Here is a 71235-nt window from a genome sequence, read left to right as displayed (position 1 = left end):
GGTCTGAGAATTTGACCAGAAGGAAAGGAAAATGAAATAAAAACAATGTTTGCCCTGAATGAGTTGCTTGATTGTGTACACGTTTTCTTGCTTAAGAGTTAACTAGTACGAAAATGATAATAATTATATATTGTCTCGTGTCCACGCTTCATGTTTTACGTTTCACATATGTCCTATTTCTTCATTTGATGATCATATTTTTCCAATTTCGAATTATTTTTGATTTTTTTCCCTATTCTTTCATACATTTCCTCTTATGGGAGGGAAAAAATTGGAGCAAGATTCACACCTGTTTTTTTTTTTTCTTTGTTTTCTTCTTATTTCAAACAGAAAAAATCACCTCTTATTTATCTTAGAATAAGATACCCATCAAAATATGTACATTAAATATGCTCTAATTAGAAGGGGGGAGTTGTGTGGATTTCAGTATGCTTTTCAAAGAATTTACCAATATAGATAAAATAATTTTACATCATAATTTAAATTATTGAATATAGTTTTAAAATGTAATTATATATTAAAAATTATTTATTTATTATAAATTTAGTTATAATATACTTAATAAATTATAAATATTTGTTTATTATAAATTATAATTTTATAAAAATAAATATTTATCTGATTCAAATTTATCTTGTATAATATTTCATCTAAAATACTAGTTTTTGTTTTATTTTTTAAAGATAAAATAGGGATTAACTGTAACTAGACCTAGTCAAGATAATCCTTCTTTAAAACACTTTGGTAGTGCTCTTAGATTGTAATCCAAATAAAAAAATCAGAGCATAGGGAATCATCTCTTTATTCTGGCTGTCAAGAAAAAAGATGGTGGACTAACTAATATTTCTATCTGAAAAAGCTCAATGCAAAAAAAATGCACGTTGGGTTTTTAAAACAATTCAAATCATTTAAATAATAATCAGTTTGATTTGTTTTACCGATACTGACATCTCAATTATGTTGACAACTTAATAAATAGCTAACTAAACCAGCGAGCCTTAAAATGTATTAAAAATATGACAAACATGGAAGACGACAAAGCTAAAACCATGGGAACTAACAAGATAAACTCTATTTGAACCTAAAGTTAGGATGAGTAGTGTTTCTATCCTTTATGGTTTTAGTTTTGTTTTCTTATTGTTCTCATTTTATTACTTGTTACTTATGTTGTTTTAATTGATTGACAATTTAAATGAAAATAAAAGAGTTAAACATAATTTTGGTTCTCCGAAAATTCATTCAATTTGGTTTTACTTCTTGAATTTTTTTTGAAATAAGTGAATTCAATCTCTCATCATAATTTTGGTACCTCCACAGCGTTTTTTTTTTATTATTCTGACCTCCACAGCGTTTAATGATTCGGTTAATTTACAAATATATTTTTCAACATTCTTTTATTAATGATTCTTTTCTCTTACGTGCGAAGCTTATACTATCTCAGATGAGTTTTTTCATTACGCGTATTGGAAATACAAAAGTCTATCCAAATACGAACATGAGAGCAGCATCACCTTAGTCCTTGAACAACATCAAAACCTTAGACTAAATAAAATTTTACTTGGTTACTCTTTAACAAAAATTAGGTGGCACCATGTGGTGAACGAGACAGGAGAAAAGTGTGGTGTTGGATACGCATCTCTGATTCGATCCTTGAATCATAAGAAAGAATCAATCAAGGAAGTTTCTCTTCTATTATATGGACTCCCTCCAAGGCTCTAACCTTGTTTTGGTCGTAAAATAGTTTAATACCTTTTTTAGTTAACTCGTTAAAATCCAAATCCCACAGTTGACTCGGTTCTATCTTTATCCTTTTTGTTGAGACTCTTTCTTTCTACTTTCCTCTCCTCCTTTAAAAAACCACATTCTGATCCATTCTGCATCAAACTTTGGCTTCTCCTCCTTTCTCTCTCTTCACACTTCAATGGATATTCTTTCTTGAATTCTCATCTGGGTTCATTCCCTTTTTCATGCTTTGACTGAATCTTCACACTTTCAAGTAGTTGGTTGTGTGGTGGTACCTGATAAAACTTAAAAAATCTCTTCCCTTTTTGTGTCAGAACCATGGGTTGTTGTCTGAGTAAAAAAGGGTCAGAGCCAGAAGAACACATTGGTTACAGACATGTTGCTGGTGCTGGAGGTGCTGGTGTGTACAACAATCACAAGAGCCATGAACCCTTTGCCACCCAAACCAAACCCCCTCCTCACCAACCTTACCAATTACCTGAGAAACATGCTCCTCCTCAGGCACCTTGGAGGCCTCCACCAAGCCCAAAACATGTCCACAACCATGACACAATCACTGGGAAGCCATTTGAGGATGTTAAGCAGCACTACACACTTGGGAAGGAATTGGGGAGAGGCCAATTTGGGGTGACTTATCTCTGCACTGAGAATTCAACTGGCCTGCAGTATGCCTGCAAGTCCATTTCAAGGAGGAAGCTTGTGAGCAGAGCTGACAAGGAGGACATGAAGAGGGAGATTCAAATCATGCAGCATTTGAGTGGACAGTCCAACATTGTGGAGTTCAAAGGCGCTTTTGAGGATAAACAATCAGTTCATGTGGTTATGGAGCTGTGTGCTGGTGGTGAACTTTTTGACAGGATTATTGCCAAGGGCCACTACAGTGAAAGGGCTGCTGCTTCAATATGTAGACAGATTGTTAAGGTTGTTAACACCTGCCATTTTATGGGTGTCATTCATAGGGATCTCAAGCCAGAGAATTTCTTGCTATCTAGTAAGGATGACAAGGGACTTCTCAAGGCCACAGATTTTGGCTTGTCAGTTTTCATTGAAGAAGGTAAATTTTGTTATCCATTCATTGGTCTTTTGTTATAAATTTTTAATAGTTGTGTAGATTCCTAAAAGATAAGTATGTGAACTGTAGCATAGTTGTGAATAATCTTCTAAAGTTTTTGAGGAAAATTTTGTATAATTTCCATCCAAAACTTTTTTTTTTGTCTGTGGGAATTGGATGCAAAAGTCATGTAAGATTGAAAATGATTTTTCTATTAAGTTCTAATAGTGCATTGCCAATGCTTGACATCAATGGCCTGATTGTCAAGACTTGCAAAGTTTGAGTAGAGCTTTTAATTTGTTTCATGTGATTTTTTCTCTCCCTCAAGATGTTGATTTGAATAAACTTCTGCCAACTAATTTTTCTAAAGCTTTATCTCCTTTTTCTTTTTTCTCCATATCTATGCATGCACTTTATCACATTTCAGTAGATGGACATCTTTGGCACTCAATTTGTGCCATGATTTATGAATTAATTTTTCTGCAAGTATGGAGATGGAAATTGTAAAGTGATGGCTTGTTAGAAAGGGTTTATCTACTGTTAATTTAAAGTGAACTAAGTTTATGAAATTGACAGTTGATAAACCTCGCTTACTTATTTTATACATCATCTCACTTGTATAAAATATACTAAGTTTTTTCTATTAATTCTTTATTCTTCACAGGAAAGGTGTATCGAAATATAGTTGGCAGTGCTTACTATGTTGCTCCAGAAGTTCTACGTCGTAGCTATGGGAAGGAAGCAGATATATGGAGTGCAGGAGTTATATTGTATATCTTACTTAGCGGTGTACCACCATTTTGGGCAGGTAAACTCTGAGTTTGATATGTTGATAATATGATAATTTCCTTGTATTAGAGGCTAGCTTCCCCCTGTTTTACAGTTGACTAATTTTTTAATAAAATATGTGACGTAGAGACGGAAAAGGGAATATTTGATGCCATATTGCAAGGTCATATTGATTTTGAAAGTAGTCCATGGCCAAGCATATCAAACAGTGCTAAAGACCTTGTTCGCAAAATGCTTATAAAGGATCCAAAGAAACGCATTACTGCTTCTCAGGTTCTAGGTAGGCGACTTTTATTGTGTTTTCTCCTCATTGAAACGTATTAAACATTGTCTGTATGGTGTTTGATAGCTTGAATTTCTTTGCCACTTGATCCTTTTATGTGTGTACTTGGGTGAGGTTGAGAAGATCGATCTCTAGAGGGGCTTAGATATATTCCAGTTCTGTTAGCAACCCAAAGAATGATTTTATTTATTGAATGATAACGAACAGAAACATGGATTCTCCTCTAAGGATTCCCCCTTTCTTTCAAGCTTGTTAATTCTCTGAATGAATCCTTTCACAGTTTCACCCTTTCACCATATTTATCTAATTGATCCCCTCCAACTAATTACTCTAGTTCCCAACTAATTTTCCCTTCACTTCTATCTAACACATAACAAGGCTAGTTGTTATAGTTATTACTAATAGTAGTGTTGCATATAAAAACTGAATTTAGGGCTTAAAAACTTATACGTGCCAAATTCTTTCCATCTGTATAGATTATTCTATACCCATATAGGTGTGACAATGACAACCAATGTTGCATTTGAACATGTTAGTTGCTGAGACTAGGGACTTTTCAGAGACAATATTTTCACAATATACTGTTTCTTCTATTATCTATCCTTTAAAAATGTCAGTTGTTTAGTTACAGGACATTATGTGATAGAAAATGAAACATTATTGAACACGAGGGAAGCTAGTAACAGTGTATGTCTGTGTCTTGATGCAGTGACTCATAACTGTTTCCCATTTACTATTACTGCTGACTGATAGCTTGATTGCAGCATTCTTATGAATTTTTTGGTTCATGAATTATAATTTCTCTACTAATTGATTCCTTGTATTGTTTAAATATTTAGAGCACCCATGGCTTAAAGAAGGTGGAAATGCTTCTGACAAGCCAATAGACAGTGCAGTGCTTTCCAGAATGAAGCAATTCAGAGCAATGAATAAACTAAAAAAACTAGCCCTCAAGGTTAGTCCAGCCACAAGCTGCATGAAGTCACCACAATGCTCTTTTATGCTTATTGTATTTGATGGCATAATTAAACATAGAGAGACATAATTTTTTTCCAGTGTTCTCATTATGATTTTAAATTGCTCGAGTCTGTGTAACTTTAGGGTGTAGGGATACATATCTATACCAATTCAAAAATAAACTGAGTGGATTTAAATAATCGTTTTAGGTCATTGCTGAAAATCTTTCTGAAGAAGAGATCCAAGGTTTGAAGGCAATGTTCACAAATATTGACACTGACAATAGTGGTACAATCACCTATGAGGAACTGAGGGCAGGATTGCAAAGACTTGGCTCAAAGCTTACTGAAACTGAAGTGCGACAGCTTATGGATGCCGTAAGCTATTGTTGAATTCACAAGATTTGCCCTCCATTGCTTTTTCTATATTCTTTCAAGCTTACACTCCTTTGCTTAAATTTAGGCTGATGTAGATGGAAATGGCACAATTGACTACATAGAATTCATCACTGCTACAATGCATAGACACAGGTTAGAAAGAGATGAGCATCTTTACAAGGCCTTCCAATATTTTGACAAAGATGGCAGCGGGTAAGTCCATCTACTGTGAATTAACATTTCTTCCTCAATCTGTCACATTATGGAAATAATTTCTTTTTCCTACTATGCATTCTCAACCTCAGTTTTGAAGTCCATGCCTTCCATATTATTCTTTTGACTATTGGATTATGTTTTCAGTTTTTTTAATAAGTAATAAACAAGGATCATATACCATAAATCCTATTTCTTCCTACACCCAAAAGCACATACATTACAGAATCATTAATTAACGAATATCTCTATTTAGAATTTCAAGAGTAATGAGACATGCACCCTGGTTTTTGTTTGATTCCATCACAGGTATATCACAAGAGATGAACTGGAAATAGCCATGAAGGAGTATGGTATGGGTGACGAGGCCACAATCAGGGAAATTATATCTGAAGTTGACACAGATAATGTAAGCCTATTTTTCTTTTGGCTTGCTACAATTTTGGATTCTAGTTCCATCCATAGTTGACACTCAATTTTGTGGTTTCTCAGGATGGTAGAATCAACTATGAAGAATTTTGTACAATGATGAGGAGTGGAACCCAACAACAAGGCAAGCTATTCTGATGTCTCTAGATTGAGTGTCCTGCAGCCAAGACGGGGTGCTTGCTTCAGAGAAAGGCTTCCAAGAGTTAATATTTATCTTAGGCATGTAAAGCTTGTAGTTTCGATTTGTTTTGAGTTACATGCTCCGCGTGACTTGTTGTCAACTCTTATTTCTCTTTTTGGTTTCCTTTTCACTTTGAAGTTTATTATTGAGTCCAAATGTAATTTATTAGGCACACTAATAATAAATGGACTTGCCTAGGGAAGGTGGTTTTCCAAGTTAGATTCTACAGTTTGTTAAATTGAAATCTCATCCGGTATCCTTTGTTAAGAATTGGATTTTCACTGATGAAATATTTATTGGGTGCCAAAAGGCGAAATATTTTTGTTGCTGGTTATGATTTCTAGCCCTTCGTTTTCTTCTTGAAGCAATATTGGTTGGCCTACGGTTTGTAGTTAGTGCCATGTCTGATGACAACCACGTGGAGTCATGCCAGGTTATGAAAGGGTGATTGCAGATTAGATGAATTGAAATTAGTTTTGAAGAGAAAAATTCAGATCCAATCTTATCAGTAGTTATTTATTTTACCATTTATTGTGTTGAATTTAAGTATAAATCTAATCTAATTTTAAAGTAGTTTGGATTGACAAACCCTAGTTAGTAACATGCATGCTTGTCATCAAATTCCCACCCATTGCCCTGTGTTTTTTCATCCTTGATATGGGGAATGTAGGGACCAGTATTAACAGCAGTTCCTTCGTGAATAGTACAACTGACAAGTTGTATGCCAATTCTAACAGAAACAGCTCAGAGTTCAGACAATCTATATGTGAATATATCCTCCTATAAGACACCAAGAAATACAAAATGCAGAAATAGAAACAAGAAAGCAGTGATCTAATAACCCTGCATGTGAAAAACAGATCAAATGTGCCAATGTGAGACTTTATTCCTTTGAAACTTCCAAAATACACTCAAAACACCCAACACAAATTTGGGTAGCTAGCTGAAAATGTAACTATCAATCATTAAAGTGATAGGGAAGCAGAAATTTGTAATGTTAAATGGGGTAGCACGTGCTGGTTTGGATCACCAAACCAGTGAGGCCCGCCTTCAAGAAAATGTCGGCAGTTTAGTCCATTAGAAGTTTCAACACAAAAAAAGCCAAGGTTCTTTAATCAAATGAATAATTATTTTTGCTAAACCAAGTCATACTCAAATGAGTCTAGATTTTATGCTGTATTTGGTTGAAAGGATGAAAACACAAAGATGGAAATAAAAGAGATGTTTAAATTAAAGTAGAGTGCAAGAGGTATGGGATTCGCATGACTCACAAATTTTTCTCTCTATTATGCTTCCCCTCTCCTCAACCAAACAACAAATTTTGGAATGCCCAAGTACTCACATATTAGTGCATGTTTGGATCAGCATTAATAAAATTAACTTTGAATGAAATTATTTTAACAGAATTAATTTTTGGTTAATTTTTTAAAAATGATGTGATTTATGTTTGGAGGTTTTTATTATAAGTTAGGAGTAAAACTTTATATAAAATTTGTTGATCCCATGCTAAAGATATCCAAAGTTGCTTCAACTCAATCAATTTTGGATTTAGAGTCAATTCTAAACTCTTATTTAATATGAAACCAAGTATGTGAAATTTTTCTAAAATCAATTTTAAACTCAATCAATTCTAATGTATTAAATAAAAAGAGGTTGATAATAGATACCAAATATCAACATGATCAGCTAGCCAATTTAAAGGGATTGTTTGACAAATATAATCCTTAATCTGTATTAGCATTTAGAATTGTTGATTGAATCCGGTTGGCAAACACGAACATAAATCATGGGGTTGGATATGGAGTTGGTCTGGTCCATAACTCCAGTAACTGATAACATTTGGTGGGTCAACAGTAGAGCACTTAAACCAATAACTCTTCACTTGGTAGAACTAGAACCACTACTCAAACATATCCCAGGTAATGACTCCATATCTTTAACAGCGGCCCAGTTACTTGTTGAAGATTGAAGCAACATTGTTGCAGTCCCAGGTTGTCACAAAAGTGAAGGCTACAGACTAACCCTCACAATTGAAAATAAAGTCCTACGAGGAAACTCCTCAAATTTCAGTGCTGAAAAACAAGGAAAGAATTTTGCAGAGAGGAAAGTGGAAAAGAAATTGATGAACAATGGATTCCATGCATTTTTCATGAAACAGATTCCACCAGGTTTCCAATCCGCCGCCCCACCGATGGCTTGCACGCGGAGGATCATCGGCTAATTGAAAATTTGAAGAGAGATGAATTTAAGTTTTAAAACTTTCTTTAATGAAGCGTGTCAATTAAATTTATACACTATTACATTAGATTAAAAATTACTTATCAACTTGATTTAACAAAGCGTATCTATTAAATTTATACAATATTACATCAGAGTAAAATTTAGTTATCTTATCAATATCTATATGACGGTATCTACACAATATTATATTAGATCAGATTTTACTATCTTATCATTCATCTTTATTACGTTTTCTACACAATCTTTCTGTTACACAACGGTTATATCTAGGTATTCTTGTGGCGGGAAGTTTGAAATTTAGTGCCAAACGGTGCCGATTACTTTTTTACATCCGTGTATATATTAGAGAGGTGAAGGATGATAATAGGAGATCATTACAAAAAGAAAGAAACCCTTTTCTAATTAATTTGCAAGAGTGCAACTTAAGGGAATGGGTAGTGGAGGTGGAAAGAAAGAATTAGGGCATGGAGAAGATTCATCAGCTTCTATTCCATTGAAGACAGTGGTTCGTGACTTTCTTGCAGCAAAAGAAAAGCACCTGCGGCATCCTGCAGCACAATGAAAATTCTGCATAACATCAAACTTCTATATCCTCTATTTTCCACTCCCGTTTCCAAAATAAGCTTGTACGCAGAACTCACAGAATAACTTCCAGTTTCATTCCTAGTCTTTTGATCCACTGCATGAACCATGCATAGACTGAAATAGATCCCTTTCCCATTCAAATAACTCCCGTCTCCACGACCATCTCCAAACCCACCTCCAATACTGATAGACATTTCCTTCATATGTTAAATGTTGTTAATTTAATTAGTAAGATTATAATTATAACTTTCTAGATATTTTGCTTCTAACGTAGGTTCTGTCGTTACTTTCTTGTTTTTAACAAACTCAATATACAACTCTGAATTCAGCTACCCAAATTTTATCAATACCCTCTGCGAAGCAAAGGAAATTAAACTACCATCAAGGGATCATATCACACACAATTTAACATTTTCGTATATCAAATTCTTACATTTAACATTTGATACAATCTTAATTCTCTACTATTATGCCTCGAGCACGTGCACCGATTCATTAGCTAGCAGTGTAATGAAAGTAGTTTTCACTTTCCACAAGTAATGATGTTAACACGTATTGATTTGTTAAATCAAAAGTAATTGGATGCCAACAAAGGTTGATCCAGTTATAAGAAATGAGTCTCATATCTCACAAGTATGAGTTTGATTTCTGCTGAGGATGTAAGGACCTTGTTAGTGGATAATTTATAAGTAGTCTTTGAACCTTGGGGCCAACACTAACCTTGAAGTCATGTAAAAAAAAAAAAATCAAAAGTACTTGGATACGATTAGAATGGAAGAGTACTCTGTATTATTATAATTTTTTATGGAAACAATTGAGATTTAACATAAATATTAACATTGTGTAATTTTTTGGTAAAAAAAGGCTTAATTTTATATATGATAAAATTGTAAAACTAATTAAATGCTGAATTAAAAAGAAATAATTAAATATTCATAACTTTCGATTATTAGACTTTCATAATATAAAGATTAAGTTTGCTAACTGTGTAGGTTTCATGGCCATATACATATTATGCAGATAACAAAATTTGGACATAGGAAGAGAAATACGAAAGGAAATATTAGCAAGCTATAATTTCTTACAGATGTATGTATTTTACGGATATCATGAAATTATGTGTTACGGAAGGTTTACCAACATTAACTTGAGAACAATTAGACCAACGACATGCAAGACAAATTCAATCAGAAATTGATTAGTTTCAAGATCTTTCAAACCATTCCTTCTATTAGCTAGCTCCCATACAATGAAGATCGATATCACCTTAACTTCAGGTCAAAATGAGTAACAATACAATAACCTATAAGTAGGACTAGGCAAAAAAAGAACTCCGAATTGATGCTAAACTGAACCGAATTGAACTGGTAAAAAAATAACTGAACTTTTCTTGATAAAACCCCAAGTCAAAGTTTGTAAAAATTAAACTACACCAAAATTCAGTTTTGGCGGCAATTGGATTTTGGCAAGCGCTTCCAGCTCCAGGGTCGGTAAAGCCTTTACCGGTAATTAATTTATGTGAATGCTGGTAAAGGCCTAATCGTTTGCCGGTAAAACAAAAGACTTACAGGAGCAACTTTAAAATGGCCGGTAAAAGTTTAACATATAAATTTTATATTATCTATTACAGAGTGAGAATATCAAGCAAAACATGTTGCCCTTCTCATTCTATTTTTTTTAATTACATATTCAAATTTATTTTTTCACGCTGAATTCATATAAGGAAAATAAAATTAAAATTGATGGCCTCAACAAGCACGTACTAAAATTATCATAGAATACTTACACATACTTAAACAACCCAACAAATCAACGTTATTACATGATTCCCTTTATTCAGAAAACAAATTTCACCAAGAAAACAAAATCAACTAGGACTGTTTCCCAGACAAACTGATTAAGTTACTAAACGACAATGATGTATTTCATATCGGGATATAGAGTTGAAGACAATTTCAAAGTTAGTATGATCCCCCTTTAATTAATTCATGTTGGTGTAAATAAAAGATGAATGATTTTTTTTTGTCCAACAGAAAAAGTGTTTGAGTAGTAACATCTTCTATTTTTTTAGTGGATATATATTAGCAAACTCCATTAACTTTAAACTAATTCAAGTTAAAAATAAATGGAACTATTTTAAGGGTTACAAATACCATATGTAAAAAGTGAATTTGATAAAATTAATTGTTAACAAGTAATAAATTTAAAATCTTTGAGATCGTATTAATATGAAATTTAATGTTGTTACTTTACAACATGTTATACATAAATAATAATAAAAATAAGGTCTTTTTAAACAAATAATGAATTTGGAAATAATTCATCATAATTTATATAAATATATTGAAGTATAAAATTAAGAGACAAATTATTATTATTGTTATACTAAAACATGTTTGAATTTTTTATTTTTTAACTGGTGTTTGATTTTTCCACTAAAATAATTTTTTTAAAAATAATGTTTAAATATTTAGGCAATTAAAAAAATTTATACTATAAAAGAAATTCCGTTGACCTAAATATTTATATAAGATTAATTTAAAAATAATAAATACTATAATGTTATTTTTATAGAAATTAATTTTCTTATAATTATATTCCAATATTGGGATATTATATTAATGTCCATTAGGCTTTTTTGTTTTTGAAATATATTTTATAAAAATAAATTCAATAAAATACAAAAATTGTGTCAGATCAAAATATATATGAAAAATGTATTTAATTTACTATTTACATAAATATTAAATGTTAGATAAGTGTTTCTTTTTCAAGCATAATTTAACTAAATAAATTATGTATTAATATATTTCGAAATCTATATATTATATTAATATTCATCTAATTTAATTTTAATTTTTTAATATTTTTCTGTAAAATGTTAATCAAATAACAAATTTGTGTCAGATAATTATTTATTCATTTATTTTCATTTTTTAATATTTTTTTTTGAATTTGATAATTATTATATTTTTTAATATTCCATTCAAGTAAGTAAAGTTTTTATCCCGATATCTTATTTATTTTATATAATATATATCATAAAAAATATTCTGTAAATTTTAAAATACTTATGGTTTTAGTTTTTAATTTAATTATTTGTAAAGAATAAAAGACAACTTAATATATGTATTTCATAAAATACAACATGTAAGAAATATTTTTTTTTACTCAGGGTCGCTGCCTCAATCTCTACCATTGCGTTTGCCACAATGCCCCTTCCCTTCATCCCTTGTTCGGCAACTGGAACACTTTATGGCCTATAGTCATACTTATTTTTACTAATATATTTTTTTACTGCAATTTCACTAATATTATTAAGACTCATAGTTCTTTTTTAATGATAAGTAATAAAATAAACACATTTAAAAATTTACATATTAATAAAATATGTTATGTTAAAAAATAAAACAATAATAATATCATTATTAATTGCCCATATTGCACGGATTTACATACTATATAGTGAAATAAAAATAATTTTGATATTTTTTCTTTTTTTTCTCCTAATCTTCTTCCTAATTTTTTGCAAAACTAAATATGTAGATTATGAGTGAAACTTTTTAAATAAAAAATAAAACCTACAAATTTTTGTTCTTTATAATAAATTTTTACCAATATAAAAATATGTCAAAAATAATTTATAAAATATATTAGTAATATTATTTTTTTATAAGAAAAAGTCTTGTATACAAACAATATTATAAAATAATACATAATTTAAATTATAAAAATCAACACATAATTTAAATAAATGAATTATTCGTTAAAAACGTTACGCCTTGAATAATATGTGACTTCACATTGAGAATTGTTTTCTTAATTTTAACTGTTTATTTACAATTTTTATTTTTTAAATTATTAATTGTTATTATAATTATAATTATAGTGTGATTTTAATTATAAACTTTTGATATATTGTATCAATGTGAATATGTCTATCTTTTTTAAATAGACTGAATATTAATATTACAGTAATATTTATCAATCTTAATTAAAATTGTATTCTTAAAATTAAAATTATAAATCCAACAGCAACAAAGTCTTGTGATTGCTTAAAATCAGCGTGTTTTATTTGTTTTAAATAAATTTATTATTTAAAATAAACTACTGTATAATTTTACATCACCAAAACATATTATTTTGAAATTTAAATTATATTTTCTAAATTCTAATTACAATCTTGTATATATTTCAATTTCAATGCAATCTAGAAAAAAAATTAGGTAGAAGATTATAAAAAACAGAAATATAAATATAATTTTACTTAACAATTTTATTTTTTTAATTATTATATTTTATTAGTTGTAAAATTTGTTAGGTTTGTGTATACTCATATATAGGTACAGAGAAATGCAGTCCTTATTAAATTGATTCAGTTATCAATATCTCAATTTTTTTCCCGTCCAAAAAAAACTGATTTTTTTTATATTAGATAGAGACTATATCTAGACTCATGGAGTTTGAATTATATATATATATATATATAGAGAGAGAGAGAGAGTAGAGTAGAGTAAGGAAAACTTCTCTAATCTGCAACGTGGATACATAACTATGGCAATTGAGAAAAAGAATTCAAGAGGAGCTGCAAAGAAAGAATTTGATTCGGTTGATATGAGATTGAGGAAGGCTTTCCGTGCGTGGCTTGCACAGGAACAACAAAAGAATCCTCAGTTGTTTTCGTTCCTCGAGGATGACGACACTGAGATTTTGAAGAGCCTCCTCAGAAGAAAAGACAAAAGAAAGAGAGAAGAAGAAGGCACGTCCATGAAATGTGCTAGCAGTAGCAGTGATGAATTGCCAAGTCCATTTAAAGAAAAGATTCAAGAAATGAAGGGATGTGAGGTGAAGTTGGTGATGCAGAAGAAACTCTATGAGTCAGACTTGAATCCAAACCAAAACCATGCCTGCTTCTCTATCAAGATTGCCAACAATTTTTTGACACAAAAGGAGGAGTCCTTTCTAGAGGAAAACAAAATGCTTGCTGGCATGCACGTCATTGTGTTGGATCCTTCTCTTAGAGACTGCAACATGTGTTTCATGAAGGGTTCAAGAAGCTGCTTCTACAACTTGACCAATGGATGGAACCAAATTGTGCTTCAGAATGATCTCAAACTGCATGATATACTGCAGCTTTGGTCCTTCAGAGTCTCCTCTTATCTCTGGTTTGCACTTGTCAAGCTGTGAACGAAGATTCTGTACATGCGATGTGATGGTCTGTTCATCATGATTAATTCATTTCAATCTTGCTAATTACTGTAAAAGATCTATGAATGATTACCCTCTAAATCCTCTATGTCAATTTAGAAGGGTCTGAAGATATTATTCACTTCCATCCCTTTCAAGAAATAATGAAATACACATTTTCTTTGCTGGTACATTTATCCTTCATTTACTGCGTTTTCATTTGTGTCTTTGTTTCCTTATTTCTCTTTTGCCTTCTGATTTTACTTTGTAAACTGGAAACTTTTATTACACCCTTTTGATTATTCGCTTGTCAAAATTTCTAGTAAAGTTATTAGAGCATACACATGTTCTTTTGCATGTCTCATGCATTGAACTCTTAAGCAGTATAGTCCTTTGCAGAGGATGAATTATGTGTAAAAGGTAGTAGTTTAGACTATGTATGAATGATTATATGCATATATATAGATGTGTGTATCTGTTAATAATATATTCTTACTTGTTTAAAATAGTATTATAAGTTATACATTTAAAGTTATTAAAATTAGGTTATTAAGTTTAAAATATATATTTTTGATTTTAGTCTCCCAATTAAAAATTTATTCTTTTTTATCCCTTAAATTTATGAAATATTTTTAGTCTCCCAATACAATTTTGGAGGATTACAAGTTTTACAACCAAGAGAGAGAAGTTTCAAATTAAATGTAACAAATGATAGAATAGAGAGAAATATAAATTAAAAAATATATAAATTATTGTATGTGTATGATATCTCATATAATTGCATGTTTTTAAAGCATAAATAATTTTATGTTCTTATGCTATAAAAGAAATTGTCAAAATAACTCAAAACACTATTCAATAACGATATCTAATTAATAGATTTTCCTAAATAAATAAGACAAATTAATATATTTAATTTTAAATATTTTTTCTCCATCTTATATAAAAATACGTAATACAACTAATAAATATTGCTATTAAAAACAAGTTGTGTCACAACATACTACTGACTTTATTGATAGGGTTTGTTAGATTTTTTTAAAGACGTTGGTATTTAAAAGTTATATTAACTTTAAAACTAAATCAAATTAAAAATGACTGGACCTATTTGAAGGGTTGAAAATGCAACAATTAAAAAATAATATAGCAAAATTAATTGTAAAAAAGTAATACAATATTAAATAACTTTAAGATCAGATTAATATGAATTTAAATGTTGTTACTTAAAAATATGTTGTATATAAATAATAAGGAAAATAAGGACTTTTTAAATATATAAATAATTTGGAAGTAATTCATCTTAATTTATTAAAAATAATATTTAAGTGAAAAAATTACGAGACAAATAGTTATTATTATTATTATACTAAAACATGACTGATTTTTTTTTTGTAGTCGTTTTTTAATATTATTCTATTTTTTTCCCTAAAATATATGTTCTAAATTAATTTTTAAATTTTTAAGTAATTAAAATAATTGTTTTAAACTATAAAGGCAATTCTATTAGACCAAATATTTATATAAAAATATATTATATTTTTTTTATGTAAATTAATTTACTTGTATGTGTTTTCCAACTTCTGGATATTATCATATTAATATCCATTTGACTATTTTTTTTAAAATATATTTTATAAACTAATTTCTATAAAATAATAATGATATGCCAAAATTGTGTCATAACATATATGAAAAATCTATTTAATTTAATATTTACATAAATATTATAATATTAATATTAAATATCATATCAATATTAATTTAATTATATAAATTATAAATTAATATATTTCAAAGACAATATATTATAATAATGTACATTTAAAACAATTTATACTTATTATATTTTTAATATTCTATTCAAGTAAATTTATGTTTTAGCCGAATATTTGATTTATTTTATATGATATACCTTATAAACAAAAATATCAAGTAAAGTTTACAATATCTACGGCTTTAGTTGTTAATTTAATTGTTTTTCATGAATAAAATTCAACTTAATATATTACATACATAAAAAAATGCAATTTGTTAAAATTTTTTGATAAAATTAATTGTACAAGTAATAAAGTATTAAATAATAACTTTAAGATTACGTTAATATGAATTTTAATGTTGTTACTTTTAAATGTGTTTTATAAAAATAATAATTAAAAACTAGGACAACTTAAATATATAAAGAATTTTAAAACAATTCATCATAATTTATTTAAAATAATGTTTAAGGGTTAAATTAAGAGATAAATTAAAATTATAATTATAATTATTCCTATATTATATTAATAAATGTTTGGATTTATTTTTAAGTATAAATTCAAAGATAAGTTCCTTCTATTAGAAGCTCTCACTCACTCCTCCTTTAAAGAGGGTGTCTCGTTTGGAGTTTATTGGAGACTCCACTCTCAATCAATCCAACCAGGCCAAGTCTCTCATCTACGTGCTGCCAACACTAGCACTGTCTGCCTCGGCCTACACCGCTGCATTTGCCACAATGCCCCTCCCCTTGTTCAGCAAGTAGCAACGCTTTGTGGATGCAATTGCCACAGAGAATTACCCTTTTGTGCATGAGCTTTGACAAAGGAAAAGATGGCGTCAACCAGAATACATGACTTACATGATTCACAACAAATCAGGTCCCGCTCATAAAAAGAGATATATTTGCGTTGTTCAGATAGCAACAAAGTATCCTTCACATGACAGGGGATGAAAAATCTCGAAAAAAATGATGCTGAGAACTCTATTGCTTCCTTGATGCTTGTGGCCTTAAAGGAGCATAATCATCTTTGATTGGTTATTAATGTGTCTCCCATCTCCTGTTATTATTGGGTTTTGTTTAGAGAGTAGTGCAACTTGGTATATCAAATCATACGGCCTATTTGATTACTTTAGTCATTTGAAATTGTAAGAGCTAGGTTGTCTTATTTGTAAAATGTATAAAAATAACTAATAAAAGAAATTTCAAACTTACTTTAATTTGTTGCAAACAAATGAATCTGCCTAGACCTTGAAAACATACATTTAACTTATTGGAGAAACTCTAATTAAAGTAATTTGGATCCATGAACAAATTTAAGTATTTTGTAATATTCAATTTAATTATAGTCAAAAGCTAGGACGAAAGAAGAGATAATTAACATAATAAACTCGGCAAAAGAGAATGATATAAGAATTCAGAAATTATTATTTAATCATGTATAAGACAATTTTATCATACATGTATTCACGAATTTGTGCATATTAAAACATCAAAGTATCTCCCACACATTTTCCTCTGTCATAATAACTATAAAATCTTGTTAACACATGCAATCAAGTGTTAAGTAGACCAAATCTACAAAACATTGCATTAAAGTTTTTTTTTACTATCTCAAAAAAGTCAACCTTGCTTCAAAGAAACTAATGCTTACGAGGCAAGACAAATGTCTCACCCATGCAAGTAATAGCCTTGGTTCTTGTTTATATTCTTTTCTTTTCTAATCTTAAAATTAAAAGTGATTCTTGAATGGCAGGCAACGCATTATTTCATATATATTAGCACATATATAACAACTTTTTTGGTTTGAACTTATAGTGATCTTATAAATTTAGAATTGTTAAACTAATACTGTTAAAAATTAAAATCAGGTCGAAATAGCTTAAAACATGGTCCATGAAAGCACAACATGAAGTAGTAATATATATAACCACTCTCAAAGACTATTCTTGGATTTTCAATCATACAGAAAGAAAATGACAAAATATTCCAAACTCAAACTCCTTACTTATTTCATAAACGCTGCCATAGGTTTAATTTCATAATAGAAGAAAGGTGGTAGCTAGTGGTAGTGGGTTAAAAACCATGAATCTTGATCTGGTCCTTCCTAACAAGGCGAGCATGAATGAGGAAGTGAGAAACGTTCTTGCGCTGATCACCCTGGAGTTGGATAATCTTGCCAAGCTCCTTGTCATGCACAACATTGCCATTGCAGCAGAACTCTTTCTTGAGGTCTTTGAGGATCTTCTCGTAGCTGAACTCTTTCTTCAGCCCTTGCACTGTGGTCAGACTCTTCTTCCCATTCCTCTGTTGTATGCGGATATGCACATACTCTTTTGCCCCGGGAGCATCTGTTTCTTTTGCCTCCGCAAATGGGTCGAAAGTGCTCGTAGGGATCTGATAAATACCCACTTCAACCATATATATATGTACACTAATCACCACCACCTAGCTGCAACAAAATGTACAACACCATAAGCCACATGTTTATGCATGCATGCAATATCAACATATCTCACTATAACAAATCTAAAGCCTCCTAATAAGCATTTCTCTCCTCGTCATTTTATAGTTTTGTGTCAGAGATTACGAGTGTCTCTAGCTCATTAGGTTAAAGACTAATCTCACTCGCAATGTGTGATTGCTGTTAATCCAAAAATTTTTTGCACATTAACAAAAATCAAACATAAGTTTTTTCATTAAATAGATCGTTTTCTCATATATAAACGCACTGGATCATTACACCATTATGTCAACTCTATGGATTAAAAACAAAATCTTTCATTCACATCATGCATGTACATATAATTCGTATGGAAAGTAAGGGGAAAAAAGAGAATAAAATGTCTTTCTTGTGTAATAGAGACATTAAACTTGGAACTCAAACTTTCACAAAAACAATTTTTTAGACCAAGTAGGAATTAAACATGAGCTAGGAAGATCTAATGTTGAAGGAGAGACGAACCTGTGAGAAAGGAGGACTTGTAAACAAAGCAAGAGCGAATTGAGAAGAATAGGTAGTGGTGGGGTATATATAGTAGCAGGGTGCGCGTGACAGAATAAGCAATTTATAGCAGTGAAATTTTTTTAGGACAAATTATTAACACCATGCAATTAAATTAAACATTTGATAGTATAAAGTAATTTTATAAATGTATGTCTATATTATATATTGATACAAGTTTACAGATGTTAAATATTGATTTACATGTCTGAAAATAAAAAAAAATCTTACAATTTGAGAATTTCTCACAGATTGCAATGGGTCTAATGATGGTTAATAGCAGAATATAAGGTGTTTTTGGGTGGATGGAGTATCCTATTCTCCATGGGATTGATATCTGGTTGTAATTTAAGGCATAGAAACGCAAGATAATTTGTGTGGTATATAGTAGTTGTGGTAGAGAACAAGAACAAAGGAAAGAAGAATCTATTTTGGAGATTCTGTTCCTTATGCTTGTCTGAGTGTTACAGATACGAATTCTTTTAATTTTTATCACTTCTCAATTTGCATTATTTTGTAATATTTGTCTGTAGAAGATCAAAAGAAAGATCGGGACAAAAGGTAATTGTTTCAAAGCCTTTTACAAAAGAAAAACAAAATTATTTCAGTCCAATTAATCATACTGCAAAGGAAATTATTGATCAGTATGATATTTCTGGATTTTTATTTTTTATTTTACATGTGAGTAGACTTCCCCTGCCTTCTAACTTCTTTCCAATGCGTTAAGTAGGTTTTATTTTTATATCTTTCTGCTTTTAAATTCACCGTAAGTATATAATTTAAACTTGAAATATTTTTTTACATAATTTTTTTAATATTATCATCTAACGATATAATCATATAAAGTATTAATTAAACTCTTAGATTTCTTAAATAGTAATTAAAATTTCTGTAGATTACAGTGATACTTTCTCCCCTTTAACAAAAGATTTAAATATATTTTTATCCGGAATAAATATTTGATTTTTTATTTGTTCACTAATAAATTTTTGTTTTACTTTAACTTTTTAATAAAATCACAATTCTATTTTTATCCTTGACATCCTTTTAAGTTCCTAATAATTTTTTTTCATTTATAATTAATTGGAATTAAAATAAAATTTGTTAATTTAATGGAGACTAAAAAAATTATTATTTTATTAATAATTCAACGCAAAATAAAAATTTATTAAGAAACAAATGCAAATTTTAAGTATTTATTAGAGATAAAAAAATATTTAAACCTAAATTAACGTATCAGATTTTTTAGGAAGATGTTGATTATAAGCCTATACACATGAATTCTTCTTTTTATGAAATTTAATTGCAATTTTGTTTCTTTAATTTTAATCTCTCAATTTCTGTACAAATTCCAGTATTTTTTTTTTTTTATAAAATATTTCCAACAAAATAACATTTTATCTTTCTTATATATATTCTTACAAATCTTCTTAATACTATAAAGAATTAAATAAAAATGTAAATACATTTAATATTTTAGAAATATAAAAAATATTCAATATTTGCCTTACAAAATAAATAAGAAAATTAAAAAAATTATAAGAAAACTATTGTTTAATATTTATTTTGATATTTCTTAGTTACTGGAGCGTTGAAAACTCCAACAACCGGCACTATGTAAACTCGAAACTCAAACAAGCGACGCTCACATAATACCTTGGTAACCTAGACTTAGAGGAAATCATTTAAGTCGTTTCTTTATCTTTAACTTTTTTTTTTTATCATATTATCTATTTTATTATTTTCTTGTTTTCCTTCTTATCTTAGTTTTTTTTTTTAAAGTGATTTTTCCAGGCATAACATATACAAATACAATTTCCCTTTTATTTTTACTTTTGCTTTTATTCAAAGAAGGATATGATTACCTTATTTTTCACCCTACCACTCTTAAGCAAACCAATACTGAACAGACACAAAATGACTAATACAACAGCCTTCATTTTTCATTTTTTATCAATTGCATAAAAATTACGCCTTAAAATATCTGGCCAAATTAGATAACCTGTTATCCTTCCCTCAATATTCTAGTGTGCCAACACAAAACAGCAACTGACAAGATCATCATGCCACCAGGAGTCAGCAGGTAAATAATGGGTTGATTTGTATGAAGATAGATCATAAGCTATTTTGGTACAGTCATGAAAGTATAAATTCAAAACACCACGCTGTCGTTATAAAAAAAAAAAAACCACATCAAACATTATATGCAGGGTTAAATCATCTTTAAAACGAATACAACTAATTTAAATCACATTTGTAATCCATCTTGTTCAGAAACAAAATCCTCTTGTGATATTTCCAAGTTTCCAAGTACATCGCTTCTCTTTTCATCATAATCAAAATTTTCTACTGCCTTTGACAAACCAAAGAGGCTTCCATTCATTTTTTAAACATATTGAATCTCCCAATAATCTTGTATCTTCACAGAAGCTTTAGATCTTTTTCCATGTACAAACAGAGCATTGACAAGGTTGTCTCAATGACTAGGTGAAGAAAACCAAGATAAAGAGGAAAATGAACAGCGCCAGCAAACCCAATATCATCATGATCTGGCCCTTTGCACTAGCCTTCTTCATGACCATTGCCACTTTTTTCTGATATCATAAACAATGAGACACTTCAACTTTCACATTCAACATTAAAATTTTCCTCCTTATATTATCACTAATTAATCACAGCAATCAGCCAGATAGATCATACATTTTAATGCAATAATGGAAACTCGAAGCAGAAACTCACTTGGACAAAATCTAGGCGATTAGATGTACTGTCCATCTCATTACCCAGTTCATCAATAATCTTTTCCTGAAACATCAAGGCTTTGACAATTTTAGAATGAGAAATTTCCCACAGAAACAAAATCAGTATGAGAACACAGCTACTATTGAAGACACTCAAAGGAAACATAAGCACCACCAGTTTTTGCCTAGTTTCATACTTTTGAAACACGAGTAATAATAGAAATACGCAGCCTTAACCCCGCAAGGGGAGAGGCTGTTTCCAGGATTTGAACCAGTAACATCCAACTCACAAGACAACAACAAGGCTCTCCCACTAAGCAAAATAGTAAGATCACAGACCAAAAACTTGTCAAATGTCAAATCTACCTGTGCAAGGAGCTCTTCATGTATAGTAAGTCCAACACCTCCTATTCTTTGTACACTTAAACTAAGCTCATCCAACTCCTCATCTTGTCTCCTATCAGCACCAATAGATAAAACATAAGACAAAAATAAGATAGAAACCAGAGATTGATTATTTTCCCAAAACTCTTGAGCATTGTATTTCCAGCTTTTATCTGTGTTAAGACTACCTGCCACAGTCTTTACTCTCCCCCATTTTCTTTTTCTTCCACAGAAAAAAAAGGGAATTCATCATTTTAGTTAATATTTCTTATTTAATAGAAATAGTAGATCCAAACAAAACTCAAATAATTAGCAAAGATGATATAAAAAAACAGAATTTATAATTTGTACAGAAGCACAAGAAACATATGTTCATGTGTCCACAATTTCATACAGAGGAGCTCACTTATGTCTCAGAAAGCATAGAGGAGGAGTGGACAATATAATTCAATCAACTTAAGAGGTCAAACTAATGACCAGAAATATATTTTCCACCTTGCATGCACAAAAGTCACCGTCAAGTGTCAATGAGTTTAATACCATGAATATGTGCACAAAGTCAAGTAAAAGCAGACAAAAGACAAATATTTAATTCAATGCCATATAAAGTGAGAGAGAGAAAATGGGAGGAAAGAAGTACTTTATAAGAAGCATCTGCCTGTCCGATTCTGACTCTATGAAATCATCATTATCCTGGGCAGCATATTGGTTAGATGTAGTTTGATGAGAACTAGGAAGCCTCATTAATTCCTTGTGCATCCCATTTAGACTAGCATTGTTTAAGCCCTTTCCAGCTTGCACTGCTTTCTTTGCTGTGCTCACCTAATAATGTATTACAATCATTCACAAGCACCATACAGATAAAAAAAAAAAGAGAGAGAGAGAGAAGGGAATCTAATAGGTGCTAGCAATAAAAAAATGTTGAATGAACAACTATACATTAGGTAGAGAAAAAAATTGACTGTATTCTCCTAACTCTTAATCAAGTTCTGCATGTTATAGATACCTGGGTGCGAGCATCACTGGTCCACTTCCTCCGGTTTTCAACCTCCACTTCATCAATGCCATACCAAGAAGGATCTCTAGAGGCTACAGAAATTGCTTTGTCCAATTCATCCACCTTTCTATCAAAAAAATTATATTTCAGCAGTTTGAACATTGCAGAAGGAAAAACCATAACCTAAGATGTGTGGCAAAGAGAGGCTAGACAAAAGATGTGCTAGTAGAGTTAGAAGTAACTTTCTATCTGTTTTCCACTCTCTGATTAATAACCAACAAAGAGTGAAAATCAAAACATTTCCAGCTCACTCCATTTTTACTACCCTTCATCTTTCCTGGCAGACCCAAAGGGAAGGGGCAAAATCAAATTAGAAAAAAAAAAAACAAGAGGGGAAGAAGGGAGAGGGTATTGATGATCTTGCTCTCCCTTTATTGGGTGGCTAAAAAATACAATGGGGAGGGAATGGAATGATGAATAAAAATACATGAATATAATGCATTTCACTATTTATTAATGAGCTCTTATATTAACTAATTCACATTAAAATTTAACAATGGTATTTAGCTGAAATTTACAAAAGATTTGCATCCTCACAATGATCACCGAGTGAATGATTCTTCTGCTTTTTTATGATAAAAAAAAAACCATGTATTTGACATAAATTGCAGCATATGTCAGAATCATTTTGGACAGTTATGTGCACATCACTCTTTTTCCTTCATACCACAATAAAATTTCCCCAAGGAAATACCTTTCCCTACCTCTGACCTAGATTGTAATATAATCCAAACATACCTCTAATGTGTACCTAATAATACATAAATCCTATTTCATACAAATGATACTAGTACCATGTTGGAAGAATGAATAAAACTCATTTAAAACAAAAATTTATAGGCCAACCAACTTGTCAGTGGTTCAAAGAAATACAATTGGTATACCTGCCATTCAATGCTTTCACAACTACCAAGAACTTCCTTTGATAGATTGGATCGCTCGCCAGCATCAGCAGTCTTTTCCCATTGGTGAAACGTAGATTGTAGCTTATCAATCTTGAAGAAAATGAAAATTAATCAGCCAATAAATTACACATCAACCCCAAAACCAAAAATCATAGTGTTATCCTCCAATTACAGATCGCAGTTGGGTTCTCCCCAAAATCCAAAATTTGCATTAAAAAATGGCATACTCAGATCAATTACATAAGATATTAGGAGCAAAAATATCTCAGTTAATAATTTTAGCTCAGGAATCAGACTTGAGAAGATGAATCACGTAAAATCACGGATCCACTAATGCCAGTAACAGAGAAATCATGCAGAAATTCTAAGTGCATCGCATGATCTATGAAATAAAGAATGTAAGCTTTATTATCCAAATTGAACCGAAAACGAAACCTAGGTGATTTGGGAAAATAGAAAATACTTACAGATTCTTGAATTTCTTGCTTGACAACGTAGAATGGATCTTGAGCCGAAGGCATTGTGTCTTGCTGTTTCGAAATGCTTCACTCTAAGCACAGAAAATTGGGGAACAGTGACATACTTGTTTCCTCTCTCCCCTTTCATTTCTCAGCTTAATTTGTTTTTGCCAACAATATGTATATGTTCGAAATAAATATAATTAGTTAGGTTTTATTTAAAGATAAATGAGTTAAAGGAAATAAGAAGTCATTTTCTAAATAATAAAAATGCAAAGAAATTAGTGTTTTTTTTCTTCTTTATAACGAGTATTTTTGGCTTTTCAAACAACTTTATGATGTTTTTTATTAATTTTTTTAAGTTAACATTTTTTTTTACTGCAAGTTAATATATTTTTTAGTTCATCAGAAATATTATAAAACAAAATTGCAAGATTGATATTGGGGTGATAATAATTAACAATTAATGATCAGTACATGAAACTGTGAAAGGCTGCTATAAAAGCAAGTTAAATATCAGAATATTTGGTGATAGGCTTAGTTTTTTATGACTATCATTAATAATTTGATAATAATATTTTATACAGTTAATGTTTTGGAGCTAAAGTTAATTAATTAAATCCATACTCGTTTATATTAATTACTGGACGTTATTGCAACATGCCTCTTTCTTATTTATTATTTAAAATAACAGATCATAAATTCAAACAATAAATAACCCCTTTATTTTTTATTAAAATGTATTTTTAATTTTTAATATATCTTTTTAGTTTTATGTCTCACGCTCACGTTAGTAAAAAAACAAAAAAAACAATGGATTGACTGTAATATGATAATTGAGATTAACAGTTTTGTAGTACAGTGAAGGGTTAAATAAAATAGATAAAAATACATGAAAATTAAGCATTGCATAAACATATTGATTTGCCATTAAGTACATTCAGATCCTTGCCTAAAAAAAATCTAAAACGGAATTTATTGTGTTCCACACATCACACATGGTGATGGTGTGCCTCAGAAATCCAAAGAGACAAAAGCTCATTGCTTAATCAAGTTTCAGATTAGATAGGAAAGAATGGCACCATGATCAAGGTATGCCAGCTCCACCTGCAAATTGAGTTTCTAAATAAGTATATATCATAGTGAAGCCACTGTGTGCAAGTGCATTGATCAATCTCAGATGATAAACCATATATATATAGAAGGCAAATGAATTAAGAAACTTGCATCAAGGCAAAGCTTGCATGTAAAAGATTTGCCAATATAATGTCAGTGGACACATAAACATCTTGACCAGGTTCTGTGTCACCAACTTTTCCTGGAAGATCAACGTTGAATCACTCATGACCAGTCAATTCTTGTGTTCATCATGTTTGAAGCAGAGGGGTATAATCCCCATCCCAACTAGATTACCACGGTGAATTCTCTCAAAGCAATAACTCCTTTCACCTCCTATGTGAACAAGCAAGGGAAAAAGTATTTGTAAAACAAGAAAGCAGTCCAATAAATATACTCAAATAGTGAGAGTATAGAGTTTTTACTGTCATCTATAACAAATTATGAGATATACTAAATTTGTTAACTTTTAGTATACCTACCATAAAATTAGTACCAACAATGATTTTTTATTGAATAATTGATAATATAAAATTTACGTTGATAATGTATAAAAATTAAACTTATAAATATAATGAAATAACATTTTGTGATTTGTGAGCTCACTAGTAAAGGACCCTTGGCAGCCCAATCTTGAGAGATTCCTGTTCCGTAGTCTGCTCCAGCCAAGATAATGGTGTCCAGACCAGCACCCTTTTACAGTTGTACCTCTATAAAATATACACGAGATCATATTATGTGGTATTTATTTGCATAGGAAGCTTCAACAAATGGACTTAATACAAATAAAACCAGGAATGATGCATTAACTAGGCCAAACAATGCTTTGTCCATTGCGAAGGGGCATTTTGAAATATAGAAGGGTATACAAATTCATTAGTCAAATCAAAGGTTCCAAACTAACATTTCTCGCATCCTCCCAATTAGTATTTCTAATTAAATTAATGAATTAACATTTGTTTGTTGATAAATTTTTTATCTTAAACATAAACTTGGTTTTTTTCGCATGTATTCACCACCGGTTTTATTACTTATCTGTAAGACAATTCAGTAGAGAAACTAATTTGTGGACTAGTTCGGCCCAAGGCCTAAAACTTTTTTATAAAATCTGGCCCAAAATATATCAACAAGCGCTTCTGCACAACCTTTCCCACTCATTCTATAATTCTATCAAATTGCATTATTCTATTTCATGTATTTTTTGTATTTTTTATGTTACATTATATCAAATTGCATTTTGAAAAGTACTTTCTGGAAAAAAAACCTAAAATATTATTCTGGAAACTACTTTTCCGAGTAATGATTAAACAGCGTATAGGAATATTTTGGGTATAGAGAGGATTAATGATAGTAAAAAAATAATAATTAAAATAAAAGGGGAGTATACTTAGAAAAAAATGGGAATGATATAGCTTTTGCCAAAGAGAAATTAACCCTCCCATCGAAAATAAGGCCCAGGCCCAGCATATGCACGGCTAAGCAGAAAGGTTCATGTGAGAAATGTATTTCACTTTAAATTTGTAATATGAATTCTAATTATGACATGGACTTCTGGGATGTAACATGACACCTATTTTTATCTTAAACAATGAGAAAAAAAATCATGCTCGATTCAGAATTGACAAATGCTTTTTTGTTTATTTAGTAGAAGGAAATTGACTTTTTTTTCATTCTTATTTTATATGTCCCACATTTGTAATTTATGTAAAATACGTAAATAGCTCATTGAGTTTTTCCCAAAATGTAATATACACAGATAGCAAGGGAGAGAGGACACATATCAAATCAGATTCTTTTAATGGAGAGAAATGAGAACTATAAATATAGATTATTAGATCATACTTATATGTTAAAAATTAAAAAAGTTAATAAATATGCATTCACGGTAAAAAAAAAACAAAATCACATTATTAATTTATCATAATTATTATTTGTATTATTTTTATACATATTAAATTATATTTATAATTTATTTAACCATTAAGTATTTTGATTTTGACCAAAGATCATGTATTGGAGATTGTATATATTGACTAAAAATATGATAAAAATAAAATATATAAATTAGTTTTGTAGATTTAAATTAGACACAAACTCACGTTTTAAAAATGATATCAAAATCTATTCTAATAAGTGTTATTTTTATCAAACCACCACTAGATCATTAATTATTATATTACTAATAAATGTTCGGTTTTATAAATTTAATGTTTGTGATGTTTAGTCCTCCACATGAAGAGAAATATGTGTTTGATAACTCACATTGACTAATCATATGTTCAAATTAAAATATTTAAATGGGGTAAGCAAAGTTTTGTGAGTTCAAAATATATTCAAATCCAAATTTTAAGATGTTGCAAATCAAATCTTAAATAAGTGAAATATTTTTTTTATTATGTAATGTCATAGTCAATATTTTACTTATATTTTTAAAAATATATTATGCATTTAGTTAAATTTATTTAATGATGTATCCAATAATTTTAAAATTTTATAAAAATAAAGAACTAATTTAATTATATATTATAAGCAATTTTAATTTAACGGTTGAATTGATAAAATTTAATGTGTAAAATTATTGAATATAATAACTTTATAAAAAAATAATCTGAAAACAACTTGTATATTTATTGTCCTTTTGCAAAAAAAAAAAAAAAAAATTGCATTAACTTAATGAAATTTTATGAGAAAATAACCTAAGTGTATGTGATTCACATTTCTGAGATTCTAATTAAGTTCAAAATTTGCATGATTTCACTTAATTATTTAGGTTTTAAAAATGTTTGATGGACACCCATAATGCCATACAACACCTAGTTAGAGAGAGTAAAAAGAGAAAAAAATATAAATATGATATATAGGAAGAGAGATATATAGGAAGAGAGATAAAGAAAAATAAGAGATATAAGTGAAATGTTTAAAATAATGAGTGTTTATATATCATAAAAGATGACAACACCTAACACACAAAAAAAATTGGCTAAGATCGACTTGCAAGATAAACCAACAACGAAAAATGTCACACTTGGTATATATCGTGGTCAGCTACACATGATGCCACCACGCCAATCACTACAATGGTGCCCATGCTTGTGAATTTTGCGCCCAAAGGTGGTCAAGTTAGAGTTCGACGCCAGTGGTTTCTACAACACCATACCTAGCATTTCTAATACCTACCCATTCTTGCCTATTGATTTTTTTTTTCTTAGTTGCTCATTTGTGTCTGTTCTTCTCTAATTTTTGTTGAATACCAAAAACTAAAATGTAATTACTTCCTTTTTTAATTTCTCGAACAAAAGTGTACTCATACATTCTATTATATATATACAGTAGTTGTACGATTGATACACTTAATTGTGTCTTTAACACCAATAGGTAACAATTATCATGTTATCTCATCTAATCTCTTGTCATATATATGAACACTAAGAAAAAGGCCTATAAAGAAGACTTAATTAATTAGCATCATGTATACCAAGTACGCCTTAAACACTAACCACGTCTTAACTCTTACTCTTATTGACTTAAAGCATTAGAGGCATTACAGTTGTGACCTTCCTCTCATCATACCTAACTAAAAAGATCACCTATAAAGGGCACCAACCCTTCAACGTACTTTCAACCTGAAGGTTTGTGGCAGACACGTGTTTCCAAGGTTTGAGCCAATGAAAAACAGATAGGATAGAACTTAATTAGAAACACTTTTTTGTGGTTGTTCTCCTCATTAAAATTATAATTTTACTTTTATAACCTCTATAATTGAAGTCGGCATTAAAGATAAAGAATGATTATTAAATAAACCTCTAATTTCAATTGTAGAATAAAAAAAAAACTTAAAATGAATTGAAGCCAAAGTTATGTATGTCTCCATATTTCACGTACATTGCAGGTAGATTAATTGTTTCCATATATCAGTAAATGTTTGAACTTCGAAAGCAAAAACTTAACACTCGAAACAAATCTAGCCTCCTAATGCAAGTGGTGTGGACTACATTCCCATATCGTTAACTATGAAAACTTTTTGGCTGAACGTGGGGTTTGTCTTCACTCGTTATTACTTAATGAATTATGACATACAGCTACCTTGTCAGCTGCGTAAACTACATTTTTGGTGAACACTCGATGAGATTGATTGGCATATATGGCATTAATTCTTGAGTGTAATATACGCATTTCTTCACCACCGTAAATATACTTCAGTGCTCACTCAGATACTAGCTCTAACCCCACACCCACCTAAAAAGAAAGAAATTAAAACACGTACAAAACTCTCAATTAATATATAATAAACATCGTCGATCGAGTATATCCGTGTTACATAGTATAATACAAAATTAAACATTTGCACGTAATTAATCCAATAATATCCAACATCAGTAATGCACATTAGACAACCAACGTAACTTTGCAGGAAATTAAGAAAGGGAAGGCTAAATAAGTGAGATATATATATTGCCGTCAGTTTCAATTACATTTCTAATGCATATTCAAACCTTGAGTTATTACAAACCGCCTAATGACACTGTTTTCAATTCCCATTAATAATAATAATAAAAAAACCTTGAGCTGAGATCAAATAATTAAGTGACATGACAATTAATTATGACTAAAATCAGTTAACTGTGCTAAGTGTTGATTATCGTACTCAACACCAGTGCTGTCACTTTACAGCCGCCACCTCAGTCCTGTGCATGGGTTAGCTTTTAGCAAGAAGATTCTGCTCCAACGGTGGAAAATCTTATATAGCATATTAATTCTTTACATAAGATTCCCACTAAATCCTGGGAGTAGTTAAAGAACGTTAATTGGACTTAGACAGTGCTGAAAGTTATTCTCCCTGGCAAAATTTCATATCCATATACGTTGAATGGTGGATTGGCAATTGGTGAATGTGGGCCACGTTGATCTTCTTCAACAGCAGAAACTTCCACGAACCATTTCCCTTTGGTTTCAATTTCCAAAGCTTTTTTCAGAAAAAAAAAAATTAAAAACTTTGACAAAGCAAATGCTGTGCCACAACAGAGATAATCTCCGTGTGCTAATTTTCTTTCTCCTTATGGAATTTTAACTTTTTCATTTTTTATCTACTAATAGTTTTACGTTACCTTCCTTCCAATTTTATTTTTTTATATTAAATTAACGTATTTAAAAGTCACATTGGAATATATATATATATATAATAATATATAATAGATGTAAAATATTTATTAGTTTTACTTATTAATTAGTATATATTTTTCATTGAGAACCTGACTACTTATTTTTAACAAATATCTCTTTTTAATTACTTTTTTTTATTCATAAGACATAAATGTAAGACCCTTGCTTAAGGATTTATATCAAGTTTCATCACAATTAATATGTTAATGTTGGTAGATTATAATTAATTTGAATTGGATGGATTTATTTAAGCTCCTTAACAATTTTTTCCACTTGCAAGACTCTATTTGAGATCTTGTTCACATTACATATTTGAGTCTTTTTACTTTTAAATGAGATCAGTTTTAAGAAATGTTTTCTTTTTTTATTATTTTACGTGACTTTATATTTGTATTTTCAAATACTGTTACTTAAATTTAATTTAATTTAAATTTTAAGTTTTAATGCATTGTAAATTAAATATATCTTTTTTAAACTAAAAGGAATTTTAAAATTATCATAGTCCCTAAAGCCGTAATTTAAATTTATTTTTGAAATTTAAACTTATTTATCGAAAAACATATTTTTTATATTTTTCTTCTAAATTTTAAAAATATGATCTATTTTATTTATTTTCATAAAATAAAATAAAATATATTAATAATATTGAAATTATTTTTAATTTAGAAATTTCATTTAAATTTAAAATACTCCTATAATATACTAAAATTGTACTAAAAAATATATTTGTAACCTTATCACTCTAATCACAAACATCAGTCTATCATATATCCTTCCCTCTTGATGATCTGGCCTTAGGATGAAAATAAGTTAAAGAAAAAACAAAAAGAGGAAGACAAGAAAAATGGTCGTGTAATTTGGGTCAAATAAATGTGCATCATAAGTATTTTTTACACAAATTCCAACATTTGTATTCCTGTGTGGTTGAAAATTTTGACTCTTTTGTCTGTTTCGACGACAATAGCCAGTCTTTATCTGTTCGCCACCCATGCAAGGGGAATGGCTGTACCATCGTTTCTTGTAGTCTTCCTTAGAATTTTCAAACATAAGTTGTTCAATACAACATTTAACCCAAAGAGGATCTAGAAATTTATTAAATGACACGACCACAATTTAGTCAGAGTTAATTCTCAATTAATGCTCCATTAATAGCAAATAATCAAATGGCACTCGCGTTTATTAAGTCATATCATTATCAACCTTGATTAGTGATGAATTTAGATATAGGGCGTGGAACTGGTGTAAAGCCATGATAAAAGGATTCGATTAATCCTTGTATATATGTTTGGAAAATAGATCCCCCTGAGTGCCGTTGTATGCATGAGTGAACACGGGTCTACTTGGTTTATTGTTTTGGGATTGAGTCTACTATAGTGAATAGTACATGGCTGCAATATTTATGTGACTTCTTATATATTGGATCATCATTGCAGCATCACACTTACTATGTTGTGCTTGTATAACTTTTCTGGTTGACACATCTTGTGGCAGCCTGTTTATTAATATTAAATTCTAATCTTTTTTCTGAAAAAAGTTAATTTATGATTGAATGATAATATAAAATTATTTAATGAAGGAAAGAAGGAAGGAAAAGACGAATCCGGGTTGGGGCATCTATTGAAAGGGTAAATATTCTTTACCTCAAGAGACTAGCTCGTGCGTGAGCAATTTGTATAAATATGGAGAAAAAACATACAATTTAAATTATATATAAAAAGATGTTGAAAAAATAGTTTTTTTTATTAATTTATAAATTATTAACAAATTTTATTGCAGGTAACATGTTTTGTATAATATATGAATTTTCAATAAAAAAATCAATAAAACAAATTATCAACTTTATTTAATGGTAATATACTAGCTAGTAGTTACAAATGAAACATTAATTTATTATAAATAATAATTAAAAAATAATTTTTAGTATACTTTTTATGTATGAAATTTTTAATAATTTTTAAATATATTTATTAACATGGAAATTCATATATCGGGGAAATATATTTAAACTAGTGCATGTAATATGCAATAGTATTATTTTAGTTAATTATGTATTACATTTAATTAATATAGCATTTAATATTAATGTGAACTTAATTTTAATTATATAATAAGTTTATAAATTTATCTTATTATAAATAATAATTAAAAATAAATAAATTTTTAGTGAGAGAGGGGGAGAGGGAGAGATAAAGATAGTGTTAAATATAAATATAAAATAATAACAATATTAATATCATATTACGATATTTTTATGTTTTCCCGTATTATTATTTTAATATGTATTTTGTTGACTTCCATCTTATTGAATTTAAATATTTTATTTTAATTTATTATATTTATATTTATATTTAATTTCTCAAAATTTATGAATTTTCTTAAAAAACATTATTATATATTCATTAATTTTTTTGTATTATAAGATTCAGCATTTGATTTCTTTTTATTTCAACATGTTTATACATTATAATATGCTCCAAATAATAATGAAAATAATAATTTTCTTTAAAATATGTTTTTAGGTATGAAATTTTTCATTTTTAATTATGATAATAATTTTATAAATATATTTATTAATATGGAAATTCATTAATCAACATAATATATTATAGTAGATGAACGTAAATGTTATAGCCAATGTATTATTGAAGCTAATTATGCCTGTATTTAACAAATATAGCATCTAAATTTAATATCAATTAAGTTTATTAACATAATATGTTTATAATTTTAATTTGTTCTAAAAATTAATGTATTTAGTATATTGTTTAGATATTAATTTTCTTATAATTAATTTTACAATAAGAAAAAATTAATATATTTTTTCAGATATAAATTTTTTATAATTACTTTTATGATAAAAAGGTTTGAATGTATTTATTAATATGAAATTTAATTAATTTGAAAAATGCTTTATAATTAATTAATGCAAAAATGAATAGTATTGTGTATGTTAATTATGTATTACATTTAATAAATTTAGTATTTAATATAGGTATGTAATTATTTTTTATGATACAATATACTTATAAATATAAGAATCTAACTAAATTAATTAAGTATCATGCCTAAATTATTATAATTTTATTGATATTAAGTTTGATTATTATAAATAAAAAAATATTTATAATTTAATTTATTCTATAATTCAAGTAAGGAAGATTTGAAGTTAGAGTCTTATAGATAAAAAATGATGATAAAAAAAATATCTCACTATGATAATCAATTAATAAAGATTAAGGATCACTAAAGAAGTTGATGAATATTTTACAACAGTAACAAAAAATATAATAATAAAATTATTTTCTATACTTATGTTATTATTATCATTTAGGCTTCTTATTTAAAAGCAAAAAAAAATGATTAATTTTTAACAAGTTAACTAAAATTCTAAAAAAGTTCAGCTATTTATTTGAGTTTTTATTTTTATTTTGAAGGACTGACTTATTTATTTATTTTTACTGAGAAAGATATGTGATAATTCATTATAATTTTAGAATCAAAATGACTATTGGCTCGTATAAATATAGATGCATTAGAGATTCACATATACTCAACTCAATTTTTTTTTGGACTGTATACTCAACTCAATTAATCATCACTTATCACGATAAAGTAGTGAATGAGTCGGCGAAAAAATAAAAAACAAAAATCTTGGTGGACTCACGGGGAGAAATAAGAAGAGAGGAAAAAAGACAATAGACTTAATTAATAGAGAAAAAGAATGATAAAAAAAATTTATACAATCATTTAATTATGATTTTATTATAAATTTAATAATTATTAAATAATTATCTTGAACTAATTTAAATAATAATATAAAAATAATTAAATTATTCGTGCATCAACATTAACTCTAATTGATAATATGATTTATTAGTAATAAATGCGATATAAATAAAAATAAAAGGTAGTAATTGCATTATTTAAAGTTTAGAGGATCACAACAGATGTCGAAAATAAAAAGATAGTGGCCATGTACATGTACTACGTTGTAAAAAGTTAATCCTGTGAGGTCCCAGAGTTAAATACGTGGACACCTATCATTCAGTGTCTCATTCTTTCCCCTTCAGAAAGAAAGAACTTGCTCTGCTCTCTCTTTGCTTTGCTGCTTCTCCCTATAATCTCTCTGCAAACTTGTTCAGGTAAGCCATAATATTATGGATTTTGACTCACCATCATATATATTCAGTCAAATTTAAGTTCTTATGGTATCAGAATTAATTCAAGCTGACTCATCTCTCATTTCAACTCATTTTTTCTTTGCATATTCCAGCAAGAAACCACTTTAGAATCAGCATAAAGTTGGGTTATTTCAAGCTTCTGATTCCAGGACGACAACAACAACAACAACAACAAAAAGTGGTTCCTTTTATTTTTCCTCAATAAAATACCAAATATCTTACTGTATCAAATATAATCACCTCCTGTGATTTATACTTTTGGTTCTTAATTTCTCCCCTTAATTTCCAAATTCTCTTTTTTGTCTTATGCTTAAACCAGTGAAAATTCTAGTTCAATAATTTGAGATAATTTTCTTCACATTTGTGTTATGTGACTATGCAGGAAGTGATTGATTTGTGATGGAAGATAAATATAGTCTAGGCAGGCAGCATAGTGGGATATGGAAGTCCTTGAGAGATGGAGACTTTGATGAAGAAGAAGTTTGGGACGTTTTCAAGAACAGAAGTAGTGATTATGGTACTTCTGGGGTTAGCAAGTTCAAAGACAAAGATCAATCCTCTTCTGTTCCTGTTCCTGCTAGGCCTAGTTCAGCCAGAATGATCCCAAGATCTAGCAATAGCAGCAGTGCTAGTTCCTCCAATGAAGATACGGTTCTTCAGCAATCAGCACCTGTCAACATTCCTGACTGGTCAAAGATTTATAGGACTAAACTCCCCAAGAACAGTGCTAATTCAAGGTTTGATGGTGATGGTGTTGCTAACTATGGTGGGGGTAGTGATGAGGATGGAGAGGAAAATGATGAGAGTGATTCCAAGCTTCCTCCACATGAGTTTATTGCCCGAAGGCTTGAAAGGAGTCAGATATCCTCATTTTCTGTTTTAGAAGGTGCTGGGAGAACCCTCAAAGGTAGGGATCTTAGCAAAGTGAGGAATGCTGTACTCTCAAAAACTGGTTTCCTCGAATCACTATAAAGAGGTCTCTTGAGTAGTGATGTAGCTTTATGGTAAAACATAATCAATTAATTTTTCATGGTGAAGGTAAAAACAACAAATAGTTGTTTCTACTTTTTTATGGTATCACCTGATTTTATGGGGTAGAATTGATTCTTATGTGCCATCCAAACATGATAGTAGCTCTTTTACATTTGGGATGTATAGTAGGGTTTGTAGTTAGAGGTTATTTAGGAATGGATGTTGTGTTCATATGCTTGGGGTATAAAAGAATTGTTTAGTAGCCATGTTCATTCTCCTTCTGTTATATCAAATTGTTTGTGGCAATCATAACTGATTTCATTCTCCTTCTGTTATATCAAATTCATGGGATCAGATGTGTGGTTTTGAGCATCCATACAAACTTAATGGTGAATCATAATTATAGAGCCATAAAACATTTTGAAGGATATAAGTGTTTTTCAATTTTACTTTGACTGTGATTTTCTGTGAGTTTTTGTTTTCTTTTCCCCTTTGTTTTCCCAGTGCACAAGTCCAACTCTCCAAGCCTTGGTCTACTTCCCTAATCCTTTATTACTCTGTAATGAATAAAGATTCTGTGAGGTGTATCCATCCACCTTTGGATGAGGAAAGAGTGATAAGAAGTGATGGGATATAAAATAAGAAATGTCATGAGCGAAAAAAACAGATACAATTATACAAAGAAAAAGAAGGTGGAGAAGGAGTTGCTAGAAAACAGAAGTATATAAAAATTATTACTCTCTACGTCATTGATGCGTGAATAATTTTTTTCTGTTTTTAATGCTATTTTTTCCCATTTGGATGCTATTACCTCCCGTATTTTTTACAAGAAACAAGTGATGATATATTTTAGACTATTACTTGTTTGTTGTTTTTAATAAAAAGGATCAGATGTAGTATAGTATTAAGTGAAATCAAAGCCCATGACAATATTGAATAGCCCTTGCATGAGTCGGAAAATAATATTGGTAATACAACTTCCACAAAGTTGTAATATACATCGACTCTGTTTGCAATTTTCTCAGTCCAATAAACCAAGCGTTTGCCATTTCACTTAAAAGTTGAAATGAGTTACTCGTTTGTGTAAAGCTATATGAGTTGAGAATTTCTAATAAATGTGGTATAAACTCGATTAGCCTCAAATAATTGTTTGTTAGTCCAATTTAGAATGACAAGCATTTATAAGTCTTTAAAACAACGAGACTTTTATTACCAGAACTCTGTAAGAAGGGTCTAAATTATTCAATCATGTTGTGGGGTGGGAAATTGACAGAGACATTCACCAACTTCGTGTCATCTAATAATTATAGACTAGATCAATGTATAGTATCTAATGACGTGTGACAATGTGAGAAGGGAAGGGGAAACAGAAACACCTAGTATGCAGTAGTCCCTATCAATTTTCAGCTTTGATCTCCATAAGATTAATTTAATACAACCTACGTCTAGTGTACGCTTTTTGTAGCACATTTCAATTTTAAACGAGTTTAATTTTTTTCCCAATCATTTTTTTTACCTTTATTGTCTGTTTCGAATATCCATGCCAAAAAATTATTAAATGCAAATACACTGATTAAGACCTCTCTTTTTTAATTTTAAATCAGAAATGCATAACTGATAAAAAAAATGAGAAATACATAAAGAAAGAATAAAGTTATCTATTGCGCACAATTCTAGTAGCATTATATATAGTACAGTCAACCTATCAAGTATCAACTTCTTTCACGACAGATTCCATGTTTAATTGAGTTCTTTAAATATAAACTACATGCCATTATAGGAGGAACAAATAGTCAAATACTACCAACAAGACGTTTTCAACATATTTTTGAATAAATTTGAACAATTATTCTAGTGATACCCAATACATGAAATTAATTTAATGATAAAAAATCAAAATAGGTAACTAACATGTATTCTTTATTATTGTAAAACATTCACGTGTCTTTTGAATCAATTCAACCTCGTGTGAGTTTTTGTATTTAAACTAAAAGGGGAAAAAAACTTCCAACGGTGCCATGACATATAACTCAAACTTTAATAACTGTTTTGTTTATTATAAACATTATATCGGGTTTTTAATAATAAAAAAAGTTTTCATAGACTATATCGTTTTAATGATTGCAATAATTAAATGTAAACTAAATGAGTAATGTTTTGATTCATCAATTTGTTTCTTGTTTTTCAAATATGCACGCACAATATTGTAAAGTTTTAAGTTAAAAGATAAGGTGCATGTATATTTGGAATTAAATTTTTGTCATTAAGGTTTAGGTGACTTAAATGCAAAAATGAAATATTACATTTTATTAGATGAACCTTAGTTGAATGGATGCATTGAAAGTTATTTTGTTTCAACTTTCAAGAAAACTTATTTATTATAGTTTGTGACAATCTTCACTATAAATAGAGAAGAGATTTAATGGTGAAACAACACATGCAGAGAGAGTATGTGAGAAGAGAGATTGTAAAACAAAGTCATTTGTTGAGAGAAAATTGTTTTTGTGTGAGAGTGTTATCATTTCTTGTAATCATTGAGTGGAATACTCGGGTTTATAGAGTGGTACATGATTTGGGGTGAGTTACAATTTTATAATCATTTTTGTGATAATGAAATATTTTTTAAGATGATTACATAGACATAGGTAAGAGGTGTCGAACCACATTAAATTCTTGTGTTTGTTATTATTTTTCTAATGTATAATCTTTGTTGTGTTCTTATGATTTTTGTATATGTGAATAATTTTATTTGTGAGAGCGTTGATTATCCAACAAAGATAAGGGATATAGAATGAAGATTATTAATCTTTCACACCTAAAATAAAAATAGCATTGTATTTTTGTCCTAAATCAAACTAGCTAGGTCCAGGGACAGAGTAATAGAGTATGTTGATTTGTCTCTTGCATCATATGGGACAACATACATAGTACATAGACAGCTATGTTTCATACCGAAAATGTTTGTTATGACCAAAAAAGCATCATGGAAGACCTTCCCTAGGAAATGTCCAATCTTATATGGGGTGCCTTAATTATGAAGAGGAGCTCATTGATCTTCTCACTTCACATGATATTTGTTTAGCAACATGATAGCTTCTCTTAACTAAATAATCCAAACTTAGAATGGGGTCTAATGACTCTTATTCATCTACTATTATTTAATATCTACCTTATTCTCGTTTATTATGGTTCAATGACCCTACTTAACAAATTTCTTGCCTTGAAGAATACTATGCCAAACCCATGAAACAAAAATAATGAATTTGGGTCTCTATAAGCCCACCAATTCTACTTTGCTAGATGAGTAGTGTTACTAAAGGACAATATTTGCCAACTATTCTAGTGCAATCCTCTTCCTACCCTTATTCCTCCATCAGAACCTAGCTCCTGAGGAAATTAGAAAGGTACAAAAAGACTTAGGAAAGTGTATAACAGGCATTGCATAAGAGAGAATCCCTTTGTAAGACGACCTTGATTAGAGTTTCCTCTTCTCCCTAATCCACTGAAGAGTGATATTTCTAGATCTGCCCCATTCTGTTGGGAGACCAAGATAATTACCAACAATTGCCCAAGCTTCTTTTCCTAAGACACTAATAATATATATCTCTTTTAGTAGCAGTAGAATATATTTGCCAAAGATTAATCTAGACTTTGCTAAGTTAATCCTTTGACCCAAGACAGATTAAAAATATGGACAGCTTCTCCAGCACAAGTAATCCCAAAGATAAGAGCATAATCTTCCCATAGAAGGTATGTAGGAAAGAGTTGGGCTAGAAGGGGTTCACAATAAATCTCCATATGTAAGAGCTTTCTTAATAATCAATTCATCCTTAAAATATTACTCTCTTCTAAATAGTCTCTAATTTTTTTTTTTTTTAAAAAAACTACTCAAGTGATCCCAAAAGTATAAAAAGTTGTGTTAAGTAGTTCTCCAAATATTAAAAAATACCTTCAAAATAGTTGTTAAACTTTGCTAAAATACATTAACTTAAAGGATTAAAAGTTATGGTTATTCAATACTTTAAGGATTATTTAAATGGTTATATTAATTTATGGATTATTTAAGGGAGACAGTAATACTTTAAAAACGAAATTAATGATTTATTCTTTTCTTCCTGCTTGAGGCCTCTGTAGGACTTTGGAACACATTTAGACTGTATATGTTATACTAGACAATAAGGCCATAACTAACTTAGCCCATTTATCCCGAAACCCATATGCTATTAGAGCCTTCTCCAGGAAAGTCCATTCTAATTTCTCATAGGCTTTACTCACGTCAAGCTTTAGGGCAATTCTTTATGTACCTTCTTTGCTCCTTCTCTTCAAAGCATGAAAGTCTTCATGTGCCGTGACTATTTTGTCTTGAATTAATCTGATTCCTACAAAGGTACTCTTATATGGAGAAATTAATTATGTTATAGAACCCTAAACTTAACAGTAACACAATAATCTTTGCAATAACTTAACATTAAAATTATAGGGTTCGATTATGTGTCTAAAGTGATTTATAGTCTCTGGTTGTGGGAGTTTAGAAACTATGGTCACAAGAGTTTCTATAGAGTAAACAGATCGGTATAGTGTTAGGATTGCATTCATAAGTCTGTAAAATTAACCTTCCAACCATGCCTTACTGTCGCCTTTCAATTTGTGTAAGCATATCCTATATCTTTGGATTGTAGTAGCATGAAAGAAGCTCTTGTTATTATCTCCCAATTTCAGTCATTTCAATCTAAATCTTTACCCCCAGTAGTCCTACTTCCATAGTCCTCCTTTGAATACTCTCCATTTCCTCACAAGTTTTATTATTATGGGGTCATTTCAAAGAACCAGCCGTTAGTCTGTTAGAGTCTAGAAATCTATAGATTTGCATTTGAAAAAATTGAAGTCTTTATGTGCCACTGTAGTAAGGTATTTTTGCAGATTTTTTATTTTTTTTATTTTTCAGTTAACTATTCCGTCCCCAGCATCTTCCTTTATCCTTCCCTTGTCTCTATCCTTTTTCACTAAGGTTCCACAATGCTTGTACTTTTCCCATAATGCCTCGTATTTAAGTTTTGGTAAAATATACTGTTATTATGTACTGTGAATTCTTGTTTTAATCCTTCAATTTTTTATTGGTTTAATTCATAAATTTTTAAAAATTTAGAATGGTCTCTATTATCATTTATTAATGACATTAGCATAAAATAGTCACCGAGGTAACATGTCCTGCTATCACTAAATAATGTTAGCGACCATTGAAAAAATATATAAAAATCAAATCCAACATAAGTTATTTTGAATGACTAAATCTAAATTTTAATTTGGCATATTAACAGAGACTACATATTTAAATTGTACTTTTTTTTATCACTTCTCATTTTTGGAATAAAATAATGACTAAGGAACAGTGATCAGAACTCACACACCTAACGTAGTTGTCACTATAGTTAGAGCCCTGTCTAGCTTTTTCTTTGTAGAGACAATATTTCTAGGATTATTTTGCCTTGTATACTTACATCCTTAGGGTAGGTTTGATTGTATAGAAGAAAAAGGATTGAAAGAAAAACGAAAAAAATGAATTAAAAAAGAAAAAAATAGGTGTGAGACTCACTATTTTTAAATTTTTTCCCATTGAATAGTAACCTCTACCCCACAATCAAACCATCCCTTGAAGTTGTGTTTGTCAGCAACAAGATAGGGACAATGGGCAACAATGGAGTTTTTTAGGTGGTTTTATGGAGTTGATTTGTGAGCAAGATTTAATTTAATTGGGTGAAGGTGGGTTCCTCCTTTGAAATTTTTGACCTAAAGGTGAGGAATGTACATTTATGTTTGTGTCCTTTTTTACCAATAAAATCCATTTATTTGATAAAATAAGACATATATTAATAAGGGTATATTAATATTTTTTATATGATTATATTACTGTAATGTTGTCTGTTAAGCATGATTACACTAAACCTTTATTTATAATAAATAAATATGAATAGTAGTGATTATATATGTGATAATTGTTATTTATAGGTATGTTTTGGGATTAAATTATATAAAAATTAGTAATTTTTTCTCTTATTTCTTTCTTTTTGTGCAAATAATTATTATTTTAATATCATTTAAGTTTTTGTGTAGAAAATATTAAAAGTTAATGAATTTATGATGTTTAGTGAGTAAAGTAAAAACCAAAAGAGTAATTTGAAAATTTGAAGAGGTGCCTTAGCGTGTCCTAGGCACTTAGCGTGAGGCACGGGCTTAGCAAGAATAACGCGCTTAGCGCTAGGAGGATAATTGTGGAAAGTGAATGCTAATAAAGGAAAACACACTAATTCAGGAAAGAGTCGCGCTTAGCACGATTCACCCGCTAAGCGCAAGAATTACTGTCATACTTGCTAAGTGTGATAAGCACGCTCAGCACGAAGGTTGTGTGAAAATTAAGCTGATCTGTTTCTATAAAAGAAGGAGAGAAAAGAAGGAAAAACAGACAAAAAATTCAAGAAAATACAATTCTTTATAGAAAGTAAAGGCTAGAAGAAGGAAAAATAATCATTGAGAGTCCTTCTTTCCCTTCATTTCCTTCCTCAAATTTTTCCTTTACTAAATATTTTTCTCTTGCAATTGTAAAACCTTTTATGACAATGAGAAACTAAATCTTCTTTGTTGGAAACTTGGTAGCCAATTATTTTTTATTTAGTTTTTGTTCTTATCTATTTAATAATATTAGTTTTGCATTATCCTTTCTTGTGCTTAGTATCATTCCTTATGGTTTGATCACTCATTTGTATGATAAGTTTTAAGGGTAACGTTAGAAAATGTTATTTTCTAATAGAATTAGGAAATGCTATCTAAATAAAGTTATCACTATGGGAGAAAAATAAATAAATTAAACTTTTTCACTCGAGGGATCTTAGTTAGAGTATATAAATAGATACATGTGTAAACTGAAATCATTATAAATAGAAAAAAATTATTAATATTACATCAAGAATAACTCTGGTAGGTTAAGTTTCTAACAACCTAACATCTTATTTGTTTCCACTTTATTTCTCTCCTCACAACAAAAAAGGAACATTAGATCTACCTCCATCGAACTGTATGAAGATTGGAGTCTCCTCCCCACTTTCTCTATTTCTCATGTTAAAAGAGAATGCCATTAAAATGCCTACATAGGACCAAGCATTTTCAGCATCAAATTAGATAGACCCGGTACTATTAATCCACAAAATTCTCCTTTGACTAAGTAGGGTTGCCATAAATAAAAGTGCATGTATTCTACAAAATTTCTACTCTTATTAAATATATTTTTTCAATTATTCTGACTACTCTTATTAATTTGAATTAGTACTTGCATGGATGAAGTTAAGAAAACGGGTTTCGACATCAACTTTGGCTTTATACCTACATGGATGATGAGTACATTTTTTTGTAAAAGGGTTGGGGTAGCTCTTAGTACCCCTTAATATTAATACTTTTACTGATAATTAAAAATAAACGTCGTCTGGTTCAAGTTGAGTTTAGGTAACTAAGTGTTTCTTCACGCTTATAAGAAATAATTAAAACACACACAATCAGTTTAATTTGTATTTAATTCACTAAAATAGGATTATTACATATATATGGATCAGTTTGAATTTTCAACTGCATAAGCATGAATCTCAAATAGCATTAAAAATAGAGTCCTGCTGTTTAGTGCAAAAAAAAAAAAAATAATAATAATAAACCGCGCGAATACTCGTGCATATTTTCTATTGGAATTAATTGGAAGTTATAAAAGGAAAAAATAAAATAGCGTGGTTGATGTAAAAACACGGTGAATATTTGGTATATTATTTTTCGTACTAAAAAGTATTATCCTTGAAAATAAATTTTACACATTAAATTATGAAGTAAAATATAAGTTAAAAACTTCTGCTATATATACCATCAGATTTAATTTGAAACACATGATCGTGCAATTATTGTCTATGAACCGCACAGTTGATCATGTTCCGTACATATGAAGATGGACAACAACCCACTTGAGATTCCAGATATATAGAAAACTTAAAAGTGGCTAGAAATTAATAAATAAAACTAGAAATAACATGAACATCTCTGTCCATGAAAAATTGCAGTTCCTTGAGTGCAAGATGTCTCTCCTCTTGCACATGTTTTTCCATGAACCCCATTTGTAGCATTCCCCTCATCATCCCCACATGAAATCCAAAATTTCTCAACCTTTCAATTTGGTCCTCACTCCCACCTCCCAAGATGGCACCAGACGCAGCCCCACATGCATGCAACCCACCGTCCCTTTTCTCCAATACAAAGCGCTGCATGCTTTCCACGTTTTGCACCTCCTCACCACCGTCCCACAACGTTTTCTTCACGTACTGCGCGTCTTGCAACCCCACCGAACCCACCGCACGTGATATCTCAATCATCACACGTAGGACTCGCTCCGGGCTCGCACTTGCTGGCCCGTCGGGCCTCGCCAGCAACTCAAACCCGAACGGAACAATCCCGTCCCCGGTGAGGAGTTCTATGTTGGGGCCGTACATGGGCCCGTCGGTTAGGTGTTCATGGGCGTGTGCATTGGCGAGGTTGAGTAACAAGGCCGATGCCGCGGCCATGGCTTGTTGGCGGTGACCGCCGACAAGCTCGCAGGCGGCGAGGCATAGGGCCGGGACGGTGGTCCGGGGGGCGGAGAAGGCGAGGTGGAGCATGGGCTCGAAGACCTCGAGGGGTTCTTTGAGGGGAATGGTTTGTTTGAGGTGGGCTTCAATGTCGGCCTGCAAGGAGGCCCAGTGGGGGTAGTGGGGAGAGGGCATTCTGAGCGGTGCGGGCTTGACGGGTAAGGGGACACGGGCTTGGCATGATATGAGTGAGAAATGAATCTTGAAGTTGGCGTTGAGGAGAAGGGCTCCAAGCATACTGAGTAACAAAAGTGGGGAAGTGGTGGTGGTGTTGAGATGAATGAAGATATTTAAGGGAGAAAGAGGAAGCGTTGGGAGTGTGAATCTCACTGCATTATGTTAAGTACTAGCTAGGAATTCAATTTGAGAGGTGACTCTCACTGCATTAATGGGCATAAGAACTTGGCTTAAATAGACAGGGAAATTAGGCTGCTATTTCTTTTTTTTTTTTTGACAAATTGAGCTGCTAACTTTATGTTGGTTAAAGCACGTTCAACTGTTCAAGATAAGAACTAGGCTTAAATAGATAGGGAAATTAGGCTGCTATTTCTTTTTCTTTTTTGTCAAATTGAGCTGCTAACTTTATGTTGGTTAAAGCACGTTCAACTGTTCAAGTTACCTAAAAAGTTATGTTTTTCTTTTATAAAGTTAGATATATATATAGTTAGTTATGTTAGGGTATCTTTGATTTACATTTTTATTTTTTAAAATTGTTTTTATTTTTAAAATAGAAAAAGATGTTTGATTTAATTTTTTGTTTTCTACTAAAAATGTATTTTCAAAATGAAATATATTTTTAAATTTGTTTAAAATTATATTTCTTGTACTCAAAATGAGATTCTTGATCTCAACTGAAAACACTAAAAATGAGATTTTATTGTTTCAAATTTTTGATTCGCTTAAAAAAATATTTTTATTGAAAATGAAAACAGAAATCTAACCAAACACATTTTCATTATTATTTTTATTTCCAGTGAAAATAAAAACAAAAAACAACCAAACTAAATATCCTCTTAAACACTAATATTACCTAATTAATAATAATTAATTGGGTCTTAAAAGTGATTAATATTAACACATGGATAAATATAAACGATTATATTAATTTACCCTTAATCACTTGTGAATTAAAAATGTATATAGTTGACCATATATATGAGTAGACACTAAGTAAAAAAATTTCCACATATACAATAATTCTTATTCTATTAAACAATTAAAATTAAGAATTTGAAATTATAAATTTATTACTGTAAAACTATTAATCATTAAGAAGCTATACTACGTATGAATATCAAAATAATTATTGTAATTTTAAATTAATATCTTTTTATACTATTAGTATGTAGGATATTTATTATAAAATTAAAATTAATAAATAATTTGTAACATTTAAATTTATTTTTAATGATTTTTTTCAAAATTTCTTTATTTAATATTTTTTTATTTTTAGCGGATCAATTTACTTAGTTCCGAAATGAGTCAAACATATAATTTTTAGGACAAAATATGTTTTTTTTTGTCTCCATACTTTAAAAAAAAAAAAAACAGGTTTTAATCTTTATAATTTCAAATCAACCATTTTGGTTTTCAAATTTTGAAAAATATGCAGAGTTAGTCCTTTTCCTTTAACACGTACTGTTAATGCTGTTAAGGAGTTAAATTTACATATTTTTAAAATTTTGAAGATCAAAATAATCAATTTGAAAATACAGAACCTAAAACTAATTTTAAATAAAAATACAAGAACCAAAAAATAGATTTTACCCGCATTTTTATTTAACTCGCCTAGGCAAGTGAGATTGGCTCACTACGTTATCTTAAAGTATAGCACACCACACCTATATGAAATGAAAGAGTTATGTAACACGTTCTTCCCAATGACAACGAAGGCCATATACTTTTTTGAGTTTTGTCCTTGTCAATGCTTGCCAATTATCAAACGTTCATGTGTTACCTAAAAACTAAAAAGTCCCCTTTAAGTATTAGACACATAAATAATTATTGTATTTTAAACGTGTTTCGCGAGTTTGAGTTTGAAGTGTAATCTATAAAATTATTTTTCTTATATTAAAATTTAACTTTTATTAAAAGGATAAGATAAAGGCAACAGAAATTAAACTTAAATTAGTTGATCATAAGTTTTTATACTATGCCATGAATTATTGGAAGAAAAAAAAACCTCAAGCAAGTCCAATGAAATGAAACTGAGTTTATCTTTCAAGTCATAAATTCAAATTCCCACTTGTTATCTTTTTATGAATGCTCTTTGGGCTTAGAATTTTTTGTTTACTGTGAATTGAAGTAATGTCGTCTTCACTAAAATCTTTTATAAGAAAATAAAGGAATTATTTCAAAGTTTTATATTGTTAAACAAAAGTACATAAATATGTTTATATTACGTTCGAATCAGAATGAACCTGATTTTTTTTTTAAACGGAGAGTTTCATTTTTACTAACTGAAATGGGAATTCATATGAAAAGCATAAATAACATAAATAAGGGATTAATAAAAAATATTGAATGATTATAAAACACCAAAATACATAAAATATTAATAACTTATATTTTTAAAAATATCTAAAAGAGCATTTATATTTATATATAATGGAAAAAAATATAATTGGAGTATTAATTAATAATATAAATATTTTATACTAGTACTACATAAAAATTAAACTCTAAAAAAATCTCGTTTTCTAATTAAGTAGGCTGGACAGCTGCCCACTTGACAAAAAGCCTAACTAATTTAATAACGAGATACGACAATTGTATGTTTAATTTTTGCCGATTGTAACAAACCAAACCTACTTTTGAAATATTTAATACTTAATGAGTTTAATCTGTCCTATATATCATCACTAATGCTGTAGTATGAAACAAATAATTATACTTTATTTCTAGATGCAGATGCAAAACGATGATTCTATATCGGTTTCATGACATTTTTAAATACGGTTTTAAATTATTTTTATAATTAAATTTATTGAAAAAATTTCTATGACAGTTCTTATAAAATTGTTTTAGAAAAGTTATATATTTTAAGATGATTTTCACAAAAATAATCGTCTTAGAATAATCAATTCTAATTTGATTCTTGAACCTAGAATCGTCTTAAAATATATTTTAAAGAAAATTAAAATAAATTTATTCCTCACTAAACAACTTTTATGAATTTTAAGTTTCTAACCCATGCCAATTGGATTAAGATTAGCCAAATATATATGAAATAAACTTGGATAAACTTAACTTGTTGACATATTAATACTATTAAGGTTACATAATTAAAGAAGTATATAATTATAATTAAAATATATTTTATAATATTTTTTAAAAATAAATAATATAAATATAATAGAATATCAAACAAAATATTATTTATTCTTAATTAAGGAGTTGTATTATCAATATATAATTATTTTTTTAAAATATTATACTTTAAAAAAATGACATTGGACTAGGTTGAAATGACCTAAAATATAACTCTAAATCTATCCTTAAAACAAATTGATCTAATTTCTTTAACTTCTCTCATTAAAAAAAATCCTTTAAGAATGAAAAGGTTGAGTTAGTAAAATGAGTTAGGTCACGAACACCCCTATCTCATATTATCCAAATACTCTCTTTGAATAAGTTGTCCCCAAAGATGAGTTGACAAATACCTATAATTTATATTAAAAAGCACTAATATATTTACCAACTATTTTTGCAATGAATCGAAATATTTATATTTTAATAATCTCAAATCACCCTTTTTAAAATCTCTATATAATTATATATATACTTAATCATTTTAACTGCTCGTCTATTTCAATATACCATTTTTGTAATCCTTATCTTTCAATTAGATTTTAACAGTTTTTTTCTTCTAAAAAAACATAACAATAGTTAAAAAAATAACTTTATATTATAATTTAATTTTTTATTATCAATTTAAACATAAGTTATATATATTTAAAAAATATTTACTTATTATAAATTTTAATATATTGAAAAGTATTAGTTTGTTATAACTTTTTATTATATAAAAATAAAAATGTACTGCATACCGTAGTAACCGTACTACTTATTTTTTTAACAAAATCGATAGGCAACAATATATTAAAATTAATACAGAAAATAATTAATTTTGCCAAAGGAGGTCGCAAGAACAAAAGAAAGAGAGAGAGAGATTAGAATAAGTTGATAACACCGTCAAAATTGGTTCCTCAGAGTTGAGGAGGTATTGTGTAAGGGCACGTTCTGTTACATCGTTCTTCATTTTGATTTTGGATGGATAAAGGTAAAGGTGCCAAGGCATTAGCGACCTCTTTGCAAAATCTCGATTTGAATCCTCCATCCAACGTCAAATCCAAGTCCTCCATTTCAATCACCCACCCTCAATTTCCCGGTATTTTTTAAACCCCTTTTTCTCTCTTTCAATCTGCTTTTGTATTTTAGAGATGGGGTGTTATGTTTATGTAAAGCTTTCACCTTTCAGTGCCCCATGATCAATTGCACTTGCTCTGTTTTGGGGATCAATTGAAGTTGAAAGACCGTTGACAAAACAATACTAACTCTGAAATGCAGTGGTTCTTTGTTTCTGTGATAATTTTAAGTAGAAAACTTCAAAAAACAAACAAAAAACACTTAAACACTCATTTGGGCCTTTTATTGCGATTGGTTTCAGTTTTGATCATGTTGCCAGGTTTTGTGGCAAGTGCTCATTGTTTAATTTGGTTTTGACCTTAGACTCTGTGTTTGTATGACTGGATTATGCTGAAAATGGAAGCTCAGTTTGAGTTTTGCCCCTGAATAGAATGAGTAAAATTTGTTTTCTTTGAAGGAGACACTAGGTGGGTGTTAGTTGTGAGAGGTTTCGGTAGTTTAAATGAGATCTTAGGGTTTAAACCTTGGTGGTACCATGCACCGGTTATTTTTTCATAAGCATGTGCCACATAATAGGCATTAACAAATTATTCGAGAAATTTTTGTGCAGGATTACTGCCTATGAAGACAAAGCCTCCGAGTTTGGTCAGCCTTTGCATTGGAGTTCTTGGAAGACATTTGGAGGATATTATTGCAGATTTGAGTGAAATTGCTATCAACTTGCCAGCTGATATAAAGGTAGGTTGCTAGAGAATGATTCTGATTCTTCAAATCCTTTAATAAGTCATTTATCCTAATGCTCATACTTGTCAACTAGTGAAATTCTAAATTTATAGTGTTCTCAATGTAAATGTGTGAGAAACAAAGGTTTCTCCAGGATTTCCCACTTTCTTTGCTAAAGAAATATCCTTTGTTGAGGCACCCGGTTAATATTCTTAAGTGGTTGAAACTTGTGTTCCGCTCACTGTCCTAAACACTTCTTTGTTTATCCCTTGTTAAAAATCTTTGATTATAATGTGTCTTCCCCCAAAAAAGAACAAAAAGAATCTTTCATCCTGCATCATGTACTTTATACATACTTACAATACAAATAAAGAAGTTAGTTATGCTTAATGACAGATAGCAGTGGCAGCTATTGCTAGAAGAAGAAAATTGTTGAATGATGATATCCTGATCGCATTAGCTGATACTTCCTGGGAAATCCTTGATGTCTCTGGCTCAGATGTCTCTGATTTTGGCTTGATAAAAGCAGCTGAAGTATGTAGATTCATTAAAGCTCTAGATATAAGGTATAGAACTATAATTTTTTATTTTATTTTAAAAATGAAACAATTACTATGCTTTAATTGTAATGCAATCAATCTTTGATGTCTGAGAAATGAGAATAAATAAGCTGAAAAAACAAGAATTTTCATAATATTTAGTCTTTTCATGTATATTCAAATTTCGGAAGACATTTCATGCAATATGCTCTAGCTTGTAGTCTTAACTCTGAAGCTTACTTGATGCTACAAGAGCATGTCATATGTCCCATTCAATGGACCAGCTGGTAGGCACATTTTGATAAAATATTTTGCTGTTTGAACTATATCATGAGTTTATTAGAAGTGAGTGATGAATGCAGATTGAGTTTTATGCTTAGATCTTCCTCTTCCATTGTAATTTTAATTGTATTTCATGGTTTTACTTCTACTGGATGTGGTTATTATTAATTTTCTTCACCTTGTTTTTGGTCCGTCAACAACTTGCCTTGAGGTTAGCATATTGTAGGATTGATGTGATGCTAACAAACATTTTTGTAGTGTTGTAGTGTGTTTTTTATATTATACTTCTCTCTCTTTCAGAATCACTTGATATATTGAGACTATTTGCAGCCGGTGCACCAAAATTACTGCTAATGGTATATCTGAGCTTGTGAAGCACTGCCACTTATTGGAGACATTGAGATGCGGGTACATATCTTGTGTTATCCACTTTAAGTTTTATTTCTTTGTTAATGCAATTTGTTCATTGTTTTGTTTTAAACTGTATTTTGTCTATCATTTAAGACATAATCTGAAAACTTGTACTTTTGCTTCAATGGGCCCTTTAGGTACCATGTTCTTGTTACTATTGTATCCATCATACTTTTATCGTTAGGATATGTAAATTGAGTTCTCTTCTAAAGATGATCAAAACATATTTACTTATTTATTTATAATGCCAAAAATTGGCTTTGATATAAAAAATTTGATGTCTATTCTCACGAAGGAAATGTTATCCGAAACTTGGGAAGTTGTAGGTATTGGGAAAGTTATTTTATTTTTATTCTCTCTTTTTAAAAAAAATCAAATTAAATTAAAAAGGTGGAAAATCATGTAATTTTAAAATTGTTTAGGGTGCTTTTTTCTTTTCTTTTCTTTTTTTGGTGTTTTCATGGTAGTAATTTCCTACTTTATTACACAGTTTTTTGTCTAATCAATTATAATCTTATTGGATACAAGACTGTGTCTTGACTGGGATTACATCATTACAAAACTCATAACAGGCAATGAACCATAATTAATATTGCAGAGGGTGTCCAAGGACTGACAACACTGCACGAAGATGCTTGGGTATATTTAAACCAAAGTTTGATGATTATGTGGAGGAGGATTCTTGGGAGGAGCTTGATACAAAAGAAATTGCTAGTGGGGCACAATCACTCAGGTGGCTAGTATGGGTATGAACTTGAAAACTTCTGTCTAATTTGTAATTGAATGCTAATTTTTGTCCTTACTGAAATGCAAAAATTCATTTATTTCCTTCGTAGTTTGATGTCTTTGTTTTTATGATAGCATTGGTTGCTGTAGAGACACATATGCTGCACTTCCTCCAGCCAATGGGGATGGAGTGAGAATTAGGAAAAATAGGCATGATGGATGGATAAGGATTTTTCTTTGATTCTCATTGCATATAGAAAATAGAAGTTGCTAGTAGTTTAATATTTTTTCATGGCCGACATTTCTTCAAGAAGTGATTATTTTATTTTATTTGCAGCCAAACATTGATAAAAATTCTTTAGAGGACTTTTCCACTGAGTGCCCACGTGTTGTAGTAAATCCTAAGTCATCACCCTTTGGGTTTAAGGGAACTGAGGTTCCTCGGGAAGCATTACAAAATATCATATTGGATGATGAAGTTGTCAAGGACATTGATCCCAGAACATGGACAATGCATGGGTTTGCATTGAAGCCCATCTCTCCATCTTCAAGTTCCACTGAATTATCAGTAGCCGAAAAATTCAGACTTGCATTTGTGGAAAGGGATAACCGATTAGCTCCGAAGCGAGCTAAAAATGCCCGGCAACATCAGCGTCGTGCAGTGAGGGAATTGATGCTGATGAGCACAAGAGCCAAGGCAATGGTCTTAGCCTCACAAGCAAGCAAGTCCCTTCATGGCCGAAGCTCATAGAGTTCTCACATCACATGTATTTTTCAGTTGCCCCAAAATGTACTTATAGCATTATTAACTTCTTCTGTATATAGTAAGAAGTTGTTGGTCATACAGATTTTGAATCTTAAGATGTCTCCTTTGACAAGTCAGAAAGATCAGGGCTTTCAATTTGTGCCTTGTTTGAGGTTTCTCATGAAATGAAAATTGTTCAGTTGCCCATGTTATGGAAGAAATATGATTGCCTGTTGCTTTGTTCCATTTATTGTGGAAATGCAAAATTAATTTTCCAACATCATTGCTTTGGAAGAAGCTCTTGATTCAAAAGGATGAAGGATTCCTTCTGCATGGTGTGATGTGGTACTGCTACCTAACGGTGCTTCTGCTGAGAGGGGCCTTGTTTTGTGGAATGGTGTGATGCATGGCTGTTCTGTCAAAACTGCTTATAATCGACTGTTATGGGAATGGTTGATGAGGAAAAGGACAGTGTCTGGCAATTTATACCCTGTTTTGAAATATCTCAAACGGAGAAGACACAAATTTTCCAAAGCAAAATTTTTAGCTGCAACTAAAATTTTGATTTGAGTCAGATGCAAACAGGCTTTAAGCACAATTATTGTGCATGTTTGATTTTCTGTTATAAAATTACGTTTGAGGCATAAGTCATTTTGTCAATGCATCAGGATCCTTATTTGTGCTTTTATTTTATTTTTATTTGTTGGATTTGCATTAGAATGTGTGTTACAACAATTCGAATTGCAAATCAAACATACATTATGTGTGCGAATTGGAGCTTGTTATATTCATTTTCAATAAACTTGATTTCGTATAATTGATTTTAGCTTGTGTTTGGACACCTTGTAATGCAAAAGAACATGTCAAATTTGTAAAGATCGTACTGTTGAATGGTAAAAGTTTTCTGTAGAATGATGTTTAAATATAACTGCTCTTTGTTAAACATGTTTAAATAAATTGATTCATGTTTAGTTACATTTACGAGAAAATTATTTTTAATCCAATGAATATTGTTTAAATAATATTGATAAAAAATACTTTTCGATGCATAATTCTTAATATAACTATGTATGTTGTCAAGTAATAATACAATATTAAATCATAAGGACATTTTTTTATCGAAGACATACTTAAGAGCATTTTTCTTCATGGGCTACTTTTGCGGTAGGGTTATCATGGTTGATCATTCTTGTAATTCTTCTACTGAATAAAAATAAAAGTAGTCTCTCTCAATGTTAATAAAAGAATAATTATTACGTAATCTTAATTTAAAAGAATAGTTTTTTTTAAAAAAAACTTAAATATATTTTTAATCATTTAAATTTGGATAATAATTTTTTTAATTCTTCAAAATAAAATACATTTTTATTAGTTGCTTAAATTTTTGAAAAGTTGTTTTTAGTTCCTTTTATTCTAATAGCATATACTAAAAAATAATTAGCCTAAAAAATATAAAAGTATTTATATTAATTAATTTTATATTAAAAAATGAATTATATAGAAAAAAATGAGAAAATAAAATTTAATAACTTCTAATACTAAATACTAGTAGTAGTATCAAACTTTAATTTATAATAAAATTGTCAATTTTATTATTTTCACAATCATAACAATTTGTTGAAAAAACATCTAAAAAATGGTTTTTGTTCTTTGAAAATAAATTATACATACATAATAAGATAATTAGATTTTATAATAAATACTAAAAATTGTAATTAAAATTTTTGTGATTAATTAATAAATTAAACTCTTAATATAATTTTGTTGAAATGTTTGAGTTGAGTAGTCTCAGTTGGGTTGAGCTGCTGCCACAACACAATCTCACAGCGCAGGAATTGAAGGAAAGATAGAGAAATGTGGAAGAGAGCCTTGGTCGGCGCCGTGGGTGCTCTCCGGCGGCCATATTCGTCGGGAGGTGGCGGCATCTCCTCCGCCGTGAACTCAATGCTCCTCCGCTCTCTAAAGGATCACTATCAAGAAGTCGCCAAAATGAACATGCCCCCTGTAAGCTCTCTCTCACTCTGTTAGTGTGCTAGGGTTTTACTTTAGGTTTAGACATTGACTAACTCACGTGAGAGTGGCACGTGCCTAGCAGAAAGTGAGTCCTCCTTCGCCGTTCACGATCGTGAAGGGAGCTCTGGACTCGCACGGTCCGGTTCTGAAGCGCAGCTACGGCGACGAAGAGGTGAGCATCTATGTCATGCGGTTGTTGACCCCCGAGGACGAGGATTCCGCCATCGACCAGCTCTTCATCCACGTCGACGTCTCCAAACCTCAGCAGAACGAATCCTTGATTTTCCTCTGCGGTTTGTACGAGGATGCTCTTGGGATTCACTCTGTTTCCATGAGGCCCAAGGTCCAGGACTCCGGCTACCTTCTCATCCCCTCCCAATACACCGGCCCTGTTTTTGCGTCAGTTCTGTCCTCTTTGCTCTCAATTTTTCTTTGTTTAGGGTTTATGCTTCTGTAGTGTAGGTCTGGAGATTGGTAATTAAATTAAGAAGAAAAAAAGTATGCACTCATAGTTTAAAATAGTTTTACATCATCATCCAATCACAAATCACGATTTTTACAAAACTATACACAGTTCATGCATCACCATTAAACTCTTAAATTAATGTCATTGCAATCTCTAGAGTATGTGAAAGTGTAAGGTGGAAAAAGATATATCAAACATGGACAGAGATTCAACGTTTACTGGTGATATGATTTAAGTGGGGAACAATACTTATTGCATGAGTTATCTTTTGAAGTTCTAAGATGGCATTGGAATCTTAGTGATTGTACTCGCTATCAGGTGTTGTTATTGGATCACCTACAAATATTCAATCTTGCAAGCTATAAGTTATGTGTAATCCCCGGGGTAAGCATGTGTCTTGGAGATCTCATGTTAACTAGTGATATGACCAAAATAGTACATATAGGTAGGAAGAAGCATTGAAATTTTTTGTAGACATTAGGAATTTTGGATTAAAAGAATGGAGATGAAGTAGAATGCCCTCCACTCAGAACTCTTGTTTTTTTTATAGTAATAACTATTGTTGAAAATATCTCTACCGTGCGAGTTACTTCATTTCGTTTTGGAACTCAATTGTGAGTGTTTAATTAAGGTCAACGTCAATGATATGATGTGATTGATTCATTTTGATGTTCTTTCCCTGGTGAGAAAAGATAGGCTGGACTAAGGAGAAGAAACTGCGGAATTGTGTTTTGCATTTTGGGAGAAGAAAAAATTTCTTACTTTTGGAAGATGCGAATACGCGTGTTGTCCTAGAATGCCCGTTTTGTGTTTTATCATATACCTGTTAAATTTCGCTTGGAAATTCTTATGTTTTGTGCAGCAGGCATTTTTTTTTATATAGTTTTGACTGTCTTTTCTGTAAATGACAGAGAACTAGATGAAAAGATGAGAGATGCGTTTCACAGTTACATTGAGGAGAGAGGAGTGAACGAGAGCCTCTTTAAATTTCTTCAAGCATGGCTATATGTGAAGGAACATCGAAATCTGATGCGGTGGTTCAAAACCATGGGCTTATTCATTGATGGAAAGAAGCCAGCTACAGGTGCATAACCCTCCGAGAGATCAAGTTATGGATTCAAAACTTCCAAGTTTTTCAATTTAAAAGTCCCTAAAGTTTCATAGTTGACTATTAGTATATTTATTTTGGAGGATCAATGCACCCACATAAGTACACAACTTTAAAGCGAGTGGTAAATTTTATCAATTTAACTATTTGTGATATGTAATGTGATTATGACAAATATACACACAAAATTTAAGATGATTTTTTTTTAAGTATCAAAATTCAATATTTGATATTACATTACAAAATATTTTGTGACATCATCTAATCAAATAGTACACCAAATTAAAAATAAGCCAACTGTAATTAGTAATGTTTATGACTTATCTGTCTCACTAACTTTACCCGTAGTTATTAATGATTGAACTTTCTGACTTAATTTAATACACAATGTTTTACCTAAATTATATATTTTTTTACTTATTTATTATAAATATATTTTAATTGTAATTATATATTTTATCAAGTTTGTGACTTAATTATATATAATATAAAAATTGATGTCATTGTCATGTTAACAAATCAGACAATTTCAATCTTATTCTATATATTGTTAGGTCTTAATTAGTTTGGAACTTAATTCAAATAAAAAATTCTATTAAAATTTCATGTTGGGCAGAATCAATAATATTCAGGCACTAGTTAAAAGGGATTAGGAGATTATTATTCAGCACGTTCAATGTGCGGGTAGCCTATGTGTTATTCTACTGATAAAAAAAAAAGTGTTATTGTGTTAGTTTTCTGGCCAAACAAGGTTCTAATGAACTTTTTATGCATTTTGTGTGTGCGTGAAATAGCGATAGAAAAAAAAAAATCCAATAGTGTGTTTGGATGTGCTTTTAAGATATCATTTTCCTACAAATCCACGTTCAGATATTTAAATTGACGGAGAAGCTAGTATTTTAAGTATAAGGTTACGCATGTTTACTGGTGTAAACACCCAACCAAACATGCAGTAGGTCTCACTATTAGGTCCCAGGGGTAGCCACAGTTTGGTTTTAGATGGTCTTTCCATCTAAACCAGTGGATTTTGTTTGGTTTAGTTTTGCTTAATTTTAATCATAACTAGAACCAAATCAGCTTGGATCAGGTTGCCAATTTAATAAAAAAAAAAGCAGATTGTTCAAAAAAAATTAAAAGAAAACTAATGTACAAGCAAATTAGTCTTACTGTATGTGCAGTACAAATGGAGTTTGGCTTTTCAAATGCGGAATTCCCAACGTGTATTTTTTTCTTAAAAAAATAAATACTTAATTTAATTAGGTTTATTTTAATAATTAAATGGATCATAATTGATTTTTATTTAAAAAATTGATTAGTTTATGTTTTAAAATGTGTTAGACTTGTGAATTTAGGTTAAAATGATGCATTATTTTATTAGTGTAAAATATATATTTTTTGAAGTCATATGTAAAATATTATATAAAGTCACTAAGTGTCAATATGATAAGGACATTTTTTTCTTAATATGACCTTCATTTTAACGGAGTCCACATCTTTTGGATATTTCCGCATTTTTGCAAAAAAAGTACTAATTTGAAATTTCATTATTTCCCAACCCTGTTACTACTAGTAGTACTATATGGGGCGGCCATCAATGATCAAGAAAAACAATGGCAATGTAGGTAACATCCTCAAGTCGTACATAACAGGCTTCCTCCACAATGTGAGACCTATCACCATTGATAATTAACATGAAATCGGCCGAATGAAAAAGATTTAAGAATTCAGGAATTATCATGTAATCATAATGCAATTTTATCACACATGTATTCACAAATTTGTGCATAATCAAACATCAAAGTATCTCCCTCACATTTAAAAGTTTTTGAAATTATATATATTCATCTACCTTATACTTATTCTAGTCAATAAGTTATTTAAAAGGGTAAAAATATATTTTTTTCTCAATAAATTTATTTGAATTTGTTTGTATTTTTTTATGTTTAATAGATTTTATGAAATTAAAAATATTTGAAAATTCCATACTTTATTTCGTTTACTTATTTAAAATAATATTTTGGGAGGGATGCGTTTATATTCAATTACCTTAATTTAAGATTAAAAATGAAACAATAAAAACCTTTTATAAAATTGTAATAACGCACGTGATCAACTGAGAATGGAAAACTTTATAACGAAGAATTTTTTTCTTTGTTAGCAAGAAATTCTAATGAATTTTAGTAGCTTATTGATTCTAATTTCATGTTCTCCTTAGTATCATTTCTTTACATATTTAAAGCTATATTAATCCTCCATGGATTAACATTTTCTTATCTCTACTCTTGCATTTGAACAAGAGATTCAAAATTATGCTATTCATTAATTATCTAATAATACTGAATATGAAGATTTGAATACTAGTTAAATCGAACATTTGACGGGTGCACTGTTCAACGAACAGCGATCGATGCCTGTTGATCAGAGTGGGTAAAACTTCATTTCTTAAATTTGGAGTTCCCAATACCTATGTATATTAGCTTTTGTCTTTTGAACTCAATTTTGACCATGTCAATGTATCATACTACCATGGGTTAGTTGAGTTGTTTTTTTTGTTTTGCAATCCACGTGCTTTGACCCCTTGCAAGGTTACTAGTCGTCGGCATGCATTACATACAACGTCGCAAATATTTGTCTTTTTTTTTTTTGCTTTCGAATTTTGAGAGATTTTTTTACCGTCATTAACGAAAACATATTTTATTTGTTGCTAAATCATATATATTTCACGACCCAAAAAACATATCTTACATTTGTTTTTTTTCTTCTGAAAAAAAATATTAATGAAGACTCCGGAACCATTATCCTTAAATTAACTAACGAGTATTTTATATGATTTTTATGTTTCGATATAATAATTATTATTTTTTCTTACTTTTTATTTCCTAGACAAGTACATTCAGTTGTTATAACATTTTTTTTCTTACTTTTTATTTCCTAGACAAGTATATTCAGTTGCTATAGCATTTTCATTTTTAGCTTTGTGGTCATATTTAAATAGAGGAGTGTGGTAAAAGTTTCACGTGACGGATAAACATCGAGAAAAAAAAATGAAACATATTGAACATCAAATAAAGATAATATCGAGATAAACCATGTAAATGGAGAACAATTCTTATCTTACAAGCTAATTTGTAGGGTTAAATTAAAGTTTAAACTCACTTTTTGACATGATATGAGAATAATTTATCTTAAATGAATCCCTATGTTTATCTTATTCATATAATAGATGAATATATATGTGCACCAAGCTGTATATCAGAGGCAGAATAAGATTAAAAAAAATACTAGCAGTTCTAGAAAGCAAGCAATTTAAAATGGAAGATGTTAACACACGCGGAAAAATAAGCAATCAATAATCCAACACGTTTTGATACTAATAAACCATTTGACCATGTAATGTGAGACTTTCCCTGAATGAAGGCAACGCGTGACCCTAAATATTGATAAACAAATAAGGAACACATATTTTTGAAGCGGCAAGCCAACCTTGACCATACATTAATTAATTACATATGCCTAGTGGCCGCAATTACCGCAACTATATATACAGAACGGGGTGGCATCACATAATCGTTTGAGAGTCAATTCTATTGTATATTTCCGATCATTAGTTGTTATTATTCTCAATAGCTATGTACCTCTCAAACATCTTCGGGTGCTTCTCCGATGGCTCACCTGAAGAATCTCAAAAATACACATGCGATGGCAATGTTTGTGTTCTGAAAAACCCGAAGGAAAACATGGGCAAACCACAAACATTATCTAACAGCAAGAAATCAAGGCATAGCCTTCGGATTTCGTTTGCTCGTTGTGCCAAAAGGTCTCCTAGTTGTTAGATTTATATATATATATATATATATATATATATATATATATATATATATATATATATATATATATATATATATATATATATATATACACATACACACACATATATATATATATATATATATATATATATATATATATATATATCACTCTTGTGAATGGAGAGAGAGAGAGAGGCTCAGGTTCTGCTGATGCCATCAACACTACAGGTTACGTTTTATTGGTTTCATCTGTGATTCTTTGATCGTTTTCATCTGCTGTACAACGGCGTAGCTTATTCTATTCGCATGTATAAAAATTCTTAAAGAGATTTTAACTTTGATATTTAATGTTCAGTTATTAATTAATGACTTGTAGATCTCTCATATGCTACCTGTTTGTGAAGTATGCTTCAAAGATACGGGATGATTTTTATATGTATTGAATAAATGTAAGAGTTTTGATAATTCACCCATATATACATAAAATGATGAATATTATATCATCTTATAACTTTATATTTTCTTAATTATTGAATTAAAAGTTTTTTTCAACATATATTCTCTTACCCCGTAACATATACTTTTTACTTTATGGACTTAAATTTCTTTTCATAATTTTTAAATTATAAATGAGTGATTTCTATACAAAACAAATACCATGGACCAACGATTTAATTAATATCGGTTTAATCTTCGTTAATATAGTGTTTGTTATAAAAAAAACTCTTAATATAAATACTAACAATATAATACATTATAATAAGAAATATTTTTTATAGCAATAATAAATAATAAATAATTTTTTAGTGTAAAAAGTTAATGTATTTTTATCAATAATACTTATGAATATAAATTTACAATATATCTATATTAATTTTTTTATTAGACAAAGATTGTGTATTTAAAAAGACAATTTTAATAATTAGTGTTTTATCCATTATACTAAATGATTTTTAATGCACATTCTAGTAATCTCTTTACTATTTAATTACCTTCTGCAATCACAAGAATCAAGTGTTCGATCGGCCATAAAGAAAAGTCTCGTAATGTCAAGCAAAGCTATAAATTTTGAGTCTTTGAAATATCTTTGCTTTTTGCTTCTTGTGGTTAATGTAGCTACTTTATAATAAATGCACATCTTTGTCCTCGATCGACCAGAAATTGTCCCTCGTGAATTCCTCCTTTTGGGGGGTTTGTTTAAAATTAAAAAAAGTAGGTGCAATTCGATTTTTGAAAAAAGTAAAAAATTATTATTTTTAAACAAAAAAATTTAAACAAACACAACACAAAAATAAAAAGAATAATTTATTTTATTAAAAACACTTTTTTTCAACAAATAAATTTAAACAAACTGATTTTTTTTATTTATTAAAGAGAGCGTGATTTTGAGATATGTGTATATATACTAGCAAGATACTATCTAAAAAATTTAGGCATATTTTTCAATTTAAATAAAATTTATAATTGCAACGTATTTTAGAAAGTAACTTGTAGAATTATGGATTTTTAAGTAGTTTATATTTAACAAAGATTCAAAATTTTAATAACATTTACATATTAATTTAACAAAATTAAGAATGCCATATGTCATTCTTCAAGAAATTAAAAGCATACATAGTGTTTGTTTGACACGCAAAACTTAGACATGAAATTAAAGCCAGTAATTTGAGTTGAAACTTAAAATTTGAGAGTTTCTATCTTTTGACATAGTTTTTTACCAATTAAACTTTATGTAATTTTTTCATTATTTTTTAAAAATTTCAAAATTTTAATTTTTTAAATAAAAAAAATATGATTAAATATAATTTTAGAATTCTGAACTTTGAAATTTTTATTTTCAACACTTTTTATAAAAAAATATTTTGGAATTTAGAATTTTTTTTTTGTTATTGTTTCTTAAGTGTTAGTTTTATAAAAAAAATAATCTGATTGATTAAAGAATTAACGGTATCAAAACTCTCCAAAATATCGGAGTTACCATAAAATCTATCTTAAAATTTTAATTATAACTTCTGGAGGTTCTTAAAATTACAATTAGAATTTCAAATGTCAATAGCATGGAATTATAATGAAATCAAAACTAACTTTTCACCATTAAGATAAAAAGAGTCTCCGTTTATAAATGAATTCAAGCAAAGCTAATAGTAAAAAAGGTTTTGGCAATTTAAAGATTTTCCAAATTTGAATTTGGCTGCTGCTTGAATTATAACGGTTGATTTGGTAAACCAGAAAGAATAAAGGAAAGAAAAATTATGTTGGACTTTTCTACTTGATTACGTAATGCTTCTTGGGTGACTGAGTATCATAAATTTATTATATATATTCTTTTGGGTACTTCTCATTTATTTTTATCTTTTTTATCATATCATAAATTTTATTATATTTATAATTTTTTTCTTCTTTTTTTCAACTCTTTCCAAGTGTAAAATAATAGCATAGATGTTCATATTTTTAAATAAGCTAAACTCATCAAATTTCATATGATTTAAGTTTTTAATCTTTATAAATAACTTCATTTGGTCTTAATCTTTCAAAGAAATTGTTAATTTTATTAAAGATTTGTTCGTATTAGTTTTCAACTATGACATAGATCTAAATCATCTAACATCAATAATTATGAGATAATATGTAATGCAACAAATTAATGTCACATTGTCACTAAAATTTTGATAAAAGTATTTTGAAAATGTTAAAATTTACAATAACTAAAACAATTTTAGAATCTTAAAAAAAAATTAGAAAATAAAAAGCGAAATAGAGTCATTTATGAGAGCTAATTAAGAAACATAATTTAACCATCTTAATGTTTAACTCATTTCAAATAAATGCATCAGACTTAGAACAACTTTTTTTAATCATAAGTCACTTCAACCTTCGTATTTCCAAAGAAAATTAAAACTAAATAAAGTCATTTATGAGAACTAAGGAACATAATTTAACCAGTTTTATGTTTAGTTTGATTCAAATAAATGCATCATTTTTTAATCATAAGCCAATTCAACCTTCATATTTCCATAGTTTGATACTTCTAATCACAAGCTACTCCAACCTCCATAATATTTATGCCAACCTAGAAAAATTTACACTGAAACACCCAAAACACTAGTTCTGAAGGGGTGTACAGTATTTTACTTAAATGTTGAACTAGCATAGTCGGGTAAAATTAAAGAAGGAAAAGCAAGTTGAGGTTTTTTTGCATTCGGGACATGTAAGAAAAATATAGCAGCATTAAGAACTAAAAACAAGTGATGCCTTGCCCATCAATTCAGGTAAACAAGTTATAATCATCTACTGAAATCAATATCAAGGCAACCGAATTTCAACCATTTGTAAAGCATCATCAACAGGATTTATTGCCCACAAATTGAAAAATCTAAGTAACGCTTGATCATGAACGACTCCTAAATGTTTTATATGATTTTAACTCTAGGATATAGAGCACAGACATGCTGCATTAACTCGGTAATTGTCATCTGGAAAAGATGGAAAGTCTTGAAATTGTTTTCTGTCAAATCTGCTCAAGTCTTCTATGTTGACAAATCCTACTTAAGAAAACCATCATAAGATCCCCAACATAAGCATCCAACGGAAAACAATCTTCCCAAGCACATGGTATTCATTTCATCTGTTCCAAATTAAAGAAGCAAAATGGAAGAGGCCTTTTTTTTTTTTTTTCTCATTTATGCAAGAAGGTTTTTGGATGAAAATTGACAGAAGCCGAATGAAATTCCACAATCAGTCAATATATTCCTGTGGAGACATCCACATCAGAAATACAACAATTCCATGTCATTGTTGCAAAGCAAGGTCTGGTTGCTGAGAGTCAACCAGCACCCCAGATGATTGTTTTGCAGGTGACCCAGGAGATTGGGAACCAATATTCATGTTACTTGGAACCATTTCTCTGGGCTTAGACACTGCTGCAGGTGTATTATTACTTGTAAGCTTTGCAACTAAGCTGGCATTATTCTGATCACTCGAGGGTAAAGAGTTGAATTCCACTTGTTTCGAACCCTTGTTCTCATACTTGTCGAGGTTCCTGGTTTGGACATTGAGCTGCTGATAAAAGAGATTGACAGGAGAATTGGGTCTTGGTCCATCAGAACCAAACAAGGATGATTTTTCATCTGATGTTAGCCCACTACTAGAACAGGCTGTAGGCTGTTTTCCCTCATGCATTGGTCCATTAACAGAATATTGTTCCATGGTGGATTCCACATTCTTACAATTTTTTTCAACCTCTATGAATTCAGTAGTAGACTGCAACTTAGTCGCTAAACTAGGTTGTTGCTGGGCATGATTATTAAGCATTGATACTGGGGTTGGAAGTGGTTCATACTCTCCAACCCAACCACGATCAAATTTACAGTCAGGTGGCAGTGCTTGCCGAATCTTCTGGGAAGCAACTTTCCATGCAGTAGGTCCCAGAGTTGCAGCAAAACGAGCCAAACTCCTGGCATATGAATATTCATCTTGTGGTCCAACCTGGTGCCCAAAAACACAACATTAATGCTTTAAACAAGAAAGCTAAACAATTCAAGGATTGGAAGTAAGAATTCACTCCCTTTGATACATACACTAACTAGCTGTGGCTTAACTTCACCCTCAAATGTTGTAAATAAGGAATCCGATCTAGTAGCTGGTAGATTAGACATATTATCTTGCACAGATGGTTTCCTTCCCAACTTGGAGAGCAGATCCCTCCCTGGAACAATAAAGTAACAGTCAAAAGCAGATAGCTAGATAATGACAGTAATATCCAACTGAGAGCATGCAAACATGAACAACGAAGGCATGAAATCTATGAATCACATATACTTCAATTTGTTTCACATATCCATATCCATATCGATACTTTTGGATCCTTCACCGATACGTACCAATAAAGTATCCAAATCTATAAAGCACCAACAATAGTTTAATTTGCTTCAGTTATCTCATACCAATACTCTTTGTATACTTCACCTATATGCGTATTGGTTAAGTATCCAAGCTTTTAAAGTATTTTATAAAAGTCTAATATAACTACAACATACATGTAAGCATGTATAATATAGAAATACTTTCCCTTAATGAACCAAAAATAAAAATTATTCTCTTTATGTATGATTTTAAGAAAGGAATAAGATTGATAGTATTGTAATTGTTCTTATATTTAAATAATAGAAAAAGTAATTTATAATGACAATAATTTATAATTTTATTTTCCATTCCAAGAGACATGTCAGATTCAATATATTGCAATTTAAATTAAATGGAATGAAAGTTTTTCATTCGAAATATGTTCAATAATTTTTTTTACTAAGAATATTAAAAAAGTTTTCTTTTAATTTAGATTTTTAAAATTATAATTATATATTTATCATTATAAATTTTTATATGTATCTTACACGTAACATATCTTGTATATTTTTAAAATAATCATATGAATGTATCTAATCCATACATTGTTTCTGTGCATCATAGCATGAAATAGACATTTTTCTGTAATACCTGGTATATAGTCTTCTACTTTCTCTTGATTTGAATCAATCAAGAAAGCATTCCCCTCCAGAAGGCCATCAATATTGCCAGGCCCTTCACATACAGCACCTTGCATTGGAAGGGAAGTTGGCAATACATCTTCAATAGTAGCATGAGTTGGACCTGAGGTAAAATCATAGCCAACAGGTTCCTGTGAAGCTTGACCCAGCGGCCTCTTTCCTAGCTTCTTAGTTAGGGAATTAGATCTTGTTTTTTGTTCAGACTTCAGCTTACTCTGAGAACGTTCATAGTCAATCCTTAACTTTTCAAACTTTTTCCTTGCTAGTTCTTGTATTGATCGTGCCTGTAACAAATATATAGGGATCATACAGCAAGCACAACAAAATAGCTACTTGCGTTATTTTTTCAACGGAAAGCAGTCAATTTTATACCTGTTTGTGGTATATGGTCTCCGCCGCATTGAATTGCATTGCATTTGAGGAAATCAAAAATACATCACTCTGCATTCAACAGTTGCATTCAAATCATCTATTTGCCTTTCAAAATCACTAAATCAGGAAGACAATATGTACGTTTTAAAAATGGTTCAAATGATAATAAGGGGTAGCCTAATGCACAATGTTTGAATGGATTGTGGATATTCAGCAGCTGCTTTAATGCACAAGGTTTGTGGATATACAAGTGGTTCAAGATGCAAAGGGGTCTTTGAGAAGGGGATTCACCTTTCACGTAGTGGCACAAAAGGGTTGAATGGATTAATGATGGAAGCTTTAAAAAAGGGTCTCTAACAAAGTGTTAAAATTGATAAAGATAAGGTGGAGGTCAACCTATTGCAATACGTAGATGACACCTTGTTTTTGAGAGAAACAATGAATAATGTAATTGACATCAAGAGCATCTTGAGATCTTTTGAGCTAGTATCGGACTTGAAGGTGAATTTTTCCAAGAGTTGAAGTGGAGAGATATGTGGATATCTTGAATTGTAGGTTCTTCAAAGTTCCTTTTGTGTACCTTGACATGCCAATTGGTGCTAATTCAAGAAGACAAGCGACTTGGAAACCTATTGTGGAGAAGTATGAGAAGAAACTAACGGGTGGAGCCATAAGATCCTCTCAATGGCAGATAGAGTGTGCTTAATTAATTTTATTTTTTTTTCATCATTACCTCTTTACTTCTTTTCCTTATTTAAGATTCTATATGGTGTATTAAAAAAAATTGTGTCCATACAAAGAAAGTTCCTTTGGGGCGGAGGGGAAGGTGATAGGAAAATATTTTGAGTCCTTGAAATATGTAAGCACCGTCTTCGAAACCAAGCTTTCGAGGACGATGCTTATGTAGACACCGTTTTCAAAAGGTGGCTATTTTCTAAGATGGTGTGTTCTCACCCGTCGTTGAAACTGTTAACTTTCAACGACGTTAGCTTCTACGACGGTTAACAACCGTCTTTGTATGCTATTTTGGACCGTCGTAGAAAAGGCTTTTTTTAGTAGTGAGTGAAATGGGATGAGATATATAGAGATGAAAATGAGGGAGGTTTAGGGGTAAGGTGCCTTGGCACTTTTAATGTAGCATTACTAGCAAAATGAAGGTGGAATTTATACCACCAAAAAGGCATGTTGTGGAGCAATGTAATGGAGTCAAAGTATGGGGCATGAAAAGATTTACTCAATGGTAATTCTTTAAGAGAATATTCAATTTGGTGGAGGAACATTAAAAAAGTGTGTAGGGGTGGGAAGAAAGGTAAGTGGTTTATATTATAATGAGATAAAGGGTGGGAGATGGAAAAAATACTAGATTTTGGAAGGACACATGGTTAGGCCATGAGTCATTAGCTAATAAGTATCCTAGGCTCTTCCATATTTCTAACCAACAAGATGGGGTTGTTGCAAGATGGGGGGGGGGGGGGGGGGGGGGAGATTTGGGAGTGGATGTTGGAGTGGCATAGGGACTGCTTTGATTGGGAGAAACCCTCTCTAGAACAATTATACGAAGACTTGAATTTGATGTCGATGCAAAGAGACCAACAAAACAAGTGTGAATGGCCTATTGAGGCAAAATGAATATACTCAACAAAGTCTACATACAAATCTTTGCAGGTAGGCAATGGCAAGGAACAATCAGATGACATATGATTTATATGGAACACTAATTTACCACCGAAAGTTGTAGTGATGATATGGAGGGTGATGTTGGATAGATTACCAACAAGGACCAACCTATTAAAAAGATGTGTTGTTGGTACAGAAAGAAGCATTGTGCCCTTTTTGCCTAGAGAAATCGAAGTCAATTGAACATTTGTTATTTCTATATCCAAGGGTTCGGTGGTTGTGGGGGCAATGTTATAAGTGGAAGGATATCTCAATAGTGAAGGGGTTTCTTGATAACTGCTAAATATGAGTTATTTTGATAGTAAAAATATATTAAAAATATCTTTAAAAATATTTATTTAGCAGTTATCTTTGCCTTAAATATTAAGATTTGATATTTTTCTTATTTATGGTTTGCAGATATGAAAAGGAGAGATTAAAAGAGAAAAAGATCGAGAAAATATCCAAATTATCAAGAAGATATGGTTACAAGCAAAACAAATCCAAAAGATATCAAAAATATCAAAAAGGAAGATTTTTAGCATCAGGCCCAAATCCACTACAACAACTATAAAAAGGAGTCAAGCCAAGCAAAAGAGAATAACAACAACCCCCTCTCCTAGGGGTTTCATTTACTCCCTCTCTTTCTTTCACCCCTTTCTCATTGTAAAGCCTGTATGATGTACTCACTATTTATCAATGCAAAGGTATTTTCTATTCTATTATCTTTTCTGCTTTTATCTTGCATTATTCATCTTTATATTCTATTAGAGGTTAGACGCTCGGGAGAGGGTAACTTCTAAATAAGATTTAAATAAGGTATGCATGCATTGGTTTTAAGGGGTTAGACACTCGAAGAGGGTAACTTCTAATAGAACAAAAAGAAAGGATTTCATAAGAAAGTCATTGCTAGGAATAGAATGATATTTTATGCCCATGCTTTCTTGCAAACATCTAGAATTCATATTCATGTATTTTATTTGTTGAGTCTTTGCAAATGAATTTGGAAGATAGATAAATAAAATAGGCTTGTCATCGTGAGGAATCAGGGGCAAGTAATTGAACAGATGTGGGTAGAACAGAGTCACCTAAGTTGATAAAGAAAAATCATAAACTCATACATCCTAGGCAAACAAGGCAGGCAGGTCCCAACCTTATCATATTCTGATTTTATCTTCTATTTTTATCTTTTACTTTTCTTATCTTATTTTTATCTTCTATTTTCTCTTATCTTTATCATATCTTAATTTAAATATTTTATCTTTTATATTTATCTTTAAATCTTTTATCCTTTCTTTTAAATATTTATCTTATCTACTATATTTTCTTATCTTTATTTGAAATTCTTTATCTATTGCTTTTAGATTGGGTTTGCATTAATCTAAGTACAAACAAAATCCCTATGGATTCGACACTTGGACTTCCGAATACTTTACTACTTGTGACAAATTTGATACACTTGCCAATGAGTTAACATTTCTTTAAGGGGGGCAACAACAAAATGAGTCTTTATATGGTGTGCATTGGTGTAGTACACATGGAGATCCCATAATATCATGATCTTTAACGATGACATTTTTTATTTAGAGAAAATCCTATTAGGAGGTCATATGTGTAAGCTGGACACCGTTGAAACGCCCACCCACTAAACTCCCATGTTCATTCCAACAACCCATGTAATCATATTGCAAAAACAACCAAAATCTCAAAAAAGAAAAGGAACATCCCTCAACTTCAATAGTAGCAATTGACTCATTTACACACCTCAAATTGTTCCAAGGTAGGATAAGATCCATTTTCCAACTTTTTTCTCACTGTAGCAAAGTCCATTGGATGCTTAATCACTTTGTGATAATCAGGAAGCTGCATTCAAACATAATTTGAACTTTCATCTCAAATTATCTTCCAAAAGCAAGATTAAAAATTCACAAGAAGAAAAGCTCACACACCTCTTTCGAATCCACTGGCTCTGCATACACACCATATGTATCCTTCCTATATGAATTCACCAAAAGGCATGGCATCACCATGCAACAATAAAAGTTGAATATTGAAGTGCCATATAGATCATTCACCACAACTAAAACCAAAAGGAATGCATGAAGAAAGAAAATGGGAAATAAAGTCGCCTTACTTTTGAAGCTTGTAAAGGATAAACTCCAAGGTTCTCTTGTCAGGCAACGGAATCCCAGGTGGAAGCTTTGATGGAGTTCCTAACACTAGAAACAAAAACAAAACAAAAAGCCTAGTTAAGAAATTCAAGAGGACTATGTAGTGAAAGAAACAATGGCACACCCGTTTTAGTATCCAACATGGTATAGTGAAAAAAAGGGAAATTATGTAATTAAGAATTACGACAAAATGTACACACAAACCTGAAGTAGAGTAGAGCCCTTTAGAATCCACTTTTTTGCCTTTTACCTATCACAAGAAACCAATACACACAAAATAAATAACATAACCCCAAAATCACAAAAAAAGGCAAATATTGTGTTTATGTAAGAAAATATGTGATGGAGATAGAGGCAGAGACAAACAACAATGCATTCTAGGTTATCTAATTTGTAGTCATAGAGAGAGGGGGGTTAATAAAATGGAAGCAAACACAGTCAGAGAGTTTGCATGTGTGCATTAGTTTTTTTTTTATAATTGACATGTTAGTTACTTATCTCCCCCAAATTCCCAACACAAAGAGAGCGAAAGAAAGCCCTAGAGAAGGAAACAAGATAGAGATAGTAAACATAATTCAATTATGGACCAATTGGTACAAAAAAATGAGGTAGACATTGACTCAAATTTTCAGCACTTCATTTTGTTACCTCACGCTCTTCTTCATACTTCTTCGCTTCCTCATTCCCTTCTTCTTCTTTTTCTTCCTCATTTTCATACGATGCATGCACCCCACGCTCCCCTCTATGACTTGGCATGTAGTCATCCTCATCCTTGTCTTTTTCTTCATTGTTGTTGAACTTCACCACGAGCTTTAACTTCTTGTTGTGCCTCTTCTCATCCTCTTCCTGGTCCTCATCTTCCTTGTTGAGGTAGTCAATGTTGTAACTCATATTCCGACGACGACGAAGACTCCGTCGGAGGTCTGGTTGCGAGGTGGCCAAAGATTTGTCAGAGCGACGAGCTAGATCTGCCTTGGAGGGACGCCCCCTCTTCTTCATTACGATATGATCCATCATTTGTTGTTGTTGTTGTTGTGTTGCATTCTTACTTTCACTCTCTTTATATCTCTCTAAAACCCTATTTGAGTTTCTCTCTCTTGGTTTGCTTTGGGAGGCTCCATTATTTTTTAGGGTGCCTACTTTGGCTTTTCTCAAGAAGCTTGGTGAGGTCCGAGCCTAGCTTTCACCACTCAAACCTCAGCTTTGGATTAGGGTGGGTGAGGTAAGTTGTGTGACTTTGAGTGTCTAGTTCCCACTATTTCCTTTGTTTCTTTCTCTTTCTTCCTTTATTACTACAATTAATAATAAATAAATTAGTAAATACAATTAATATCAATAAATGTTTTCTTATTTTTTGTGTGTGAAACGACATTACTAGCTAGGAATGACGACATCTTTTGTTGCTTGTGCCCTGAACCCTCCCTTGCATGCCTCTTTGCTTGTTGCCCATATCTCTTCATCATTTCTCCCTTATTTTCACCAATTATCACCTCTTGTGGCATGTAAATCCCACCTTAACCTAAAAATTAATTAATTAAGTAACATGGCAAATTGGGCTAATGATTACTACATTGGCTTTTCTCAACAAGCTCGGTGAAGTCCGAGCCTGACTGTCAGCACTCGAACCTCAGCTTCGGATTAGGATGGATAAGTTTTGTGACTTTGAGTGTTTAGTTGAATTAGTTCCTACTATTTCTTTCATTTCTTTCTCTTTCTTCCTTTATTACTACAATTAATAATAAATAAACTAGTAAATACAATTAATATATATCAATAAATATTTTCTTATTTTGTGTGTGTGAAACCGATTGGGAATGATGACATCCGCTGCTCATGCCTGGAACCCTCCCTCGCATCCCTCTTTGTCTGTTCGCATCTTTTTGTC

The 71235-nt window shown here is 30.4% G+C and overlaps 9 protein-coding genes across 12 annotated transcripts; 5 read left to right on the top strand and 4 right to left on the bottom strand.

The window, feature by feature from the left end:
• The first annotated feature begins 1631 nt into the window (after positions 1–1631).
• Positions 1632–6238, top strand: LOC100794852 (calcium-dependent protein kinase 33). Its single transcript, XM_014767109.3, has 8 exons — positions 1632–2797; positions 3459–3602; positions 3711–3863; positions 4706–4821; positions 5033–5200; positions 5286–5413; positions 5723–5822; positions 5906–6238. Exons 1-8 carry the CDS (start codon positions 2062–2064, stop codon positions 5978–5980), a joined length of 1620 nt encoding a protein of 539 aa, XP_014622595.1. The 5' UTR covers positions 1632–2061; the 3' UTR covers positions 5981–6238.
• A 7165-nt stretch (positions 6239–13403) lies between these two features.
• LOC102668896 (putative B3 domain-containing protein At3g49610) lies at positions 13404–14036 on the top strand. The gene has a single exon (XM_006596531.1). The coding sequence runs from the start codon at positions 13404–13406 to the stop codon at positions 14034–14036; it is 633 nt and encodes a 210-aa protein (XP_006596594.1).
• A 3625-nt stretch (positions 14037–17661) lies between these two features.
• LOC100499676 (translation factor SUI1-like protein) lies at positions 17662–18825 on the bottom strand. Of its 2 annotated transcripts, none has more exons than NM_001349756.1 (2): positions 18755–18794; positions 17662–18241 (listed from the first exon to the last, which is right to left on the bottom strand). In NM_001349756.1, exon 2 carries the CDS (start codon positions 18208–18210, stop codon positions 17866–17868), a length of 345 nt encoding a protein of 114 aa, NP_001336685.1. In that variant the 5' UTR covers positions 18211–18241; positions 18755–18794; the 3' UTR covers positions 17662–17865. The 2 variants fall into 2 exon arrangements, with proteins under 2 accessions (NP_001336685.1, XP_025981020.1); XM_026125235.2 differs by having other exon boundaries at positions 17687–18237; positions 18755–18825.
• A 2115-nt stretch (positions 18826–20940) lies between these two features.
• On the bottom strand, positions 20941–24517 carry LOC100793612 (syntaxin-61). 2 transcript variants are annotated; one of them, XM_003544838.4, is made up of 7 exons: positions 24348–24517; positions 23860–23970; positions 22925–23038; positions 22559–22740; positions 21901–21991; positions 21533–21598; positions 20941–21387 (listed from the first exon to the last, which is right to left on the bottom strand). In XM_003544838.4, the coding sequence occupies exons 1-7, from the start codon at positions 24399–24401 to the stop codon at positions 21277–21279; spliced, it is 729 nt and encodes a 242-aa protein (XP_003544886.1). In that variant the 5' UTR covers positions 24402–24517; the 3' UTR covers positions 20941–21276. The 2 variants fall into 2 exon arrangements, with proteins under 2 accessions (XP_003544886.1, XP_006595734.1); XM_006595671.3 differs by having other exon boundaries at positions 22925–23042; positions 24348–24509.
• A 10085-nt stretch (positions 24518–34602) lies between these two features.
• Positions 34603–36029, top strand: LOC100790453 (uncharacterized). The gene is made up of 3 exons (XM_014767225.3): positions 34603–34756; positions 34888–34973; positions 35178–36029. The coding sequence occupies exon 3, from the start codon at positions 35195–35197 to the stop codon at positions 35765–35767; it is 573 nt and encodes a 190-aa protein (XP_014622711.1). The 5' UTR covers positions 34603–34756; positions 34888–34973; positions 35178–35194; the 3' UTR covers positions 35768–36029.
• A 7562-nt stretch (positions 36030–43591) lies between these two features.
• On the bottom strand, positions 43592–44786 carry GPPS (geranyl-diphosphate synthase). Its single transcript, NM_001251684.2, has one exon. The coding sequence runs from the start codon at positions 44653–44655 to the stop codon at positions 43804–43806; it is 852 nt and encodes a 283-aa protein (NP_001238613.1). The 5' UTR covers positions 44656–44786; the 3' UTR covers positions 43592–43803.
• A 3763-nt stretch (positions 44787–48549) lies between these two features.
• LOC100784617 (protein AMN1 homolog) lies at positions 48550–52419 on the top strand. 2 transcript variants are annotated; one of them, XM_003544821.5, is made up of 6 exons: positions 48550–48808; positions 49397–49524; positions 49906–50075; positions 50661–50738; positions 51340–51487; positions 51805–52419. In XM_003544821.5, the coding sequence occupies exons 1-6, from the start codon at positions 48691–48693 to the stop codon at positions 52216–52218; spliced, it is 1056 nt and encodes a 351-aa protein (XP_003544869.1). In that variant the 5' UTR covers positions 48550–48690; the 3' UTR covers positions 52219–52419. The 2 variants fall into 2 exon arrangements, with proteins under 2 accessions (XP_003544869.1, XP_025981279.1); XM_026125494.2 differs by having other exon boundaries at positions 48670–48808; positions 48899–49524.
• A 1559-nt stretch (positions 52420–53978) lies between these two features.
• On the top strand, positions 53979–55997 carry LOC100780497 (mitochondrial acidic protein mam33). Its single transcript, XM_003544814.5, has 3 exons — positions 53979–54216; positions 54308–54624; positions 55603–55997. The coding sequence occupies exons 1-3, from the start codon at positions 54067–54069 to the stop codon at positions 55781–55783; spliced, it is 648 nt and encodes a 215-aa protein (XP_003544862.1). The 5' UTR covers positions 53979–54066; the 3' UTR covers positions 55784–55997.
• A 6712-nt stretch (positions 55998–62709) lies between these two features.
• LOC102669285 (uncharacterized) lies at positions 62710–70456 on the bottom strand. Its single transcript, XM_006595669.4, has 9 exons — positions 69999–70456; positions 69555–69600; positions 69314–69398; positions 69129–69174; positions 68944–69042; positions 65524–65592; positions 65102–65435; positions 64186–64313; positions 62710–64093 (listed from the first exon to the last, which is right to left on the bottom strand). The coding sequence occupies exons 1-9, from the start codon at positions 70365–70367 to the stop codon at positions 63398–63400; spliced, it is 1872 nt and encodes a 623-aa protein (XP_006595732.1). The 5' UTR covers positions 70368–70456; the 3' UTR covers positions 62710–63397.
• Positions 70457–71235: the final 779 nt, after the last annotated feature.

Source organism: Glycine max, chromosome 14, assembly GCF_000004515.6.
Source record: "Glycine max cultivar Williams 82 chromosome 14, Glycine_max_v4.0, whole genome shotgun sequence".
Classification (NCBI taxonomy): Eukaryota; Viridiplantae; Streptophyta; class Magnoliopsida; order Fabales; family Fabaceae; genus Glycine; species Glycine max.
The sequence above is the reverse complement of the archived record's forward strand: the minus strand, read 5'-3'. Positions and strand labels throughout refer to the sequence as shown.

Excerpts from the sequence above, each read along its gene's own strand:
- LOC100794852 (XM_014767109.3), top strand. The coding sequence starts at position 2,062 with ATGGGTTGTTGTCTGAGTAAAAAAGGGTCAGAGCCAGAAGAACACATT. Across the intron at positions 3,864-4,705 it reads TACTGCTTCTCAGGTTCTAG|AGCACCCATGGCTTAAAGAA; the intron begins GTAGGCGACTTT and ends TTAAATATTTAG. Across the intron at positions 5,414-5,722 it reads TTTGACAAAGATGGCAGCGG|GTATATCACAAGAGATGAAC; the intron begins GTAAGTCCATCT and ends ATTCCATCACAG.
- LOC100790453 (XM_014767225.3), top strand. The coding sequence starts at position 35,195 with ATGGAAGATAAATATAGTCTAGGCAGGCAGCATAGTGGGATATGGAAG.
- LOC100780497 (XM_003544814.5), top strand. The coding sequence starts at position 54,067 with ATGTGGAAGAGAGCCTTGGTCGGCGCCGTGGGTGCTCTCCGGCGGCCA. Across the intron at positions 54,217-54,307 it reads CCAAAATGAACATGCCCCCT|AAAGTGAGTCCTCCTTCGCC; the intron begins GTAAGCTCTCTC and ends CGTGCCTAGCAG. Across the intron at positions 54,625-55,602 it reads TACACCGGCCCTGTTTTTGC|AGAACTAGATGAAAAGATGA; the intron begins GTCAGTTCTGTC and ends TGTAAATGACAG.
- GPPS (NM_001251684.2), bottom strand. The coding sequence starts at position 44,655 with ATGCTTGGAGCCCTTCTCCTCAACGCCAACTTCAAGATTCATTTCTCA.
- LOC102669285 (XM_006595669.4), bottom strand. The coding sequence starts at position 70,367 with ATGATGGATCATATCGTAATGAAGAAGAGGGGGCGTCCCTCCAAGGCA. Across the intron at positions 65,436-65,523 it reads AGACCATATACCACAAACAG|GCACGATCAATACAAGAACT; the intron begins GTATAAAATTGA and ends TATTTGTTACAG. Across the intron at positions 64,094-64,185 it reads TTAAGCCACAGCTAGTTAGT|GTTGGACCACAAGATGAATA; the intron begins GTATGTATCAAA and ends TTTGGGCACCAG.
- LOC100793612 (XM_003544838.4), bottom strand. The coding sequence starts at position 24,401 with ATGCCTTCGGCTCAAGATCCATTCTACGTTGTCAAGCAAGAAATTCAA. Across the intron at positions 22,741-22,924 it reads CCAGTGATGCTCGCACCCAG|GTGAGCACAGCAAAGAAAGC; the intron begins GTATCTATAACA and ends ATACATTATTAG. Across the intron at positions 21,388-21,532 it reads ATCGCCTAGATTTTGTCCAA|AAAAAAGTGGCAATGGTCAT; the intron begins GTGAGTTTCTGC and ends TTATGATATCAG.
- LOC100499676 (XM_026125235.2), bottom strand. The coding sequence starts at position 18,210 with ATGGTTGAAGTGGGTATTTATCAGATCCCTACGAGCACTTTCGACCCA.
- LOC102668896 (XM_006596531.1), top strand. The coding sequence starts at position 13,404 with ATGGCAATTGAGAAAAAGAATTCAAGAGGAGCTGCAAAGAAAGAATTT.
- LOC100784617 (XM_003544821.5), top strand. The coding sequence starts at position 48,691 with ATGGATAAAGGTAAAGGTGCCAAGGCATTAGCGACCTCTTTGCAAAAT. Across the intron at positions 50,739-51,339 it reads TTGGAGACATTGAGATGCGG|AGGGTGTCCAAGGACTGACA; the intron begins GTACATATCTTG and ends TTAATATTGCAG. Across the intron at positions 51,488-51,804 it reads CACTCAGGTGGCTAGTATGG|CCAAACATTGATAAAAATTC; the intron begins GTATGAACTTGA and ends TTTTATTTGCAG.